Here is a 71,402-nt window from a genome sequence, read left to right on the forward strand (position 1 = left end):
AACAAGCAAGATACTGTAATCACTGTAAACTTGCACTGTACTGGGTTCCCTTTCACCCTGGAGAAAAAGTTGACCCCCCCTTACTGCCATTTTATAATTCGGACTCTGTGCAAAATTACAATATCATTATTTCTTCTGTGCTTAATTGCCATAGCATACTGTATATGCTACAAGAATACAATATATCTGCATAATCTTTAGATTTTGTACAGCAGTTCCAAAATTTGAAAGCTCTTGTAGTCCATGTTGTTCTTTACAAAGAAAGTCATAATTTCCAGTCACTGTATTAAGTGTCTTTACACATGCAGTTTATTGCATTTTGGAATTTTTGTCTTTCTGTTAATGCACTTAGGTACAAACTTATGTTTGTTTACATGACTATAAAAGTGGGTGTGAACTACACACCCAAAACAGAGGCAAGGCCACCACACTAGTTCATTGTGTACACACAGTCTGATCCTCTGTAAGCCTACTGTGTAATCTTAAAACATGCAGACAGTTTACTTTTGACAAGGCAAGTTTATTTTTTATTCACCTTTGAAACACATTTGCAATTCAAATTCAATACAAAACATTGAACTTCAAAATAAAATCCAAACACAGTAAAATTTAATAGAATAAATATATCTGTGACCAAAGGAATAGATGTTAGATCTCAGCTGGCCAGTGTCCCAGTAACTCTCTTAGCAGACTGAGCTGAAACTGTCTCAATACTATTTTGGAGAGTCCTGGACACTAGTCCAGTACCTGTAACATAATCATGACATCTGACATCAACATATTAAATCCCAGAGTAGATCACATTTTCAGGAGACTCCCCAGTATCCTAAACAAGTCCCACTCTGGCCTCTACAGGTCAGCTTCACTAATCCAGTTCAGTTCAGGACAGTACTCTACCGTTCTTATAGCATGAGCCACATGAATAAACCTCTAAAGCTTTCTTTCATTAAATAGAAAATTATACATGTAACAGTGAAACAAAATATATTGAACTGATTCACTGAAGACACAGAAAAAAATCCCTTATACATCATTGCTTTGTTCTTTAAAAACAAATAGAATGTATATTTTATATGTTAGGAAATCTTACACTGGGATTATTTTTCAGGAAGTTCATAAATGAACCCCACATCTTGGGTCAGGTTGATGGTTTTAGTGTGTTTTGTTTTTTTTATAAGAATACAGATATTGTATATCTGACATGTAGATAAGAAAATATAAATTTTATAAAGTAATTAAAAAATATATTTAAATACATAATAGAATATAGTTATTTAAATATAACTTTTGAGTGTTTTTTAAAACACAGAGCAACTCTTATCACACATATCTCCTACTGTTGGGAACTAGAAATACTTAACTGGGCCTCATGCAGGTCTGAAGCCTCATCTTTTTAATATCCATTTACTATAATGTGAGTGTGTTTTTATACCTCACCTTTTCATTGTCCTGCATTGACCTGCTGGAAATAAAGCAAAATGATCTAAGCACATGATGCATTGTGATCACCACTAGAGGGTAGCAAATGCACATTAGTGCAACAGCATGTCTACATACAAATGCACCAGTAAAACATGTGACTCTCCTCAGTGCTGCACAAATGCAATTTTAATGTGAACAGACACTACATTAGGTATGTGACACATACATAACTTCAGAAAAAAGGAAAGAAAATGAACAATTTTGAGGTTTGATGCTTTCTCCTGTCAAACCTACTTCTGTTTGCATTAAAGTGCAAATACATCCAGACTTCTCTAAATCACTGGAAAAAAATGGAAGCCATTTTTCACTGAGAATGAGAAGCTGCCAACTCACCAGCAACACAATATGTCACGCTTTCTGTTTGTTAAAGGTAATGCATGATATATAATAGATGTATGGTTTATAATGTGATCTATTGATTTGTATTACACTAACTGCACTATGCCTGTTTGATTGTGTAATAGTACTGTTACAGTAAGTGCTCCTGAGGAATGTAGTTTTTTTTTTATAGTCTTCCTGAAACAGGAGTTATCTTCTCTATACAGGCTGTCATTTTACAAAGGAACTGGACAAGACATGGTAAGCCACTGTCCAGAGAATAATTGCTTTCTGCAACATCTAAAACTTAAAATTGACTCACTATTCCTCAATCTTCTGTGTTTTACATATTTCACCTTCATTCTTGTGGGTAATGTTTTTTTTTTTCTTTTCCTAAAAATCCTGAACATGTGGCTTCAGAGCCAACCTAACAGGTTTGGCAAAATTCATGGAGTCATAGCCTGCTCTCTTTTGGACTGAAATAAGTGACAATATATGATGTTATTCTTCAAAGAATTATGAAAAACAGGACCTTTCATACGGAGCTGCTGCACACAGTATGTTTGATCCCACTATGTTTGAAGCTATTATTAGTTGTTTTGATTAAGTAGTTGTCCTTTTTGGCGTTGCGAGTTAATAGAAAACGTTGGTGTACAACATGCATTGTCACCATTTATGCTTCTTTTGACCATTATTTTTTGTCACTGAATTAAATTGCAGCATTTGCCGGAGAATGAAACGTTATAATTTTGAGGCTTGTTAACGAACAAATCGTTTTCATATTTTGTGCCATTTTATGATGTTTTGCGGTGCTGACAAGACAACAGCCTTTTCTAGACTGTATGAGCAAGGCACAGTGGTTAATCACACAAGACAGTAGTGTATGTGCAGAAGTGGACATAATGGCCATCAACAGACTGAAGGAAGTGTAACATGGTGATAATAAACCTCCTCTCTCCAATTCTTCTGAAATAATCCCTCCATTCAGTCAGTACCAAGCAGCAGCCTCCTCCTGCCGTCCCATGGAAGGGAAGGAGGACCAGTGCCAGTCTTGTACCTAGTTTGCAATTCTTCAATGGGCCTTTGTGGATGCTGCCATCCTTCCCTCCCGGCAGCCCATTCAGGAGTGTCACATGGCGCTCGGACTCTGCGCCCATCTCACAATGCACCCCTGTCATTTGCACCTCATTGACATTCGCTCATAGTGATGTGCATTGGGGAATGGTCGTGTTCTTCCACTAGTTTCAAAGGAAATGAAGTGCCGGGCTGGGTGGCCAAAGTGTGGCTTCCTGGAGACGGTATTCATATTTCTTAGGAGGAAGTGCTGAAATGTGTGTGTGTGTGTGTGTGTGTGTGTGTGTGTGTGTGTGTGTGTGTGTGTGTGTGTGTGTGTTGGGAGTTGGCAGTTGGCAGTGAGTTTTAGCAAATGTGTCACACCAACCTCCCACACCTTTAAACTGTCAGGTACTGTGAGAAAATGTTTGTTTGATATTAGAAATGTTGAACGCCAATAGTCTTGTGAACACCATATATTGAGGCTGAGACTGACTGAATAAATTTTACCATGGAAAAAGTTATATTTAAATGTTCCTGCTACACTTCTAGCAATGAGTGGAAACGGTTGCCTTTCATGTGAGCAATACAAGGTTGTAAAATCAAGTGGATGAAGTATAGAAGTTCTAGCCTGTCTAGACTTCCGTATGACCACCCACATCTAATTCAGTCTGATTAACTGACAAGAAGACTCCTGATCCACAACAGGAGTTCACAAGTAAGAATTGTTGATAACATGTCTGGATTTCTCTTTAACCTACCAGAGCATAATTGCACTGGAATGATATCTAGAGATCTGTGTGTGAATTAAGCTAACTGCTGTTCTCTGTTGAAAAAATCTGAGGTTAGCTTGCAGCTCTCAGCTTCTTGCCTGTTAGTGCTAATCTTGTTAAATGTGAGCTGATAAGTGATACTCAGTTTGCACGTGTATGAGTCTACATGGTTAGTCTTCCAAAGTTGACAGAATTTTTTTGATGTCAATCTAATTTAGACTCAGTAATTGAGTATAATCTAGTAGTATGGTTGAGGTAAATGTTGCCTGATAGGCCTCTTTGCACTGCAGTACACCTCAGAGATGGGAGTACCTAGAGTTGATTGTGGTTTCATAGCTTAGCTTAAACATATTATGAAAATTATTTGAAAATGAGCTGGTTGTGAAATACACTGAAAACCTTTTCTCATTATTCAAATGGGCTGCATGACACTATCACCTACAAGAGAGAATAAATGTAATGAGATGTAATACTCTAATACTGATATACTGTTTCAGATACACTGGTAAAATATTACCTGACACCTGACCTGACAGTTGAGACGAGCTGGAGTCTGAATTGCCTCTGAAACTCCATTTAGATTATTCTATATATATTGTTTATATATATATTTTGGAGTACAGGCTTATTTTGTTCAATTCCCAGAAATACATGTTTCAGAATGATGGCATTGTCTTTATTGTACAGTAATTAAGAAAATAGCTTGGGAAAAATCCGTAAAACTAACTGTGATGTCTCTCTCTCAAATTAAATCGAAGGCAACTGGATTTGTATTTGTCTGTGGAAGACGTTTCGCCTCTTATCCAAGCGGCTTCATCAGTTCTTATGTATTGGTCTCTCTAGTACATGTCCAAACATATTTAATGAGGCAGTTGGGAGATGTTGCTGCCATCCATGACTCTCTTTCCCAGCACTTATTGACCTTATTATATCACATCATCACCACATCATCATCGTCATTGAGAAAGACCAACAGCATTCAGTTCACTACAGCAGGCAGACATGAATAAACACAGCTTGCTGCTATTTCAACCATTACCCTAAAAAAATAAAGGTTTAATTTAGAACCAATTGTGGTTCCTTATGGTAAATAATTTACCTTTATCCTTTCTGTGTTTGGTGCTTGAAGTAACACATACTATTAAGCGCTTTGAACTCACATGGTTTTTAACAGTGATGTTTGATATTTAAGCCATTTTCTTTATCCTCACAACTCTCTTTAGTATCTCTTTCATTGTCGAATAAAGCAACATTTACATATTGTAACATATGGATTAATTTATGATTAATTATCATTTACTTTCAGATGCTTTATGGATCAGTTGTCAACCATTAATTAGAACTACTTTGGATTGTTAGGTTGTGAAAAACTCGTTTGGCTGGTATTTATCATTTAAATTTGAAAATAGTAGTTGTAAATATTGGTGTACCATTATTCATACTGATCAATTTCTCAATACTAAAACATTAAGTCTGCCGTTAAGTAATTACATAAGGTCACTGGTTTCTTGCTTTCTAAGAAGCTGGCATCCATTTAAGGTAAATTATCAAACTGTATTTTGTCCACTAATGAATGAAAGTGGTAGTTAAAAAGATAAAACGTCACCTTGGAGAAGGATACACACCAACCTCAATGGGTTTTTACAACCTGGCAATCCAAAATTTGTAATGATCTATAAAGCATTAGTTAAGGCCTTGTTAACCATTTCTAAAGTAGTTAGTCAGAACAACTATAACCTTAAAGGGTGTCATATAAGTGCTAACCCTTCTTTTTTCAGTAATTTCAATTAAGTGCATTTACTAAAGTGCTGTACTAAAGTACAGTTTTGAGGTACTTGTAGCCTACTTTATTTGAGTATATCAATTTTATTCTACTTTATACTTCTGCCCCACTAGATTTCAGGGAAAAATATTGTACTTTTTATTCTATTAGTATATTTTATACACAAAACATATAATCAGCAAAAAAAACATGTCTGTCATTTTCTATACCAATGTATAAACCTCAACCAGCTCGGTAAAATGCTACTGACACATTAATGCATATTAATGATATTTCAATAAGAATACAAAATATAATTCGCTGATAATACTTGCTTGATAATACCATGCCTATTCAAAATGAAACAACAAACATATAGAGATTGTACTATTACACTTTTATCATTAAGTTTATATAATTACAGTAATTAATGTAGTTAAATAACTAAAACATAGACTGTTTAAAGCACATAAATAATTTTACTAACTAACTTTGATTTTGCCCAATCCTGAAGAAATTGTGGGAGAACATAATTAGAGAAAGCAAAGATAGTAAAGAGCCTTTTGTTTTGATGTAGAATTTGTATTACTTGGCATAATACCAACAGAAACCATGTCTTAGAATATGCATTTACACTACTTGAAAATTAGACCTAAATTATGGTTGAATCTTGTCCATTCATTCAAGCATGTTAAATGTAAAATGTTTATTTTCTGTAGAAAATGTCATATATGAATCTGTTTTCTTACACAATCACAATTATATATATAATGTTAATTGTATTGAGATGGCAATGAAAATATTTAGTGTTTAAGAAATCAAATGCAATAACTTTGAAATGTCTAACACATTTCCTCATATATTCTTATTACCATACTTTAACTATACAACTAACTACATAACCTACAACATTTGACAACTATATCTCGATATTTATACTTAGTTTTTTTTGTTTGTTTGTTTTTATTTATTCATTAAATTGCAGTGTCTCTTAAATTAGTTTTTGTAAATTGTACAAATTATACTTTTATTTTGTTATTTTTGGATAGATTTTTGTTATTGTTATTTCATATTGTGAACAATGTGTTGGTACTTTATTATGGTATTTTTTTTATTTTTTATAGTCTGTTTAGGGATTTTATTTGGTTTATCCCATGGCATCACAGTTAAAGAATCAGTATTGGTTCTGACTGGAACCATTATTTTGAAAGATCATTTGCTATCAGCTACGTGACCATGTGCAGCAGCAGCACCACCCTCCTCCCTTTCCCTCCCTCTCCCTCCCTTCCCTCTCTCTAGCATCACTCCCCTTGTACACGCTGTCCTCAAAACCTCCAGCGGCATTACCCGCCTCGGCCTGTGTACGCTGAGCTTGACTGGGAGGAGGTGGGATCTAGCTACTGGTGGTCGTGGGCTTGCGGGCGTTTACGTGCGAACCGTGTAGATTGCCAACGACTGGGCATTTTTCTGGGGGGGAGAGAAATAACGACAAGAAAGCCCCGCTTGGGATCCCCTGCCTCCCTGCCAACGACACACATTCATCCACCACTGTTATCTGCCTTCTTACTTTATCGTCGTTTTCTGCCAGTGTTTCCCACTCAAACCCAGCGAGATTCCTACTAACAACGACCGCCACCATCATCAACATTACAGGCTGGGGCTGTGTGATGAGGTCGCCCTGCCGCAGGGGTTTGGATATTACGTTAAGATAAGGCGGTTTTTGTTGTCAGGGTAGTCTTGCTTTCTCGATTACTCGCTTTCGAAAGCCTCCCAGCACCCCGAGTGTGTGAAGAAATACACCGCAGGAGAACGCAGCTACTACTGGGGCTGAGGGAATCGCTGGTGAGTGGATGGTCCTTCTCTGTCTTTTTTTTAACCGTTAGCCTCTAACTGTTAGCTGATATATTGAATGCTCCGATCTTGGCAACATAACATAGATGCTGTCAAGCCCGGGCAAACGTATGATTTATAAACTCCTTGAGCCTGTGAGTCATTATATATCGTCAAAGACTTTTCAGTGGAATGTGTGAATGTGTCTGTGTTTACTTCACGGTATTTAACATTACACTCTTTTGTTAATTTGGTCCTTCTCAGGGATATCGTTTAGTAACGCTATGTCATTCGTAGCTAAGGTTAGCCGTCAACGCTGCTAGCTACCGAGCCTACGCCCAATTGTCTCCCGTCCTGTAATGATCCACAATTACCACACCAGGAATTGTTCAGTCACCACATAAAGATGCCAGCTTGCCATTGTGTAGGTAGCACTGTGTGGAATTATTTAAATCAGCTCTCACAGCGCCCAATTAACTGGTCAAAAAACCAGCTGACTCAATGATGTGCTGTCACGGTAACAATCGCACCTTTTTCGCTCATTACAGTCCTATCAGTGATTTACATAGACATGCACAGAAAGTGCAACCACTGTAGTTTAAACCTCAGCTCGCCTCACAGAGAGGACCCTTGTGAAAACGCATGGTACGGAAACAGTAGGGCTTTCTCTGTGGTTCCGTCAACACTGACAGCATTGTGTGGGTTGTAACACGCCAGAGCTATAACACGCTAATCCTTAGTGGACATAGTTGGCAGCAGTGCAGGTATGAGACTGTTTAGGTTGACTGTGTGTGCGTCCATCCAATTTGTGACGAAAACAACTATATAAGATGAGCCCTGATCATGTTCATATTTTGTTGTACAGTTAGTGTAGAAGCAGCTGTCAAGTGGAGATGATGTACAGAGCCCCCCCCCCATCATAAATTTTAATAGCATCTGTGGATGGAATATATTAAATCACACTATTAAACTACATCTTTTTCAGCCTTCTTCTACCATTCATGTGTCTAATGGTATGTTAAACAGACTGTAAAGCTGTCTTTGGCAAATTTATGCTTTCTAGTTTTTTATTGTGTTGAAAGGAGCTTGTTGACTGGTTGGAGTCATGCACTGAATAATATGGTGGACAATGGACCACACCAAAAGTTCAAATTTGATGAACTGTCTGTGCTCAGACCTCTGAGAGCAATACCATTCATGGCCCTGTACACTTGACTAGATGTCCAGAATGGGGTGTTGAATTGATTAGTGGTGTTACTGACCTTAGTGAGCTATGTAATAAAACCCACCTTAAGATGCAAGTAGTACTGCTTATGAATCATGTAATCCTGAAGCTGCCAGAGTGACTTCTTACTGTGGAAGTAGCTGTCAAGTAGTCTGTGACCCCAAATGTCCCCAAATCACTGTAATCCTTTGTAAGTATCCATAAAATTAATATGTTAAAGTTTTGAACAATTTATATTTGAACTTTTTGTATTTCCCCAAAAACATGAATAACTAATAAATACTTTAAAATGATGCATTGTATTTGATGGAACAGTAAAACAACAGTCTCAGAATTTTGTCTATAATTTTCCCTGAAAAGTTCCAACCCAGCATATATTCTGACCTGTGCACAGCTGGCCAACCACAGCGTGAAGTGGGTATCAATGTTGGGAATCGTCGCTTTTGTAGAATTACAGAAATGGTTGGACACAGCCCCCTCAGTATGACGCTGGAAAGGTGTAGATGGAGTATACTGGCCCCTGCCTTCAGTCATTCAAAACCTGTCAGTGTAGGCAGCAAACAGTCCAGGGTGTTTCTGTAACAGTAAGATGCTGGTCTTCCTCTGAATTCACTGTTCTTCTGCATTGTAAGCATTGTAAATGCTTGTTCTGATGTTTACAAGGCTTCTGGAAAGGGTCTTTAGATACTCTGAGTGTCTGCTGTGTTTCTTGACACCCAGTATTACCTAATATAAAAACACAATCCTGTGAGAGAGTGGATCATTTATACTAAGATAATCTTGCTGGTGAACTGCTTGTGAACACCCACTTATAAAACCCTCTCGTCGATGACAGTTTAGAGAATGTAATTTCATTCTGCCTGTGTGTTAATTCCAGTTGTGTAATTTTCCACGGAACAGGAAATGTGCATTACTGAACACTCATGAGGTATAGGGAGCTTACTTGGGGGCACCTGTCTTTCACATTGAGGGAAAAGGTTAGTCAAATACCACATTACATAACAGATTTTAGTGTCCTCTTAAACATGAAGAGCCTGTATAACGTTTTTCCAAATACATGTTTCACATCCTGGAAAATGCAAGCTTGATTCTTGCAGCACTTGAGAAGTGGGTGATCCAAGAGTGCTCCTTATGACTCCCTCAGACTCCTTCAGTACCTGCAGTGATCACATATATAATCAAAGTACATTATGCAGAATTAGTAAGAGTGGGAAGTTTGGGTTTTGTTATATTAAACACAATGTTGCGACGGCACCTTTCATTTTGTTACTTAAACTGTAAGATGGTTTTACATTGCGTGGCATTCTTCATGCAGCTAGAATGTGAATATAAAGGTGGTTCTAATAGGTTAATGAATCTTCGCAAACAAAATATAGATAACAGCGGATTTTCATTTTGGTGAAATTCTGCTTTCTGATTGTTAAACAAATGTTTGGATTTAGTTGGCATGCAATGTAAACATAATGAATGTAATAACATCAAGCCCATAACAAAAGTAAAGTAATTTGTGTGTTTTTGGGATGAAGATGCACATGATTTGGTTCTTTTGAAGACCCTTATTATGCAAATCAAAGAGGAAATAAGTTGCTACTTCATACATCCCATAGAATGTGTCTTGTTACTGTTACTTAAAATTTGACCTCAAATCCGGCTTCTTGATTTTACAGTAGATTGTCCAGGAAAAAGGCTGAATGTTCTGGTATATTAGATTTGTATTGAGACTCAGCACGTCCATTGCAAAGGCTTGCAATGTCTGTTTTGTCAGGATTTAGAGAACAGTTTCACTTGTGTTAAATGCAAGCATGTACATGTGCAAGGATCATTTACATGTGCAGTAAATGTTGATCAAAAAGTGGTCCCCTTCATGTTATGTTGCTTGTGGTGCAGTGAGTGTGTGAACTTTTGACATTGTGTACTTATGTTACTCTTAAGTTTCATCCACTTATCATTAGGCTGTTGCTCTTGGCCTTAAGCACAAGGCACTTGGCCATTTCAAACACTCATTTCTCAAATGGAGTCATTAAAGTATTGCATCAGTGAAGTTGAAAATATGTTCACTGTGTTTGTGTACAGTGCGCTACAAAATAGACAATATAATATTTTAGATTTTGTCCAAGTGTGTGAACTTGACACTTTGGTATGTTTTGTTTTGTTTGGGTTAGACTATTTGTTTATTTCCTACAGGTCAACAGCAGATAACCCCAAGAACTGATATGACTTGAATTAGGTTCAGGTTGTTTTCATGTTTCAGCTTGACTTACTCACCCTCACATGACTACAGGTTTTATTTTTAGTGACTGTGACCCTGTACTTTGTAGACCAAGGGTCCAGTTTTATCTTTGGTACGTAGCACTGAAAAGACATTGCATAGGATTGGGCTTGTTACAATTTTTGAGTATCATCTTGTTCAGCAATACTGTTGGGATTTTTTTCGTCATTTTCAAATGAAATAACTCCCCACTCTTGATTTAAATGGGTGTGTGTGTGTGCCAAATAGGCAGACTTGGACAAAAATCAACATAAAAAATAGACAGAATAGAAATTGGGTTGAAAAGTCTTGTCAGTCAGATGGGGACAGTTAATGAGGTGACGTGGAGCATTGAAGGAAGAAGAAAAAAAAACCTCCACTAAAATGTGGCATTGGATACAGGAGACAAGAGTGCTATGAGACAGCTGTGTGTGTCAGTTCCTCTTGTTTGTGTCAGCTTGTGTTTCTGTCAGAGTCCGCTGAGGGAAGATGGGCTTCAAGGGGAGGGAGAGAGACCAAATACAGAAAAGGTCACAACAGACTTTTTCATTTTGGTTCCATTTAGATGAGTTTAGCTGATGATTGAACCTCTCTTCCTTTGCAGTCAAACCATAAGATTTTAAGAGGATAATTACTTTTCTGTTTGCTTTATTTACAGTTAATTACTTTCTTTTCTTAATTTGATGCTAGCCTATTTGTAATTTTTGTATCTTTTAGTGAGCTGTTGGCTTCTTCTTTATTGATGTTAACATCTCCAGGTCAGACATCATTCTGTAGGGGATTAATTACTTGCCACAAAAACACAGATGGTTGTTGTTAATGAATCACATCAGCAATATAAGTTGTTTAGTTAATTTTATTTCATTACACAAATCTATGTCTTGCAACAGCCTTGCAAGTGAAGAGTAGCTTTGTTTTCAAAGTTTTACATAATTATAAATTGAATATGTTTTTTGATATATTATTAATGAATTATTGATTCTTCAAGATAATATTCACTTCTTTTATTTCATTTTATTCATGAATATAAACCCTTTTATGGAGTACCTACAAACTGTCTTCAGTGTTAGTTTCTAGTCAGTTAGCTTAGCATAGATAGCTAGAAGTTGGTCTAAAACTAATTTGCTTTGCTTTTGACTATACAGTGTTTACAGTTCAGAGTTAGGTCAGTTTTAGTCAGAGCCTATGACACACTTCCATGACAGTGTGACTCTTTGTGAATCTCAGCAGTCAGATTGCATGTATGGAATGACCAGTCAGTGATGGTGTTGGCAAACAAACAGTACAACATTGAGCATGTGTTGATTTGTAGCACTGGTAAAGAAGCTTTTAAATGAATTTCGTTTCACCGTGAAATCATGATGAATAACATGCATCATTTATCATATGCCAAGGTTTGATGCATGCTTTGGACAGCACATTGAGTCAGATGTAAATCCGGTAATTGGAATTCAATCAGCAGCCGACATTAGGTTGACCTTGTCAGCTCTACTCAAGTCCAGTGCCTCCCACATCTCCATAACTGGAGTTATAGTTACAGCGACCTACTTACTGTAGAACTTGGCCCAACTTTGGAAAACAAGTTTTTTGTAATGCATATTTCAAAGCTTGAAGTGGAAACACTGTTGGCTACTTTCATACAGTAAGTAATGGGGTGCGCGATCATCAATTTCATCATCTCAAATTCTCTCAGGAAGGAACATAATCCAACTCTGTGCACTGTCTCATAGTTTAAACAGAGAGAGGAGTTTCTCAAATCTCTCTACACCCCTGAATCCTAGGCCTGCATTTTGTATGCTTTGTGACTGATCTGTTTTTCCTCCTCTCTGGCTAAAAGGAGGATTTCTTGTCATAAAACATAATAACTGGCAGCAACTATGTTAAGATGGATGGATCAGATATGTGAGTGGTGACTGCCCCACAAGCTCCCTGACTCAAATTGCTGAAAATCTGGTGTGTAAATTCAGTAACATATGAATGTGGGCATTTCACTTACTACAGCCAGTGCATTTTGAAGAGTCTCTTGCTCTGCCTCTGAGGCCCTGGTGTTTGTTGCTGCCCTTTGGCATATTAAGTTTCAGATGTGCAAATCTCATGGCCAGCCGTGGCTGCTAGTGGAAATTTCCACTTCACATTCGGACAGCATTTTGTGAATGTGATGTTGTGGGCTTATTCACAAGAAAATCCTGAACAGAGCTAATGTTTTGGGGTTGTTTTTAAGGGAATATGATATTTAAAAAGATGATAAAACTTGGGATTTTTAAAAAAAAGAGAACCATTAAAGATACATAATGTATATAACTATAATGTAGAGGCCATTTGCAAAATAACAGTGGACAAGGGTACTTTTTAATTAACCTATTGAGGTTAAGCGTTTGGCTACTTCTTCCTTAGGTAAAAACCTTATTCCTCAGCAGCTAGAATGTCAGCTGTCTGAAAGGTATTTTTTTCACATGATAAAAATATTCAGAGGTCATCCTTTGTCCATGTGATGTGTCTTACAATCGTTTAGCCATTATTGATTATGAGTGCAGTGTAGAAGAGTTCTGGGGAGAATGATGAGAGGAAGAGCGGCATGTTCATTATGTTTGATTAAGCTCCATGTTATCACTCAGTTATGTAATGGCTGAGCGAGAAGAAATTCAGGGTTCTTTGACCAGATGTTTAAGAAAGATTGTGGTTGTCTGTTGAAAATATCAAGCTTGCTATAGTTAGGGCTCAGTATTTGAATTGTTGTGTGATGATTTTGATAGGTTGAATTTTCTTCTAGCCTGGCGAAACTGTTACTAGTTAACCAGTAGTGGGGAGATGACTCACAAAACTCATGGTTTGGTCCATGTCACATAAAATGGTCAAAGGTTTTGTTTGGAAAGGACAGTTGCATATAAAACTACCAAGGGCAACGAATGACTGCTTTCATTATTGATTAATCAGCAGATTATTTTCTACATCAATCAATTGGTATATAAATCAGCAGAAAAATGTGAAAAATGCTCATATTTCCTAGAATCCAAGTTGATGGTATAAAATGTCTTGTTTTTTTCCAACCAACATTCCAAATCCCAAACAATTACTATAATGTTAGACAACGTATAGCAGCAAATTTTTAACATTTCAGATGTTGAAACATCACATTTTTAACATTTTTGCTGGAAAGCTGCAAACATCAATATCAACAAATAATTTTCTTTTTTATAGACTAATTGATTGTTTAGTCTTATATATTTTAATTAATTGGTCTTCAACATGGTTTTTATATGCTCTATATTTATCTAAATATTCTGATATCAAGCTGTTACATATAAAACTGAACTGGGATGTTAATGTATTTTTTAATTGTTTTGAGGAACTCCGCACACTTGTTTAACATGGCAAAAGTCAAATTGAAACTGATTCTGTTAGACAAGTAAGAGATGACCTACTGGAAAAGGTATATTGAGAAGTCTTTGTGGTTGTGGTCTGAGTTCATAAATACTCAACAGTAACAGTAAAACTATTACTGGCCAATAGAGGGAAAAGTGTAATACTGAGGCCTTGCCTTTGTTTCACTTGCTTAGGGAGCACGCTAAACCCAGAGGAGGCAAAGAGTTCCAACATGTGGGGCACAGTAGCTCAGAGGATTGTTTTATTCTGTGGAAGTTTCCTGTGAAATGAAAAGCTTACTATCACCTTAAATTTCTCTTGACCTGAACAGAATCTAGCTTGTATGCAAGATTGTTTCTCAATCTCAGGTAGGGGAATGGCCTACCAGTGAACCCAAAAAGGGGTAGAATGTACACAAATAGGGATGAGGGACTTTTATATATATATATATTGTGTGCCTCAGCTCACTCTATTAGAATAGATATAATAGTTTTCAAGATATTCATTTGTAGGATTCCTTGTGATGCTAAAATCTACTTCTGCGTACATTCATGTAAGTGTAGCTGTCTTTCTTGTTCAGATGTACGAACAGAAGCATACTCTTGATGCTCTACAGTTGTGATGAACAGTGGAAACGCTTCTTTTTCTGCATTGTTCCCTGGTGATTCATACATTTTCTGTGTCAGTACAAGCTAAATTTGTCATTTTAATTTGTCTGCCACAAAATATGTCATGAGATACTTCCCCTTAACTTAATAAAAATGGTTCTGGTATGGAAAGATTGTAATATGAAAACTAATGTGATAATTAACATGCATTGACATTAACATGGCATCAAGTTAAAAGCTCTGTGTGTAGGTTTTTCTATTTTAATTTTTTGTATAAAATTGATGTAGTGTATGTGTACTTCCATTTTCAGTTTGTCATTTTGTGTGTTTTTCTACTTCAACTAGGAATGGAGTCGGACATTTTTTAACCCTAAACATAGACCTGGAAATACAACTCAAAAAAGTGTCCTTTATAATGTCCTTAAATTATGTCTCACATGAAGGTTGGGCTTGTAATTCTTATTAGTGGGCACATCGCCTTTGGCGTGTGTTTATTTTCTTTCTTTTACAATTTAGGGAAGCTGACACTTAAAGGCTAAAATATTAACTTGTTAGGTTTCTAATGGGTTGTTCGAATTCCCCCTCTCTCCTTTGCCCTTTCTCTGTCTTTAATTTCACAGTAGTTGAAAATTAATAATACATTTTTTCCCCGTTCCATTATACCACAGGAAACGGTGCACAATGAATATGAAGTGATTTGCCCACTCTCTCATTTCCCATCAATGTGATGTGCTGCATGTCTTGTTGCTGGTTATGTAATTGGGTGAGGCCATGTGAAAATGTCTGAATGAGATGGGCAGATGGTGGCAAAAAACTGTGGGATGGGGAGAACAGATGCAAGTCACATCTGCCCTGATCCAGCCAGAAGACATTGTTTGTTGCCAAACCATCACATTCACTCTTGAGTGATGGATCATCTTCTACGTGAGATGTATTCACAATAACATCACATTTTTAACTGCTATACATATTTGATGCCTGGCTTTACATTTTTTTTTGACGGTGAGATTCATTAAACTTCATGGACAAAACAGATGAGTGACAAATTAAAGTAAAACCCAGAATCATCTGTCTTAACAAGCTGTTAGGTCATTACTGGCTGCCAGAGGAGCTGCTGTGGGCCTTGGCATACACTCAACTAGTATGATAAACTCTACTTGAATGACTAACATCATTCTTTCCAGCAGCATTCCTTCATTTGTTGTTTTAAAGATGGTAGTGGAAGGTGCTGTCTGACATCATTCCAAAATCTCTCATTGGTGTTCAATTGGGTTTAAATCTGGTGATTGCAAAGGCCATAGCATATGATTCTCATTATTTACATACACTACATTCGTCATTCAGGGTTTTCTTTGTCGTCTTCCTGCATGTCTGTGATCTACAAGAATTTATATACTGTATTGTTCTGTATTGTTTTGCAGTGGCAATTTAGCAGTTCATGTGGGCTTCCCTTGTAACAGACCCCTGTGTTTGATGATGTGACACCTCAAAAGGGTTTTTGTGTTATGTGGGTTGCTTACTGCAAAGGAATTGGATTTCTAGATCGCCTAATGTACCTAAGATCCTCTAGGACCTAGAGGATCCTAGAGAGAAATGTCACCTAGAGTCTAGGTCAGCGAATCTTGATACTCTAGGGGTGTTGCAGAGTGACGGGGACAGCCTCATAGTTCAGAGAAGAAGACTTTTTAAATCTGTCCTTCAGTCTGATCAGTAGTTGCAGTAGTGGTCGACCGATTACTGCAACGTTTTTCATTTATTGAATTGCCAATAAAATCAATTAATTGAAAAATGCGCTACTTTAGCTCTGACACAGATGCCTCTCCCAGTCATCACTCTGTGGTCTCAAGCAGTGTCCCGCTACCAGTAACACAGAAGTACTGACAACCGGAAATGAGACAATACGCTTACTGCAGATAACAGTACAAAGTAAGTCAATTAACACAGACTGAGTAAATGTTACTGCCTGCCTCACTGCTAACCCTAACCCTACTGCATGAATATACACCATTGGCTGTTTCTCTTTCAAAATGATTTGGTGTGAACAGTTTCTATTACATCATCAGAGGGTGTTTACAGCAGATCCACAACAGTTTTCAACTGTACTTACTGTATTTCCTCAAATAGTGACTGGGGGCTCTATTTGCCTCAACTACAGAAGGTAACACACCTTTATTTGAGGCAGGCCTTTATTTCTTTCCCTCAGTTTGATATGTATAATTGAGCATACCAGTATTTTATCTTTGATCTGCTAGTTTCTTTATCTTAGCAGTTATCAAGACCTTCTCTCCCCTTTCCACTCTCCTGCTATCTCTTGCTTGGTGTGTCTTATGTTAAGTTATTCCTCTGCCTCCTTTAGCGATAAGGGTACATGTAATAAATGTAGTTTATCTGCTGTAATGGAGGCAAGACTCAGTGAATTGGTAGCTTGGCTCTGCCAGGGCTCTTGGGTCACTGCCTATACAAGAGGTGTAGCCCAAGCCCATAATTCACACCACAGTTGTGCCAACAAAGTGTTGAAAATAGCATGATTTATATTGTTGAATTTATTAAATTAAAGCTGTAGAAATGTACATTTTGCTTAACTGGCATGGACATTATACGACTGCCACCAGGAGTTTATCCCCCTCTGGTCTTTATATCCCTGCCTCTGCTGAATTATTTTTATCCCTAGTGGGAACAAAATGACCCCCCCACCAGCACCAGGTGTACATGTAGGTGTATATGCATCTGTGTTTCAATGCATACATGCTGTTCCCAGGTGAGAACAATAAATTCCAGTCAGGCACTTTGCAGCTGGTGCATACAACTGATGATTACAAATATCCACTCAGTTGACAGTTTGTTAGATACATCTAATGCAGTTTAATCCAGAAATCTATCTTTCATGAAGGTTTTTTTTTTTTTTCTTTTTTAAATTAAAACTAGAGAGTTGTCAGTTCAATTGTGTGATCATTTTGGAGGATGCAGTGTGTGATACTGTATAGCTGTATTGCATTAAACAGAGAAGTGTTTCTGTTATTTAGCCTACCTTAATCTGAATGACCCACATGTCTATCCCATAGCTGTCCCTAGAATTGAAAAGAAGGATTTATGCGTCTATGTTGGGTGGTATGGCAGCCAACCTGTAGTTGCCTTGGGTGTAGGAGTTGTAGTTCAGTATAAGATTACAATTCACAGGAGGTGCATGTCAGCCCTGTAGGACCCATACCTTGCTACTTAGAACTGGTAATGTCCACATCTCAATGCAGACATGCTTTTATACACCAAAGAATTAGCCGTTGCTAACCAAGGTGGCTACAGGAGCTACAGCTGAAAGCTTCAGTTAGTATGGAAACAGTAGTTTTTTATTTTATTGAAACTCAAATCCACCTTGAATTGGTGTCCACTTGTGGTCATGACATGATTATGAAAGGCACACACCTGTCTATACAAGGTATCACAGCTGACAATGCATGTCAGAGAAAAAAGGAAACCATGAGATGGAAGGAACTGCCTGCAGAGCTCAGAGACAGGATTATGTTGTGGCACAGTGTGGCACAGATCTGGGGGAGGCTACAAAAAAGTGAAGGTTCCCAAGAGCACAGTGGCCTCCATAATTCTTAAATGGAAGAAGTTTGGAACAACCAGGATTCGTCCTAGAGCTGGCCGCCTGGCCAAACCAAGTAGTTGGTGGAGAAGGGCCTTAGTAATTGAGATGGCCAAGGACCTGATTGTCACTCTGCCTGAACTCCAGAGATCTTAGGTGGAGATGGATGAAACTTCCAGAAGAATAACCATTGCTACAGCACTCCACTGATCTGAGCTTTATGGCAGAGTGGCAGACTGAAGCTTCTCCTCAATGAAAGTTTGCAAACAAGCACCTAATGGATTCTCAGACTGTGAGAAACAAGATATCTGGTCTGATGAAACCAAGACTAAACTGTTTGGCTTTATTTCATGTTCGTGTCGTGTTTGGAATAAACCATTTTGAACTGGTTTTCCCTCAAGTGTGTCTTTCCAACTTATGTCCAATCAGCTGAACTTGCCACAGGTGGACTCCAATCAAGGTGTAGAAATATCTTTAAGATAATCAAGAGAAGTGGGAGGCATCTGGGCTAGATTTCAAGAGTCACAGCAAAGTGTCTGAATACTATCAATGTATTATTTAAATTTTTCGTTTTTAATAAATATACAAAAATCTCCTAAAATGTTACTGGGAGTAGATTGCAGGGGGACAAATAAATATATTCAGCACGAGGCTGCAACATAACATAATTTGGAAATATTGAAGAGGTCTGAACACTTTATGAATGTACTGTGTCTGCTATGTAAGATGGATTGTCAGTGCTGGTCTCAAATGTTTCCAGAGGCGTTTTAAGTGTGTGGAAAGTGTTTGCTCTGCAGCAGGTTTGTGTGTTTAGATGAGCAGGGTTAGGTTGTCGTGGCTGTTAAGAGGGATAGAGATACCAAAAGGAGTTAGAGAGGGGAGAGATAGGTTTGAGTTTGGCTTGGAGCTTTTATGGACAGGGCAAAGAAGGGCTATGTTCCATGCCAGTTGACAGGACCTAATCCACTGACAAGGACCTCAAGGACAGGTTATACCACTTTTCAAAGGCCTGTGTAATACATCTATAAAGATTTTTTTGTTCTTCAGCATGAAGGCACCACTTGGGTATGTGTATCCTCTATGTCTGTGTTTTTACATTAAAAAAAGTAATGATGTAGTTGTTTATTGTTTTGTGCGGTCAACACCAGTCCTTGCTTTTAAACTGGAGCTTAAACCTTTTAGTATTTACTCTATTTTGTCACCTTAGGACTTGTATGGAGTTGTTATTCAACATATATGAAGTGATAAAAATCTATTGTCTACAAAGTTGCTTAAGTAGCTACTGTGAAGACTGGAGTGTGTTGGTTTGATGTTTCTCCAGAGATGCTTGTTAGTTTGTGTGAACGGCATGTAGCTCCGCAGCATGTTTGTAAGTTCAGATAAGCAGGGGGAGGTTGTGTGGGCTGTGTTTGGAGGGAAAGACAGAGAGAGAGAGAGAGAGAGAGAGAGAAGCAGGGCTTGAGTTTGGCATGGAGCCTTCAAATTAGGCAAAGAAGGACAATCAGAATTACATCATTGCATGATCTTATCTACAGGTGATTAAGTGGTTGGCAGCAGTTAGTTAGCCGGTGATATGACCAGCTGAATAGGCTCTTGCTGCTTGGAAAGTGCGACTACCTAAGTAGCTTTTGTGATATAAAAGCAATGAATCTTTCATCACCCTAGCTATGTCTTATTTGTGTCATCAAATCACTTGTACTCACTGTGCTGTCCAACCTCTATTTTTGGACATGTATACGCTGTTTGTATACGCAATATACTGCATAATGCTTTATCAACTGGTATTGCTAACAGTAACAACAGCAAGCAAGCAACAACAATAACAACCTTCAAACTTGTTGTACTGGGACGCGGGCAACTTGACCGTGACGTCATTCCCAGCTCCGACATCCGACTTCCAAGGTAAATGTTATGCAGCATATGTCACTTCTCACTGCCTCATGGGAGCTGCTGGATAAAGTTTTCCTGGCATTCATATCAGTTTGCTGGTTTTGTACCCTCTTGTTTGCTCTTTCATGAAGGCAGTGCACTAACTCCATCCCTTATATAAACTATTTGTCCCATCAAAAGATTTATCTTCAGTGCAGGACACAGTCATCCAGCTGCCACCTGAACCTCATGGTTGTGATACTGTCTTTTGACTGTTTAGTTTGGCCCCTGCATCAGCAAAACATGCCAGTGATATTTACTTTCAGTGCTTGTGACAGTGTGGTCAGTTTGAACAGGATAACACCATTTTGGGAACATTTACCCTCATCATTTTTCCTTCCCTGCGTACCAGTGACCACATATGTTCTGTACAGTGAGAGCTTGTTGTATTTAAGAAGTAAAAAAAATTCAAAATAGAACATATCTGGTAATACTGAAGTCATAGTGAGACACTGAAACATATGTTGGAAAGAGAACTTCAAGTTACTAATCCTGTCACCCCTGTTCTCTGATATCTATGAGCCAGCTGTGTTACCAAGATCACTGTCCTTGTGTAAAACTGGAAAGAGGTAAGCATATCTCAAATGGCATATGACACTGTGCCAACCCCTTTTTATAGGGGAGACGAGTGGCCCCGCATTGAGGCGCCCATCATGATTGCCAATACTGGCTGGAGCAATGTTGTACCGGGGCTTCTGAGGATAATGTTGAGAGGGTGAGACCCCTCCCTTATATAATCGAGAGCAAGGTTTTCAGTCACTGTGATACACACATGGTGTAATCATAAACAGGAAAGGATTTTAATGGCCATGGCAAATCTTACAAAACTTTCCACTATCCAGCGGAGTGTAGTGGAATGGAACTCTTGGTGTTTTGGAAGGGGAGGGGCACAAGACATGGTTCCAAAGGGAGCAAGTTATTCCTGTCTTCCCCTCCCCCTCTTCTTGGAGTAGGGGTAGACATGTCTAGTCATGTCCCCTTGATATATGGAGTAAGAGCACTTGACCAATGGATCCTTGTTGGTGTGTCTTGGCTTTTAAGCATCAGTTGTTCAAAACATTTCTTTAGGTATACCCACACAATGTGAGAAGATACATGTTAAATTTAGCCGCTATAAACACTGTATATTTTTAAACAGTGTACTTTGAATAATAAAAACAAAACAAAGAACCCTTTCTCTTTGAATTGCCACTTGCCTTGTTTTTGGAAAATAAGGAGAGCAGTACAACACTGTTAGCCATGTATGACATAAATGCTACACAGCATGTTTTCTGGGTTCACCTTTATTGCTTAATGTTAAAGAGTTTTGGGGGGAGTTTTTCCTGTAGTGATTCCAGGGTCAAAGGACAGAGAATGTCGTATTCTGTACAGACTGCAAAGCCCCTTGAGGCAAATTTGTGATTATCCTAGATAAATAGAATTAGACTTTACATATTTGTGCCATTGCCCTGATGTTTGCTTTCAGTGTATATTTAGAGATTTGGGTATCAGCCCAATTTAAGCAAACCCGTAGAGCAAGAGGGGTTTTCTTTGAATCGTAAATCAGCTGTACAGGGACGACCGATGGCTCATTAGTTAGAGGGGTGGTGGGGATAAAAGGGTAAAGTCTCCTACTATGGGTTTTTATTGAATTACTTTAATTTTTTAGTGCCTGTGGTGACCAAAGCTGTCTTCAACATGTCCTGGACCACTTAACCTATATCACAACAGGTGCACCATTGCCATTTTATTAGGTACTCCATGCTAAAACTAATGCAGTTTAATATAACAGTCGTGCTGTAAATTCCACTTTCACGAAAGTTATGGCTGGACCAGGTATGGTCAATGTGCAAAATTGAGAACAAAGTTGTAACTGTTGTAACTGCTGTAAACAACTAATTTCAATGGAAAGTAGCAAGAACCTGCTGGCAAAGTTGCTAAATGTTGCTAGATGATGTAATATGCCAATTTGCATAGTAATGACGACATCACGTCATATTTGCACTCTGCCTGTTGTGAGCCGGTTTCAGCCCTTTTTCTGTTTGATTTTCTCCTACTCTCTGTGCTCACATATACAGTGTTTTAATACAGCTGAGTTCACAATAAAGCTGTTCTCATTTACATGTTTTTCCATTTCTGTTGTCAGACAATGTAACAAGTATGAAATGGTGACTGAAATGTGGCCTATTAAGACTAAATGTCACTTCCAAGCTATTTCCAAGCTGCTGCTCTGCACTGCTAAAATTCTGATTTTATAACTGCGATGTCGTCTCACAAAATCACCCAACACATGTTAAAGACAACGGCTGTGCTGTGATATTTACCTGTAAAATGATCACTCACAGAGAGAGAATGGACTAACTTTGCATGGTGTTGCTCTTCCTCAAATGCCACTCCAGACAACTTCCTGTTTGCCTATGCCCATAGTTACTAATGCACATTGGTCTTTTTTTAATTTGTAAACTCCACAACAATGAAAAAGCACTAGAAGTAAGCCAGTTGTGTTTTCAGGATTAGGTCATCAGAGATCTGACATCCAAAACATTTTGAAACCGACAGCTGAAGTCATAAAAGGCAGAGCTCTTAACAGAAACAGTTACATTAAAACTAAACCAAAAATGAAACCAACCCTTGAAATATGTTCCTGTCATAGTGAAAGTCAGACTAATTTGAGAGAGTAAATTACCATTGTTTCAGTTTTCTGTTGTGTCATCTAATGCTGTTTCATTATTAGTCCAAGTTTTTTGTCCACAGAGCATGTTGAAGTGTGTGGAAATACTAATGTACTCTGTTTCATTTGTCTCTCTCTATCCAGACTATCCATGAGCTCCGATTTCCCACACTACAGTTTCAGGATGCCAAATATAGGGTTCCAGAACCTTCCCCTTAATATCTACATTGTGGTTTTTGGGACAGCCATCTTTGTCTTCATCCTCAGCCTCCTCTTCTGCTGCTACTTAATAAGGTAACATCCATTCACCCTTTAGCTTTGGATTTGGCGTCACTTAGAATTTTAACTGAGTATGATGTTGCTTTGTTGTGTGGGTTTGTGACCAAAAGTGTCATACAGTGGTTTCTTAAGCTAGTCAGCATTGTCTTTTCACTGGGAGCAACAAATCATGAATCTGGTGGTAGTGCAACACAAGGCGACATTTTAATGAACCATGTGGACTACATTATCCTGTTCATGCATAGCCACTTTCCAAAAAGCCAAAAATTATGGTTGGTAAACACAAATATGCATTTATCTCAGTGAGACTAAAACTGCCACGGTGAAGTGATAACTGTGTGCAAACCAGGTAACCCGACAAACCAAAATAGCATTGAAAACAGACTGCAGACTGTTTGCTGGAGGGACCTGGTGCCTTGCAGATTTGTTTGTCCTTCTATTGTCGACCCACTCCTGCACTTCACCTTTTTATACAGATTTAAAAGTACAAGTGAATTTTCAATTCACATAACTTTCTTCAGAAAAGATTTTGTGCACCCTGACTCAGAAGACCATAATAGCTTTGAACACAGTGTACCATTTTTGACTAGGAAACTGTGAGTACCACTACTTATGTGGGACTTGAAAATAATAATGAGAACTGAATGTTAATTCTCACAGACTGTCATTATGCAACAGTCCTCATAACACATCCTTGTACATTTCAGGTCACTTTGGCTCGTGAATTATTCATTCAGCAGTGTTTCACTAGCTAGCTCTATCCATATTTATGCATAAACAGGATATATTAACAGGTACCAATGTTTCTTAATGTTAATGGTTTAATATTAATGAAAACTTTGTATCTAGTACTGTTGCAAAAAAAAAGCAAAAAGCCTGCTGTGAAAGTCAGTACTAAATATGTCTTCACCCTGAATTTGTTATGTTCTTGAAATCTACTGTATGTAAAACTGTTACATGAAATATCTTATAATCATGTACTTTCTGTCCAACATACTGTATGGCACTTGTCACTATGTCTTTTAGTTGAGGCTCAATTAAAAGGCTGTCTTTTTTCCTTTTTTTTTTTTTTAGAAATGTGTGTTTTTTGTGTATGTCTTGTTAAGTCATTTCAAAAAAGGGCGAAATGTTTCAACAGCACAGTTTGGAGATGGTAGCTAAGATACAATAATTGGTGACTTGATAGGAAAAACAGTAATATTATGCTGGGATTCAAAGCTGCTTGTCTACATTATTATGATCATGGCACTTGGCGTCAAAGAAACTAGTTATAACCATTTTTTTCTAAGAGCCACTTAACCTGCTAAATATCCACACCATATTACTACATTAATTAAATTTACTTTTGGATATTCATTAAATTTGCATTTGAATGTTTAAATCTCTTGTTTGTAACCATTTATATTCATCTTGTTAAAACAACCTTTTTTTTGCATTAAGCCTTGAGTGTAATCTAATAATTATTTCCCCTAAAGGAAAAGTAGCGGTGGTTACTCGTCATTCCTTTGCCCCTCTTTTTAACCCCACTGGTCTTATAGAATTGTCCTGGCTGCTGTTGCTGCAGGGGTTTTCTCCTGGCAGCGACAAACTGAACAGAAATAATGTCCAGCATCTTTTATCTAAGACAGTGAGAAGCAGCAGTTCTCAACAAAATTCACCCCTCGCCACCCTGTCATATCCTATCTTGCAGGGCATATGGTAAGTAGGTTAACTACCACTGTGTTCCTACAATTCCTTCTAAATGTAAAGAGACATTTATTACTTTGATGCAGTACCATGATTCAGTACTATAACGTCAAGGTTGCCAGTTTACTAAAGGCAAAAAGAAGAGCGATTTTTGCTCCATAAAAGGCATCTAAAGGTGCAGTCTCCCAAAGGAACTGGCCCAATATGACTTAAATCATAACTACCATCAGGTATGATGAATATAAAATTCAATTCAAAGACTCAATGCTGAAAATCATATTATTTTGGTCTCAAAAAATTAATAAGCCTGACGGCTACATTTAAGTTTTTTTCCATTTAAACCCTGAAGGTCAATTGAAAGGACTTCTCCTTCAATACAGTTTTTATCCACTGAGCGCCACAGGGACAGAGGAATGTAAATGTTAAAGCTGACATGTGATAGGTTATTATCAACAAAGGCAGACTTGCACACATGGTTTGAAACACGTAAGACGCCCACAAAAATACTCAACCACCTCTATCAATGAGTCCTCAGTTCTCCACAGACACGTATGTGAATTATGCAATGCAGCATTCAGAAGCATTGAAAAGTTTTTCTTGAGCGTGGGCTGCTCCTGAGTGCAGAAGGCCTTCTGTGGTCATGAAAATAATCCAAAGGTTTATAAATGTGCTTTATAAAGAATTGCAGAGCAAATACAAGATCAGTGAGATCAATCAACAATGTAGTCAGCCCTGTAGATTGTAACATGTGAGGTGTTCATGACTTATCAGCGCAGTGACATACCAAAAGGTAGACCAAACCAGTTGACTGTAATGGTGGCTGACATGCACATTTTACATTTTGAGCCGCCTGTCGACTGCGGTCAAATCATGATAATGATAGTTTTCAGAGGAAGGTCAATTTAGACACAATTTGTTTTTTTTATTTTCAGCTCACTGTTTTCCTCACCCAGTTTGACAATGGGTCAAGGTCCATTTGGCAACCCCCACACCCTCGACCTTGTCCCTTACCTACCCTTGAGAGTTTCTGCACCTTTACCTGCTGACCTCTTTCAAAATGTCAGTTTCTCTCCTAGACTGTGCTGCTTGTTTTACAGATCCCTCTCACTCTGCTGCGAGAGGTTAAGGTTACTTGTAATGGAGGTAAATCTTACAAACCTATGAATTTCTCCTATCTTTCTTCCTGTTGTTTTCTTCCCTTTTTCTGCATATTTATTCTCATTCTCAATACCTAGAATCTCTTCTGATCCAATTCTCTTCTTCTCTTTATTCACTGAGTTGTTTTGTTTTTGCTCATTTATAAGAGCAATGTTTATGAAGAGTTACACCAAGAGTTTGATGTAAACCATAAACTTTGGTTGTATTTGTCGGTTCTCTCCCTCTAACTTGGAGTTGTGCGAGCCTTTGTAGAGTGCCTTAACCTACAGTAATGTTTGTTTAATGTCTGAACCAGTGTATTTTGGGTGATATTGCGAGTTGATATTTTACTATAAGTTCAGCGTTTGTTTTGACAAGAAACCAAGGCTTAAGGCATTTTAAGAAGATACCTGTTAATATGTAACTTGGCTTACTATTGGATTACTAAACAAAATAAATATCTGACAGTGTTTCATTGTCATTTTATTATTATGACTCCACTCCTTCCTGTAACTGGTTAATCCAATATTTATTCAGTAATTAGTCTCATGATTGTTTTGCCTGAAGTACGGGCTGAGAATTGCTTTCAAATTCTAACACCTATTTGGTACCGCTGTGATACACTAGAATAGACTGGTGTCAAAGGCAAGTATTTATAAGGAAATGACATCAATGTTTGTCATTTTTCTCTCTTTTTCCAGGATGTATGGATAGTTTGTTTATGTAGTCAGCTGGAGAAAGTCACTTACTAATCAAAGAGATGTTTTGTCTTTACGTTTCCCCAGGTTACGGCACCAGGCGCACAAAGAGCTGTATGCATACAAACAAGTAAGCACTCCAGTGACACACACACACACACACACACACACACACACACACACTGCAATTTGGAAATTTGAAATCATACGTGAACTATTGTCTAGGAGAAGTGAAGTGTGAGAGTACTGTATATGCACTTGTGTGGAGAAAATCATGAAGATCCCCTCTGGTTCCTAAATGTGCATTCAAGCTGATGCATCAAGTCATTTGCTGAGTCTTCTGGCAGCTGCAGGTATTTCGGGGGTTATGCTGTTAAATGCATTTAGCCCATTTTAAAAATACTTAAATGTTTTAGGAGAACACAACTGCAATATCAAAATTTCTGAATTGCACTTAAGTCGAAGGGAAGCAAGTGGCTCAGTTCAGTTGGGGCTGAGCGTGTCAGCAGGGTATAGCCTGCGAAGCTAGTCAGAGGGAGTGATGGAGGGCATAACCATGAGTCTCATGTCCTTCAATTATGTAATACCAGACTGAACAGCCTCCCATGTCAATGTTAAACACATGGTTTCACGCACGCACGCACGCACACACACACACACACACACGAACTGGCATAGAATGTGCTACAGTGATCACTAACAGTGTTATTTGTCTCCCATTACTACCTGCCAGTTAAATATATGAACTTGTCTAGGTCCGCTGTGAGTTATGTTATGTAAGACCATCAAGCTCATGTATTAGACATACATACTGTACATACACACGCATACACACACATGTTCATGCATTTGCTGGAAATCAGCAGCTATTTTATGGTAAATCTTATCTCTGTATCCTTTATTTAGCCTCAGTGGTTGATTTTTCATCACACACTCATTTTTAGCTGTCAGGTTGTTTTCAAGAGGAACTGCTATCTGTGACAATATTAGAGCGTTAGTGTCAACCAGTGACTAATCTGTCCTTATTATCCCCCTTAGGTCATTCAGAAGGAAAAGGTCAAAGAACTAAATTTGCATGAGGTAAGCACTCATCATTTTTGTTTAGTTATTATCAGTTGATGACACTTTAATATCAAAAATTGTTCCCTTTTAACAACAAGGAGTATCTAGTGGGCAGAACATTCTGTAATGTAACTTGACAAGTACACATTGTACTGTTGTATCACCCAATTTTAGACTAACCATGTGCTTCTCAGTCTTCACAATGCTTCAGCCACACGTGTTATATACTTGCGTCATCCTTTTCATACTTTTATCCTCTTGGTTGTGCAGTAACATGGAAACCCATAATGCACTGGGCCCTCAATTGATTTAAAATAAAGTTCTAAGCCCTGGGACTGTGAAGGGGCAATTTATGTGTTGTGACCATAATGGCTTCAAAATGGACAATAAACATTCTAAATAGTACATAACTACTGTTATGTAATGTGCTTCAGAAGTATGTGTATATGTTTCAGAACATGTCTGCCCAGTTCAGTACACCTCTGGGTTTTTGAGAATGTGTGTGCCTCTATATTTGAGTGTTTCATGGTGTTGACTTGTTTTGCAACAGTGATGACATACACATCATCTGTCATTTAAAACTGAGCACATCTGTCTTGACACACTGTCATGTGAAAACTAGCATCTTGTGGTTAAGTCATGAGTGTTCTCCCTACTGTTATTACATCATGCCGTATGCCAGCTCAGCTTGGTTGGAAAATTACAGCGGAGAGCGTGTAGAGAACAGCACTGGTTTTGCAGTGGAGAGATGATGGTCCCCAGCCAAGAGCACCATCCCTGTAACACTGCAGTGCAAATGAAATGTTAACAATAGCATCTTCATGTGTGCTTTGGCATGGGGCTAAACACAGTTTATTGTCAGCCGCGTTGGAATTTCCCAATGTCCCATCAGGCTTTCATTGTTTATGTTATTCGAAACTGAGAGAAAGCATCAGAAGGTGTCATGTGAGTGAAGTCCATGACAGAATAACCAAGCTGTGTTTGTGTAAGGACAATAATATACACACACAGACACACATGCACGCACACACATTAGCCGGGGTGGATGACCCAGTTTTGAAGACTCCCACACCACAGGATCACACAAGAGACATGACTATAGACTGAGCTGCACAGATCCAGTCTCCACATTTTAATAGAATATCTAGAATAGCAGTGATAATATGGGGTCAGTTTACTGCTCAAGTCATGTAGTTTTTGTGACACGTAACCTGACCAGTTATCCTATATGAGTGCTATTTTTTCAGTATGAGTTTGACCCCTATATTTCTTTAACTCTTCCATATTTTGCATGTAAAGAATACTGTTGTAAAGAATCCATGTAATACAATATGGCATGAAAGTTTAGAATAGCTGCTGTATGTCGCTGTTCACCGACAGTTCACCAGCAGTTTTTTTTAGCCTAATTTTTACAGTTGCAGTTACACACAAGATGTGTGCTGACTGTGCGTAAACAGTCGGCACATGCAACGGATACTCAAACACCCCAGCCCTCTAATAACCAAGAAATTCGTAGTAATTAGTGTCTGTTTTACTGAGGCAGCAGCTCATTATGTAATCAGCCACTGGGACTTGCTGCTATAATGATGTTAATAAAGGAGAGGCACAGTCTAGTGGTGGGACCTTAGATCATCAACCTCATAAAACAATCAATATGTAGTGATGCTGAAGTAAATAGTAAAATAAATTTCAGTATCCACTCATATTACATTTATTTATATATTTCTTTATTCATCTACTGCTATAGAAAGACTTGTAAAGCTAATGCAATAAATATCTTTACACAAACTTCCAGTGTAAAGAAAAAGAAATGGACTGATGTAGAGTGAGACATAAAAGATTACTCATAACAATAAAACATACCCCAGTGGAAATGTGGGTTGTAAAAAGACAAGATTGTGTTATTAAATTTCTTCATTTTGTTACACTTTATTGTGTTGTAGATTTAATTTTAAATGGATAAAATTGCAGCTTTGCCCATCAGTAACCCATAATGACAAAGTTAAAACATAACATAACATAACAACATCCATTAAAGATCAAAAAAATAATAATTCGGTGTTGCTGTGTCACTCCACATTGTGGTCAAGTATATCCTGTTACTTTTGAGTTTCATAAATGGCCTCTAGGCAGAAATATAAGTGTGTTGAAAAACAAAAATGAAAGCAAACAGATGCAGATTTGTAGGATGAGAAAATGAGAAGCACTCAGCATTAATTTACTTGGTAATTGCTCTTTTCACAACAGAAAGTAATAGGAAAGTGGGTGGGGCTGGTATCGAAGTGATGCCACCAAGGTGCCAGGCAACGTGTCCTCCATCACTAGAGAGCCTGTTGTTCTGAATACAACCCCATTTAGGTTAACAAGTGTCTATTCTGGCTACAAATTGCCTTCTGAGGATTATTCTGAGCTTTGGTTCTTCTCTCCTTTTCTCTCTTACTTTAATCTTGTTCTGTTGCTAAGCTTGTTTGGATCAAGCCTTTTCAAAACTGTATTATTTTGTGACTTATTTCTGCTTAACATTTGTTAAATAACAAATTTTCTAGTGGAAATATTTTGTGCTTGACATAGGCAATAAATTGATTTGTCTTCAGCAGAAATAAATAAATCTTGAAATGTATCAGTCTTTACAGACATAGGCTAACGCTTTTTCTTTGATCAAACCCATGATCTTTTCCACCAAATGAAGTCCATGGATTTGCATGAAGTCTCTAACTAAGGCTTACAGGATTAATCGACTTAATCGGGGGAAAAAAGAGTTTCTGTCAAAAGTTGGCGAAGGTTGCCAGATCTCAACCGTGAGTGTGACACTGCAGACAAGGCAATGAAAAGAACAAAAACACTGATCTATTCACCAATAAAGAGAGCAAAGCAGACATCTTAACAGAGGATTGTTCTGTGTCCAAAAATCCTCAGGATAGAAAGCTAGGAGCCTGCATGCTGTTCTTTTCATCCTCACTTGTCCATTCACTCCCTATAAAGCAGAACCGAAAAAAAGAAAATCTGTGTGGCTAAAAGAAGTGATAGTTGCAGGGTTCGGCAGCCAAAACACAGTTTGCCAAATTAAAATCCTCCTTCGTGAAAGTGTCACCCCCTGGTTGGATGGCGTTTAGTGATGGGAATGCTGTGTGGACGTCATTTTTGCAGATTTTTGCCTGTTCTTGTCCTTATCATTACTATTTCTAGTACTTGTCTGGAGAGAGTGTAGTCAGCTTTGTGCTACCTGCGGTATATGTATGGTGTGGTCATCTCCATCTTTCCATTAGCCAGCGATTGGCCTCACTTGGAGGTTCACACTACTCCCCCAAGTTTCACCCCCCACTCCTGATGTCACCATTTGTTACAAATAACTCTGTTAATTCTGGTTAAAGGTAATTAATCTTGATGAAAACTAGATGATCGGTAACAACGATACTCCGACTCCCTTCCATCATCACTTCCTAATTCAGCAGTTGTCAGATACTCTGTTGTGAGATTATCATCTAGCTAAACTGACTCACTTTGTGCAGCCCTGGAGTAATTTCACTGGTGCACTTAGACTTGGCAGTGATGCATTTGATGGAACAGTCAGATATAATAGTTTCTCTTATTGCTGACATGGTCGGGCTTTGGTAAAAGCAGCATTTGACCACAATGACTGCAATTTATACTTTGCAACTGAAATCCTAGAGACCTGAAACAACAGAGTTTGAGAGTGAATTGATTGATGAATGTTTGATTCAAATCCGTTTTATTGATGCCAAACGTTATAGGAAGAAGCAGCCGGTTGAGAATTATACTTTCCTTTCATGGATAGAAGACCAAAATTTTTCAACAACTTGAGTTATTTTTGTACCTCATGCAGTATCCAAAATGCACTTATTCTTATAGCACTTGATGTGACATGTCTGCGATTCATATATTGCTGTTTAGACATAAAGAGGTGTCATTTGATATATTTTCAGGTAAAGTCATGGCAGTTGACCTGTAGCAAAGGAAACTGTGAACTGAGGGTATGATGTAGCATGAAAATAACATGTGGATTTGTGGAACATCCCACTGATGTGGGTGTTATGGTGAAGAGGGAGCTGAGCTTGAGGCCCAAAGTGTCTTGGTTTACCAGTCTATTTACGCTAGCCCCCGCCTTTAGTCAGCGTCTCTGGATAGTGACTGGGCTAAAATTAGATTCCACTGAAAGGAAACGGTTGAGATGAATTTGCCATTAGATTGGGATGCCACCTGGTCACCTCCCTTTGGATACATAACTGGTATTTCTATCTAGAAGGAAACATTTATGGGCTTCAGTTAGGGTCAAAAAGGTGTTTAGTTTCTAAAGTGATGTTTACAAATAGTTCCAAAGTTTGTAGTTTTTAATCAACCTTTGTAAACCTGTACAATAAATCTGATAAAGGTTTGTATTTGATAAATTTAATAAAAAAAAATATATATATAATAAATGAATCAAATCTGGTGTAGTAGATTTTGAAGACAGTTGAGGGCTTAATTTATTCGATGATGCTGTAGAAAATAATGGTTAACATGTAATGTGCTGTGTATGTACGCAAACCCACCTGGGTTGTGAAAGAGACAGCGTCGTCCATCTTGAAAATCTACTACACCTTTCAGGACCTGCAGTGGAGATGAAGGTACTGGAATCACCTGCGCTGTGATTGGACTCTGCTTTGAGATTGGACTCTCATTTTCCAATCACATTCAGGTGTAAAAACAATATCAGATTTTGAACTTGTAACGTCAAGATCACACGCTGAGTTTTTTTTTTTATTTTTTTTTTTTAATTATGAATCTTTTCTACAAATACAAATCTTTTTGACCTTAACTTGAGCCCATAGACACTGGGCAGGCCCAGAACATTCACCCAGAATTATATGTCTTGTCCCACTTTGGCACACCCTGTGATCTCAGGAAATGCTGGAGGAAGTGGATGGCAAGAAGGATGTCTGCTTGGCTTACTGTAACTAAAACCTATATCTGAAAAAAACTGAAAAAATGAATCAGTAGTTGACCCATTCTTGCGTGTGTTTGATTACCACAGCCATGATACTGATACACTACACGTGCTAGGCCTATTCATCATGTCACGCAGGTTGTAACCTGTTAGTGACTTGCTTGAACACGTGTGTGTTTAAAACAAAGGCAATCAACCACAACCTGTCCATCAGGATTTCCTCAGTGACCCTTGAGAGATATTGGACTGACACAGAATGCGGGTATGAAGCCATGAATTTGAGAGATAGTAAAAACCTATTAGCTGTTATTCTCTTTTGCCTCCAAAGATTAGACTTAAACATGTACCAGTTGTCTCAGGTTGGCTTTGATGTCCATTGTGGTTTGGTTCGCTGTTATGGCTCTTTCTAACACTTTTACTTTGGTAACAAAATGTTAAACAAGTTGCCTTTGTAACTCCGTCACAGAGATCTCACACTGTTTTTTCTGTTGAAAGGAAAGAAAAAACACTGCCACTAAAATGTAGCCTCTAAGTCCCCAGTGTGAATTAAGTCAGAGTTATATAACAGAGTTGGGCAATTACTGCTCCCTTGTTTGTTTCAAATGTTTTGCAGATGTTGGCCAGTTGTCTTTTTCCATGTGTGCTTGACCTTTGCTGTTTGGATAGTTTGTTTCCAATTCACCAACAAAAACTCAAATTAAAACCAAAAGAACCAAACACCAGAGAACAGCCTACATGTTCAAAGTTGTTGCACTGTCCTCCTCAGAAAATATCTCTAACTGCCCCTGTCATTTTCAGATATGTGCAGTGTGCTTGGAGGAGTTCAAACAGAAAGACGAGCTGGGGATTTGTCCATGCAAACATGCCTTTCATAGGAAGTAAGTATACGGTTATCACAAACACACACAAGACCAAGGTCATGGCAACATGAATCAATGCAGATTTCCATAACTAAATAGTGCATTTCCATGAATCCTTAACTGCTCTTTGACATTATAACCCACAGTGAGGCCATGTAAAAAGATATTTAAAAAAACAAATAAAATTTCAGTGACTAAAATGAACAAGTCATTGTCAAGTCAGTACACAGGTGGAGTGTGTGACAACAACAATAATAGTTCATTATGATATATTTTTCTACATAAAGGTAAAAGTCAAGTGTGTATGAAGTGAGGAAATATACAGGACATGATAGATTGCTTGAGCCAACTTTGTCCCACACCTTCTCTAGTGCCCTGACCATTTCAGCTGAGTTGTTTATATCAGCACGACACCTCCCTTGGCCTAGTTTTTTTTTCCCCCAGTTGCAGCAAGAGTGGTCACCACTCACTGAATCCACTGTATAAACACTCCTTTTAGTGTGTGTGCAAGTAAAGCCATGTTGTTTCAGAGAGACAACAGACATTCCAAGCAAGCCACTACCAAATAAAAGATCCGCACTGAAGAGCATGCTCACTTCTCACACTTATAAACACAGAAAACAGTATGTGTATGTATGTGCCTGCTGCCATGTCCGTTTAATACTCATGCCACATGTGCTTTTGGAAGTCACTACTCAAGTTTGATGAACTTCATATCGTCAGCTGCTCCACAACTTTGCTCTTATGAACCCCATTCTTGCTCACATGTACTCGCACACATGTGTGGCCACAACTAATAATTATTTGCATTATTGTTTAATCTTAAAATAATTTTTTTTTTCGCGCCAAAGACTGTTATTTTCTCTGGAACAACACCATGTTTTGCAAATTGGGCTTGAAACAAAAAAATGAAATGAATTAATTGTCAGAAGAGTTGTTGATTCATTTTCTGTCAATTGATAGTTTCAGCTCTACATTCCCTTATGTTTGACATTGTGCCACTTAATTAGTGTGGTTGTACAATGTGTGTATGTGTGCATATGCCACTGACCATCATTAAATTGAGAATTCACATTAAATCTGTTTTTTGATCATGAAACATTCACGTCCTGTAGATTTGGAAAGTGGCTGTAAAGGTTCGTTGTTCTTCTCAGAGAACACTGGCTGTGATCATCTTGGATTTCTTGGCATTTACGATTCCTGTAATAAAAAAATCTAAGGAAATCAAACCGCTCCTTCACTCCTGTATTAGAGCCCCACTGAGACTGGGATGTATAGATGGATACCAATATCGATATTGCAATATACAATAATGTATGTGATTTTTTTTTTTAATATATTTTTTTCAAAAGGTTTTCCTCAATTTTTTTTTTTTTTTTTTTTAAATGTGTGTGTGAAAGAGATTCGTCAGTGCTCTCAACTTTGTAATAGTTGCACTGTTTCTAAATGATCACAAACATATCTTTGACATACCTGACACACTCCATTTGCCAATACAATGTTAATAAGCAAAATTTGTCCAATAATACTCTTATTCATGATGATTCCATCTCAACCCTTACGCACAAACCCACCAAGCTTACGAGCAAGTACAAGTGTTGGTTTATCACTCAGTGTAGTCTGTGTTCTTACTGTGTAGAGAGGCTAGAATAGTGACTTTGAATAACCGTTGAGACTTAAGTTAAAAGAAGTGTTTATCTCTGTCTTCCTTGCCTTAACTCTGTCCCTGTTGTGCCCCCTCTCTCCCAGGTGCCTCATTAAGTGGTTGGAGGTGAGGAAAGTGTGCCCGCTGTGCAACATGCCCGTCTTGCAGCTCGCCCAGCAGGCCGGCAGCACAGATGCCGCTGTGCCAATACAGCAGCCTCTGCCTGGCATCGAGAACCTGGTGTAGCAGACTCAACCTCTCTCACTCAGTACACTACAGACACACAAACACACATCCCATCACTCATGCTCTCACCTGTACAGGTACACTTTGGTATGAGTCTGTGGACAGACCGGAGAAAGTGGAGTTACTGCGCAGATACTCACAAAAGCAGTGAATCGGCAGCCATCGTCACCTCTCTTATCTTTGCATTGGTTCCCAAAAGGATTTCCTGATATCAGTACTGACTGATAATCAGCTGTTTCCATGTTTTTCTTTTCGCGGACAATGAAGAAGAGTTGATCTAGTGGAAGTTTCCTTCTCGGCCATGATGTGGTCGATGACTTTTTCACAACCAAAGCACTTTTCTGGGGACACCAGCTAAAGACCAGGATGAAAAAAAAAAAAACCCTTAAGCCAAGAACTACAGTAGACTAAAATATCATTTTTTTTTTTCTTTTAACAAGCACTTTACGAGAAGTCAAACCTTAATTGCTTGTGATCGTAGTAGCGAGGTTATGTTTTATATTTTATCATTTACTATTGTTTCTGTGCACAGTTCAAAGCCACATGGGTTTTCATTTTTAATTAGTAAACTTTAATTTTTAAATTAAAAAAATATATATATATCTCAAAGGGACAACAATACTTACGTCGGTAGATGTCAGGATATTTGGACAATAATTTCTGTTCAAATTGCGCGCACACACACACACACACACGCACACACACACACACACACACACACACACACACACACACACGCACACACACGAGAAAATAACCTCAAAGCAACCTCCAGACTTTATGTCTGACTAAATGTGAAAGGTTTGAATGTGTTGAAACCCAGAATTTTACACACAAATACAAACACTAACACACTTTATATGAAGCCTATAGAATTTGTTCTCTCATCACCTGTTTGTCATTCATTCACGACAATGTTACTGTTGTTATTATACGTTTTTTATTACTCTGTCAAAACAGAAAGGTGATATAGTGAACAAATTATATTTTGAATAAACAAATTCGCCGGGTAACATCCTCTACATACGAGTGCTGTTAGGCAAACCCAGGCTATATGCTGTCAACCCAGGCATCACTCATGATCTTTCTCTTTTTTTGGGAGGGGAGGGGGATAGTTCAGGACCTCTCCAACAGAAAATCTAAATTTCAAAGTAACTACTTCATCTACTGTGATTATCTAAGTAGTATCGGTGTGTTTAACCTGGTGCTTTGTTTTTAAAACGGTTTTACAGAACAAACACCAGTAATGAGGCAATATGAAACAAAAATCTATAAAAAACCATAAATGTTCCAGTTTTATCTTGCTCCGTTGCTGCATTGTTTTTTGAAGCTGAGCTGTGTGAATGTTACGATGGCTTGAGACACTTCGCAAAACAAAGCAACACAATTTCAAACTCTTATCAGTTATCTTTGCTTCTACCCCCGTAGAGTATTTCTATTTATTTTTTTTAATTTATTATAATTTCTTGGTACAGCTGCATTGAGTGAATGAGTTAGCGGATTGACACCTGCATCACAAGTACTGCCCTCAGCATGTCATCAGCATATCTTTTGGTGAAGATACACACTACTTTGTAAAACACACATACATGCACAGAGGGAGGGGCACAGGCCCCCCCACCCCCCTCTGCCCGGGCTGCCAGAGAGTCAGTGGTTGTCAGCAGGTTGTAATGAAGCAGCATTTTCATTCATACACCACACATACAGGGTAGTTCAGCTTTTTGGCTGCAGTATTCTGGTGCTTTCGCTTCTCTCTCTCTTTCTGTACGGTACGGGGTGCTTTTTGTGTTGTGCCACACATACAGTAACTCTGAGCCCTGCTTTTGTGTATGTTTTTTTTGTCCTCATCTCTTTTTAGCTGCATTTAGTAAATGTGTTGTGGGGAAACGTGCTGATGTAAAAGGGGGCTAAAAAAAAAGAGCTGTGCTTCACAGTAATGGCCCTAAGATAAGTTGGAGATTATGTTTTACCTGTGATATGTATTGTCCAATGACAATCATACATCTTCTTTAAAGGCACAATCCGTGATCCAAATGTAAATGCAAATAGTAAAGAGTAGTTCCACTGTGTGTGTGTGTGTGTATATCATATATATATATATATATATTTATATTTATATTTATATATATATAAACCTGCTGTGGGGACAAACATGAAGAAATACCTTAGACAAAATTTAAATCTAATCTGATCTTTTCATAGTGTGTTATGGTGCTGTAAAAGGCCTGTGTTGATGATGAAAAATCAACAACTAAACAGGTTTATATTTGGAATTCTGATAAGTGGAAAAAGACACCAAAATGTAATTTGTCTGCAAATATCTTATACAGTACATCAAATTTAAACAGTAAAAAATTACTGATTGTGCCTTTAACAATACTATATTTCCAATTAAATTCTATTCTCTAATGCCAAACACTGTCATGGACAGAGTTGCACAGGTTCCCAATACATAGGCGGTGCGACAAGTGACAATGCATTTCACCCTCTGTGGCAGAAAAGCATTATTACTTTCACCTCTTTGTTTTGAATGTTTCATCTCTGTTGAATGTCTGCCCACACCCCACAGTGATGACCTTTGTGGTGGGGTCAGAGCATGCAGCAAGGTGAAAATGTCAACATTTAGATGAAAGCAAAAGCAGTTCTCTGTCCCATGTGTAGCATTTCAGTCAGCACTTACATGCCCTAAAAAAAAAAGTCCAGGCCTCATATAGAATGCGTTGCTATGCTACTACAGATGACAAACCTTTTAGCACTTAGCAAACTAAAATGAAATCAAAGAAAGATGTTGTCCACATTAGCCTTATTTGAACAAAATCTGCCTCAATTACAAAAAAAGACCAGGACTATGTTAATTGGCATTATCACAACCTCTTCACTCTACAGTGGATTGATGATTTACTTTATGATTGAAGTACATCATCTGGCCTGTCACTGAAAAGGTTGTGGTTTTATGTTGAACAAAATATGCAACGTAAAAGCCTTCTTCAGTAGGTTGTGTGATGTACTGTATTTGGTACCTTCTTACTTCTCAGTCTTTGGTTATGAAGAGGCAGTGGCTGTTTCTTAGAATATATCTCACTTATATCTCACTGCACATGTTACAAAGTGAGACCCAACATCCTTGGTCACGTATTATTCCCCAAAACTTCACTTAAACTAAACATTAGCAAGTAATTCTGCCACTGTCCCCAAAACATGACACATTTTGTATCTCAGTGCTAATAACAAAAGTCTTAAAGCTTTGTTCCTGCTAATTTTTTTTGTCTTTGAATGTATGATTCACGAGAGAAAGAAAGGAAAATGAGATTTAATGTGAAAGCATGCTATTTTGCATAGTCAAGTTGCCACTGATATCACCATTGTTAAATGTATGTAGAGAGTAGTGTCAGTTGTAGTGTATTTATACATAAGGTGCACAAGAAATGCTCCTTCATATAAACTAAATGGCAGCTGAACACTTCTGCCATTTGGCCATCTTAAGTGTTGTGTTTGATTGTAAACACTTTTAGCCTTTCCACCTGTACTTCCCTGTTTCCCTCCTGTGTGCCGTCCTAATCCCACTTAAAACAAAGTGCCAACCCAGAATGAAGTGTTACGAATCAAAGTCCGAGCCAACAAGAAAGAAGGTCCCACGTTTTGAAAAGAAAAAGGGAAGAGTTGCCGTCAGATTATGGCCAAAAAAAGAAAGGAAACTGAGCCAGTAATAAATGGCTTCCCACCAGTGAAATCACCATTGACGTCAGTGCTGCTTCTGAATGAACTCCATTATAAATAGAGAAGACACAATCAAATGCAATGCAACAGTCAGTCAGGAACACCGCTTCACATCAAAAATGAACTGATACTCAGAGTAGAAAGTGTCTGAATGATCAGGTATCAAAAAGTCCTACATATGAAGGTCCCTTCAGGACACAGCTTTTGATGGATGAATGTGAATGAAACTCTGTTTTATTAAAAAACAAAAATAGAAAATTGGTATACTTTCCCTTTTATAGATGAGGGGTTTCACTATAATTCACATGGTTGGTTTTAGCAACCAGACCATTTAGGATTCTCTAGCACTGCCTCCCTGAAGTGAACTTTCTTCTTGTTTGTACGGTGTCATATTTATTCCTCTGTAGCTCCCGTAGTGTCCTTCCAACTCACAATTAACTTCCCCCACTTTGTCCAAACAAACCCTCCCACCTCTACCAGTGTACCTGAGTACACCCTCTGCCCTCACACCCCTTTTTTGTTAACACTGATTATGTTTGTGGACTCTCACAGACATTGTTTGTAAAACTAAGAATTCTGCAGCAGAATATTTTTGGAGACAATTGCTGTACAGTATTTGTAAGCTCTATTTTTGTATATTGCTTTTTTGGAGAAAATAATATGCATTTTTCTTTTCTTGTTTTTGCTAATTTCATGTTTATTCATTTTAAGAAAATGTTGCATGTGACTGACTTGAACTGTAAATAAAATTTCCAAGTTTTTGGAAGATTTGAGGGTTTTTCCTTTCATACGTGTTCAAAATGTCTTTAACTAAAGACAATAAACTATGACTCTGATTACGATCCAAAGACGGTACTTAACAGCATGTTAAAGATTTCACTGTCATACTAATGAAGCTTTGGAAAGTAATCAGACCTCAAGTCTGCCTCTCTACAAAATACTGAACAAGACAATTCATTTTTGGTTTTTAACAAGCCAAACATTTCTAGAAATATAGTTTTGCTGTGTCATCATGGTTTATTGTGTGTAGAATTAACTTCCAAAAGATAAAATTTAAACCGTTTTAAATTAAATATATAACACAAACCACCTTTTCAGATTCACTTATGGAGTCATCTCAAGTAAAGTCACAAGATTAGCAAATGTATTGTACTTAATTGAAACTTTACTTTACCTACAGTAGATATACATTTAAAGTTACAGACAATATTCAAACAACAGAGACATCTGGTGGTGATAACCTGAAGTTGAAGAGTGGTGGTTCAACTACTGTTCCTTGGCACACCAACATCCTACGCCTGAAACAATAGACAGTTTCTCTACTCTAATTATGCTAAAGTCTAAAGGCATATTTTTCATCAGGGATCATACATTATTGTTAGTACGCCACTGATACAACATTACACTATAACACTGTCAGACTCAAGATGGACAGGTATGGAAAAAAAAATTGTTATAAGCATGGATGCATTATAAAACATCAGATCGGACAGAAGCAGATTTTTTTTTTTTTTTTTTAAATCTTTTTATTTCATGCGCTCTATCGAATTGGCAAAACTTGCCGCCAATATTACCCACAATGCAACTCAACCGCTGACATCTCTCTTGATTCGGAAACGCACCGAACTTGGGAAGTGGGTTAAAATCTTTTATATCGTTCGTCGGACAAAACATTTGGTCACCCAGATGGTTAGAAGAGTCTTGGGGGATTCTTGGAAATACCTTAAGAACAACGGTAGGTGCTTTTAAATTACCTCACTGATCAATAACTAACTTGAGAGGCACAAGCTTATAAGCTATAGCTAATCTTATGTTAGCACGAGCACAGGTGAGGAGTGGCTACAGAGATCTGGTGACAACGTATCAGGTGTAGAATTCAGTTTCCCCAAAAAAGGTTTTACATGGTATACAGTGTGAAATTTACTTTGCTAAAGTGTGAATCCTCTCTTGCCTGCTGAAATGTTTTGCATGTGGTTGCCGATGCTGTTATCAGATTTTGCACAGCTATTCCTCTGGAGCCAAAAAGGCTTTATACAACTTTTTCCACACATGCGGTGGTACTCCTCAAGACCTGTAACCTTTTGCGTGCGTAAAATATGTTAGCTGTTCACTCCATGTCACATAAGAATTATTGACATATAGTATGACATACCGTACCTTTTGCAGCCGGTTTCACACCCATTCACACCATAATACCTGTGACTAACGAGCCTCACGTGACTTCCATGTGACATCAGGGAGGGAGCCTTGGTGCAAAGAAGGCTTGCAGTTACAAATATTTCAACTCAGCAGTATGTCTGTTTTAAATGACGTACTTTCTGTTTACACCTATTTTAGTGCCTTATAGTGTTTATACACCTTACGTTCTTATTCCATTTTTGTTACACTTTTGTGCAACCAATTGAACTGCGTGTGTTAATTAAGCCAATTAACGCTTCACTAGTAATCACTTAGGCTATTAAGTTTTTTCTAGAAAGTTCAGTGAATATGTTTAGGTTGAAAGCTTGTGTGTGAAAATTAATTGGAACTACAAACCTGACCTATAAACCTGCTTAACCATATATGAAAGTACAAGAAACACTAAAGTATGTGCTTAGTATATTCTTATAGATAGATCATGATTATTACAACCTCTTCAACCAGTGACATTTAGAAATCCCAACTACTATACTGACCCAAAACACATTAAAACACACACCACCAAAAATTCACCTAAAAGCGCCTTTAAAGCAAATGTTGCATTGTTAGCTGCCCTGGCCCTGCTTCCCATAATTCATCCAATCAAGTTACAGTATATTGTGCTAACACAGCACATAATTCTCAATAGATGTGTGCTTAATTAAATTAACCACTAACTAACTGACAAATAGCACATCAGGCCACAAAGGATTTCAGCATAAGAGAAGTGACTGGTTTCTGGGACTCTAGTTAAAATATAATTAAGCTTATCATAGATTTATCCTCAGTCATTGCACACTTTTCCTCATTTGTAATACAGGTTTTATTCTTTTGTGTCTGTTTGACGAAGCAGCCGCTTATGTAATTGCATGTACAAAGGAAATGAATAACTGACTGATGTTTTCATTTTATTTTTGTGAACCAAGAACAAGACTTACATTTTGAGTAACAGTCTTAAGCCATTCTTTGAATGTGGGAGAGGCCACTTTGACAAATAGTCTCTGTCTCAGCAAGTCATTTTGATGTATGGTGACATACCTAGGATGCATTTAAGGTCATTAATCAAAACCCTTTCTCACTGCATGATTACAAAAGAGAAAAAAACTGACATTAGAAGGAGACAAATTGTGGAAAATGTCATTTTTTAACTACTTAGCTAGGAAGACACTAGCTGAGTATACAGAGGATAATGTGTTTCCAGTCAGATGAAGAACCTGCATAGTGACATGGTAGTTAGGACGTGCCTTTTTATTATAGATCCAAAAGTTTGAAAGATATTTTCAACGTTTGTTTCAAGAGTCTGTATCATTTTATTTATCTTAATATCAAATAACAACCATTCTATCTTTAAATGATCAGGACTTGTTTCTTTAACTATTTTATTTCACATAAATTATAATACACTTTAGTTGTAATTTCAAGGAAAATTAACTGTTGTATTTGCGCCTGATTTTGAGACAACAGTTAGAAGGTTTACTAAAATACCACCCCCAAAATTCGAAACACTGGTACAACTTTGGCTTGGTTGGTTAAAGTATGTGAAAACAGGCAATTTGACATAATTTTTAGGGGAAGAAATGTCTGTGCAGGAGGAGCCTTGAAAAGAAAACAGTCATGGACCACCAATTCCTGAGTAACTTAAAAGGGAGTTGCGATAAAAAGAAACAAACCTAATTGCTTTGAGTTTTACCAGACTTTTATTACAACATTTTACTACTTTGTATCATCTAGATTTTTTTAAACCTATCAACAGCAGTGCTTCATAATATGATTGTCATAAATTTAAACATAAATTAGATACTATGTGAATTACAATAACTGTTCTGATAAAGACAGTACAACCAAGTTACACTGTAAAGAAGAACTTGAAGAGAACAACGCTGAGGTGACAGAAAACCAGACTGCTGGTGTACGTGATCCCAGCATGTGCAGCAGCAGAGTTAGTGGCAGTGGTGTTTGATGAGTTTGTTGTTGTGGCACCAGCAGCACTTGGCGTGGCACCAGTGGTTGTCGTGCCACCAGCAGTTGTGGCGCCAGCAGTCGTCGTGGCACCAGCAGTCGTCGTGGCACCAGCAGTTGTTGTGCCACCAGCTGTCGTCGTGGCACCAGCAGTCGTCGTAGCACCAGCTGTCGTTGTGGCACCAGCAGTCGTCGTAGCACCAGCAGTTGTTGTGGCACCAGCAGTTGTTGTGGCACCAGCAGTCGTCGTAGCACCAGCTGTTGTCGTGGCACCAGCTGTTGTCGTGGCACCAGCAGTCGTCGTGGCACCAGCAGTCGTCGTAGCACCAGCTGTCGTTGTGGCACCAGCAGTCGTCGTAGCACCAGCAGTTGTTGTGCTTGAAGTGAATACGTTAGCACAATCAGTCGTCGTAGCACCAGCTGTTGTCGTGGCACCAGCAGTCGTCGTAGCACCAGCTGTCGTTGTGGCACCAGCAGTTGTTGTGGCACCAGCAGTCGTCGTAGCACCAGCTGTTGTCGTGGCACCAGCAGTTGTTGTAGCACCAGCAGTTGTTGTGGCACCAGCGGTCGTCGTGGCACCAGCGGTTGTTGTAGGTAGTGCAGTTGTGGTTGCCTGGCCATTTGCTGATGCTATTAATCAATAAATAGAACATTAATATAAGAAAGGACTCTACCCCGTTTTCAAAAGATTTTACTTACATTTTACTCACCAATGATCAGGAGTTGTATCAGAATGATCAGAAGCATTTTTTTCTCTGTCACAACTAAAAGAAAAAAGAAAATGTTTTCTTACTGGATCAAAGAAAACAATTTCTTCATTTAACATCCAGGTTAAAGATTAACTCAATCTATCAGAGATTTCTAAATTGTATATCTTAAAACACAAAAAATGATGATGAAAATTCTACACTAAAATATATTAACCTGAATTGTGCAATGAAGTCAGTTAAGCCATTTTCTACACAGTACTAAAAGACAGAAAAGAGTGTACTTACAAAACTTCTCTGCGTTTTACTTCTGTAGACGCCTTGAGCTGTGATGTTAACGCTACTTTCTCCTGTCTCTGTCTTAAATTAGTTCACCCTCAGATTTAACTCAACCTCTAACTTTGTCACAGCCTTTATATGCTAAATGACGGACAAGAAAAATTATTTGAAAGGGACCCATCCACATCGGTCACCTCAGTGTGACAAATTACTTTGTTTACCAATTCATTTAAGGCATGGCAGATGATGCTGCTACAACTGAAAGGATTAACAAAGCAAACAGGCTGGTGACAAGCTGAAGGAGTTGTCTTGCCGTGTGACACAAAGACAGCAGTGTGTATATGACAATTTTGAATTATTTTTGCAAAAGCTGCTTAGGCAGTACTACAACAATGAATGGGCCATGAAAAGTCAATGGAATGAGAATAAATGTGAGGAAAACTCAGGGCGCCTTTGTATGCAACCTGCTCTCCAAGTTCACCCTGCTATTTTGGATGAACATGTAAGGCTGGAACTATGTCTCCATGATGCAGTTATTACGTAGATGATGCATCAAGTTATGTGTCATGACCAATACCACTGTTATTGGTCAGAATATAATTCCCACAGTATTTGACAGTACCATTTCTGAACGTTAATCATAAATTATTCAGTTTAATTCTAGAGATGTTCCGATACCATTTCCTCCTTCCTGATAATGATCCTGAAAGCTGAGCTTGTGTATCAGCCGAGCCGACACAGAGTGCAGATCCAATACCATTGCGTAGGAGCTGTATATTACTAACCCTTTCTGGATGTGATCTGATTGCTATCATTGCTGTGTTGTAGGGCTCAGGTTAAATACTGTACAAATTGCCTTTTTACTAATGGGACTTTCCAGTGTAACATTGGAAAATTGCTGACATTTTGCTAACAGCAAACGTTACAACACTTACTGGAAGGCAGTTCTTCTTCACCACCCTAAAACAATAGCTGCCAGTAGCTGCACAGCGCAACTTATTAAGTAGGGTACTGTTTTAGAGTAGCAAAGAAGAATTGCTTTCTGGGAGAACTGCAGTTTCATCTGGGTGTGAATCTATAGTTTTTTGATAAATTATGTGGTATCGGGTGAATAACTCGTATTTGCCAATACCCGATCCAGTATTTTAGGCAGCATCTGAGGCATTTCCTATTCTAATATTGGTATTGGAACAACTGTACTTGATTCATATGCTCGTGATAATCTCAGTCAACCTCATATGTAATGGAATAACTTTGAACAACTCAAACTAATTGAATGGAATATTGAATATTGAAAGCCACTGTAAGAAGGCAACTGGTCATACCAGACCAAGTAAGGATGTTGCAACAAAACCTTTGAGTCGATTGAATTGAATCATTGTTTGTTTCATTGTTTATTCTTTTTATTTTATTATTATTTAACTTTGTATTTGTAAGAGAAAAGTTGTGTTATTTCCTCTATGAAAATTACAGTTTGACTTTAATCTAATAGTTAATTTTATTCAAATGCGTTGATGTGTTGCACAGAACCTAAACCATAAAAATGCATTTCTGTCCAGTGTTTGCTTTGTAAATGCTGTGAACCATAAACCAAACAGTCACTTGGTCCCATGACGAAGACTCTTGACACATTGAAAAATAAACAGTATGTTGAACATTGGACACAGTGTCCCACCCAAAACTCCCACACACTGTAGAGACTAAAAATTTAGGAACTGTTGATTCATCTGCTGATTATTTCAGGATTAATTGTAATAAACCACCTTTGATACCTTAAAATAGCTTGTTTTGTCCCATAGTCCAAAACTCAAACATATTCAGTTTAGTAGCTGACAAAGAAAAGCATAAAATCCTCACATTTGAGTGGCTGGTTGCAGCAAATGTTTGTCATGTTTGCATAAAAAATTACTGAACTAGTGAATTAATTTAAAAAAATGTTGCTGATCCGTTTTCTAGAAAGAATTAGATCATTTATGAATCAGTTGTTTACACACACAATGCACTCAAAGTGAATGTTAAAGGACCACAAGTCTATCTTTAAACAAAAGTCAGGAGCCCACGTGACCACTAAAACTGGTGCTTTGCTTGCTGTAATCATTCCTCCTGTCCATACTGGCCCTAAAGAAATCCCTTCAAGCAGGTCCAGTGTAAGTGGTGGGGAACAAAATCCAGTAAAACTCATTTTGTGCTACTTTCCCTCCACTGAAGCTCATTACAGAATCACTGTCTGGGGAAACAAAAAGATGGAATTTGGTACTAAAAAGACTGAACATTTGGAAGATACCCAGTTGTTTTGATTATATAGATAAATTCGTTTAAACGGATTAATTGTCCTGTTTAGGCCCATGAAAGAAACACAACAACCTTATACTGTGCTTTCTGTGTATGCTTATGGGCTGAATTGCATCAGCATGAAAGAAAAATGGAAAAAAGTAGCTCTTCTACATTAATAATGACGGGATGTGTACAGCAGGACCTTGAGATAACCAGATGCTAAAGCTGAAAAATGCATTAGCAACAACATTGCATGCAACATTAGAGCTTTGTGCAAATGACCATACCTGGATGACTTTTGTGTTTTTTCAGGAAGTATCACCTGGGGGTGTGTGTGATGACCATGAATGTATGAACCTGGTCTATACTACACACAGTAGGTGAATTCTGTTCTGGCATGAAGACTTGAAGTTTACTTGAGTCAAATGCCTTCTCTATGCAGCACCTTGCATGTATTTTTTACTATATTAAGAAGCTCTTTTTGGGCTCGATAAATCATCCTTTGTAAAATTTTCAAACTATTGCACTTCTGCGGTTAAGAATTTTAAGTACACGCTTAACTGCTCCATCTTAGCATTATATTTATCAAGGTGATAGTGTGCCTTATCAGAATAAATATGTTTCTGAGCATACCACAAATGCCTTTAGTGATTTACCACCAACAGTAGCTTGTGTGGTCTTTTGCTGACCCCAGGTGACAGTATTGAATTGACTAACAATAAACTGTAGCCCAATTGATACAGGCTCTTTGAGGCAGACACGATACTGATTTGAGAACCAGAAAACTCTATTAACAAGACACATCTACCAGTATTTATTTTTAACATGAACGTGTGACGTAAAGACACCCATTTGATAAGGATTCTTTGATTTTTCAGTTGTGCTCTACAGTAAATCTACTGTGACTTTAACACTGACAGTTTTTATTATGTGTATTGTGCAATTAATGAGGCGAGATTTCAGAATAAACTGAGATGTATTAATGTATTTAAATGACACTATACCCAGGAACCCTAGACTCAATAATGGAAAAGAACTTCTTCCACTTTAACACTATGGCTGTGCTAATGGTACAAATGCCAGCACACCTTTGGTGTAGTTTTTTCACCTTGTGAGCAGCTTTCCTGGCCATCAATTAGTGTGACAGTTTGATGAACAGTAAAAAATTAAAATTTTATTTAATATATGTGAAACAAAGTTGGTCATATGAGATGTTTTAATGGCAAGATAACAGGGCAATAAGGAAAACAATAATAGGAAAAAAACAACAAAAAGTTATTTTTACTATTTACTATATTTATTTAGAAAAGTTTTCTTGGGTTAATGTGTAAATAAGTCCTCTGAGAGAAATGTGTCTGGTTGTGTTTGTTGTATTTCCGACATTCAAATATAAGACTTTTAGGCAAAGTACTGAATTGATGTATTTTTATTATCTCAGTCTTTAGGTTAAATCTTTGTCAGCATTGTTGCTTTTTTGCCCTTTGGCTTTTCCGATCTGCTTCTGTGACTTCTGCAGCAGAGCCAGTGTGTCTCTCTTCTCTATTTTTCTGAGTTGCTTCTTCTTCATCCTCTTGATCTTTGTTGTGTTCCGGATCTGTGACACAAATGAGACAGGAGAAAATAAACAGGACGCCAGCTTACCAACAGAAAGATTATGTATGCTAATGTTGACCAATTATCCACTGTTTTCAATTTTAATTATTTCAGTATTGTACAAATTGTAGTCTGGGCTAACTGACAGACGTTTATCGCTTTGCTTCTCACTTGGATTTGTAAAAACTGATGTGATAAAAATTAAATCATACCTGACCCAAAAACTGTTATGTACGGTGTTGAACATGTATTTTGTGCTTGTACTCATTTTTGACAGGAAAAAATTCTTAAAGCGACTTGTCGCATTATTTAAAAAGAGGCTTATTGAATTTAATTAACTTTTTTTTTTTTTTTTACTAATTAGAGGTGTGGAGGTAACTAGTAGGTGACTCTTCCGTAGTAAGAGGTGAGTGGGCATGGTACAGTCCACTCAGCCCTTTATTTACAGTATTATTGCTTCACTTCTCCACAGTTGTCTCTCAGCTGCCAGTGCTCTTTATAGAAGCAGAATGAGCTTGTCATGCATCAAATCACCCCTGTGAATCTTAATACATTCATGTTCATATTGTGCAGTAAAGTAAGTATCAATGAGTGGCTTCATTCATGGACATGTGTTACCGATCCAATGTAGCCTGCTGCTATATTGCACAGTATGAACCCTGTGTAATACAGTTTAAGTCTTCATATTCTACAGACACTATGTAGAAATCCAGAAATGCTGTGTATCTGTTATCTGGATGAATGTCTTCTACATTTGACTGAACAGCACTTGTATGAACAACAGTCGACATACCACTTGCACAATCTCTGCTTTGCGTTCATTCTCCGCACGTCGTTTCAAGTTGTCCTCTCTCCTTTTCCTCTTTTCCTAGCCAGGCAGGAAAAAACAGAATAGGTCAAAGGGTGCAAGAGCTTTCAGTGGTCAGGCAGACCTGCATCATACAGCTTTAGTTTACCTCTTTCTGTTTGGCTTGCTCCTCTTTCAGTTGCAAAGAATATTTTTTCACAAGTTCCTTCTCTCGCTTGGCCTGCATCTTCTTTTCCCAAGAGGTGCACAACGGCTTATCTCTCACCAACGCAGAGAACCTGGAAGTAAAAAATAATAATTTAGTTAATTGATCATATAAAAGACTTGTCACATATATTCACATTCCCTATGGAGAGCTGGATTTCACTGGACAAAGTCAGTACAGTTTGCCAATGACACCTGAGTTTTTTGTGTCAATACCAAAGTAGTGTAACATTGAAATAACAGAATAACATTTAATCAATTGAGAGATTTTGACAAAGTAGCCAACTTTGAATACATGACAGTTATTCATACTTGCTGTTAATGACCTAGTGCTGTCAATACTCAAGAGAAATCCATATTTCAGCAGCAATCTTGCACACTGAATGACTAAAACGGGCTCTTCAACGCTAACTTTTGGTCCTAAAGCTGCTTTTCAATTTCTGTATGAGGGCTGCCCATTAACACATTGAAAAGCCTTTAACACAACATGGTGCAGGGTGTAAGTGGCCCAATAACCAGGCTACTAGGCATACAAATTAATTCACAATCCTTTGACTTCATGAGGGAAAGCATATTTCCATAATCAGACAACTCTGAGGTTTGTGCACTGAAAAGAATCCTGGCTCCATGTTTTTCTTCACCTCTGCTTGCTGCGGTCCTTCCACACTCTTCCAGATTTCGGTTTTCCCAGCGGAATGACCGGATTTTGTGTCTCACTTGGAGCCAGACGAGGCTTCTTCTCTGGTACGATCTCTGGACTCGCGGGGGCCGCTTCTGTCGGTGCAGGCCTGGGCAGATGATCGTCTCCGCTGCCGGTAACGTCGGCTCTGCCTGCTGGGTCTGACACGATGCACGGTTCCGTTTCAGCGGGCATGCTGGACTTCTCCTCGGGTTTCCGCTCTGGCTCCTCCGTGTTTTTCTCTTCCACCGCCGGCAGCTCCTGTAGCACAGATCTCCTGGTCCTCCTGCTGGGAGTCCTCACCGTGGCTTCAGAGCCTAGCAGTGCAGCAGGAGTGCGGACTGTGCGCCCGCTGCGTGTCCGTCTGGTCTCCGGCGGCGGATCCACGACCTCCTCCTCCTCCGTGTGTCCCACTTCAGAAGTGGTCTTTTCTTCTGGAATAGCTCTTTGCCTCCTCGACATGTTTTTTAATGAAGTTCACTACACCACATTACTCTGATAAACTTCTGTACCCACGTGTGAACACCGCCTGCGATGTGTACGTTGCTCTGTTTCCGAGTCAATACCCGGATAGTAAACAACGTGGGGAGCCCAGTACCGCCCCCTGTCGGTCTGGAGTCGGTACTGCAAATGAACTGAAGCATGAATGCTCTCTTTCTTCTAGCTATTATTGGATCATTGACTGCATTTCTTTTTTTTTGTTTTGACCAATTTTCTTTTCTATTATCTGTTTTAATTTTGTATTAGTATTATTAGTATCTTCATCTGTTCACTCGATTCATACAGTATATATGATATAAAGTGCACAACACTGACACCTACTGATGAGCGGTTTTTTCACCGCAACAATGTTATAGTATCACATGACTGACTTCCGCATCTCATGATGCCACACTCATTCAAAACACCTCAGTGCACTCAGGGAAGTAAGTACTGTAACTGACCGTGTCCAAGCAAGATCCGCATGTAAAGCTGCATTATTTTAATTAGTCGCTTGAAACGGGAGAGCAGGCCGAGGGGAGAGTCATGTCTGTGCTCAGAGCTGGAAGCACACTGCTGCTGCTGCTGCTGTTTGGACAATCAGTAAGTACCACTGAGTTCTTACAGGTTTTATACTTAGCTCTCAGTAGTGTGGGGAGCTGAAGGCCCACAGCTGCAGGTTAGATTTTTAAAAAAGCTTTTAAAAAGCCCCTCCATCGCAATTCAAAACAGCTTCAGAGCCCATAGTCAATCTCAGACTGACAGGAATTTAAAAACACAAACAAACACCACATAAAAAAATATATTTGAGTTATGAATGTGCTGTTGGCTTATGTGAAAAATAGTTGCCCTTCATATGTTCAACTATTGTCAGTTGAATAAAACAAACCCCATCTGTAGGTCAAACTTTTCAGCCTATGTATTAATACCTGTATTAAACGGTGCACGATACTGATCTGGCTTTTAAAAACACCTTTAACATGACAATATTTTAAAATATGTTGGCTTACTGTAGTTATTTACATTGACATGTTATCCACAACCTTTAGTAGACAACTAAGGCTGCCAATTTTGAGTGGCACATGATAAAATCAGCTGACATGTCAGTCCTGTGCCATAAAAAATATGACACTTCAATCACACAATGGAACACTATGTAAACAGCTTTAGCTGATGATCACTGCAATACCTATAAATGTAGTTTTGATTTGCATTGTGTTTATCTGCAGCTCAGTGCTCCTCGTTCATTCAGCATCGATTACCAGGATGACTGCTTTCGGAAAGATGGGGAAAAGTTTCGTTACATATCAGGAAGCATCCATTACAGCAGGATCCCCAGAGTCTACTGGAAAGATCGACTGCTCAAGATGTACATGGCAGGACTGAATGCCATCCAGACGTATGTTCACCTCATGTCTCACTCCCAGATGGCTTTGGTTTGTTGTTTCAGTCTCAGGCTGATGTTGAGAGTGTGTCATGTTGCAGCTGACTTTAATATGAAAGCTACACAGGGAAGATGTTTTAAAATGTAGGTCAAGAAAAGTTAGCTAACTTAAATTCACTAGGATGTGAGTTTGGGGATCTGTGAGCTGCACATCTAGTAACAGGCCAGACTCTGAAAGGCCACATTAAGACTGACTTCCTCACTATATTAGTATAGTGGACAGAATTAAATAAACTGCACGACATTGGTCTTTATGTAAATCTGTACGTCACACTGCCCCCTACACCTAACATAACTGTTTAGGTGACAAATAAAACCTCCAGTGGTCGCACAAGATCAGCAGCAAAGACTTTGGACAGGTGAGATTAACATGGCCGTCAAAGCCAGAAATACTGCGTTCAAGAGCAGCCTGCAGTATTATGGTGCCACTATCCTGAATCACACAGGCTTACAAGGCAACAAAACTAGTCTACAGGCTTTTACAAATAGAATTAAGTCTGGACAAAAATGCATTTGATGGACAGACTGTGCACTCTCTTACTTTAGTGTGATTTTTCGTGTTGTTTGTTTCTAGTGGATTATTCTGGCGAGGTCTGATTACAATTTGTACAAAACATTGTGTTGTTTATTAAATCTATCACCATGATTATACTGATACTTGGTTCATCTTAAAGGTACATTCCCTGGAACTTCCACGAGGAGTCTCCGGGTCGGTACAGTTTCAGTGGAGACAGGGATGTGGAACATTTCCTTCAGCTGGCCAAGGACATTGGTTTACTGGTCATCCTTCGGCCGGGACCGTACATATGTGCAGAGTGGGACATGGTGAGTAAGGCCATCAGAAAATATATAGAGCTTGGTGTTTAAGGGTGTTCAAAGCCAATAATAGAGAATAATAAACTCTTACTTTACAGTATCAGTGCTGCATTATACTCTTTGACAAGAGCTAAATCAAATAAACCAGACATACCACTTCCTCTGCAGTGACATCATTTTCTGTTTGTTTCATACCATTTGTACAGAAGGATGAGTGTAATTTAGTCTCAGTCATTTTTCTCCACTGAGGTTTACTGAATCTTCTTACATCCACTTTTCAACTACACAGGTCTTTAATACTTAGAGATACTGTATATCTTAAGGTCCAGTAATCACCTGAATTTAGGTTGCATTTAGACTCTATCTGATATGGTTTGTTCTTACGCATTAAGCCATTTAAATCACACACAACAATCTTGTCATCACTGTTTGTGCAACTGTGTCAAACAGGGTGGGCTGCCTGCCTGGCTTCTCAACAAGCAAGACATTGTGCTGCGGTCTTCAGATCCAGGTGAGAATCAAAGTTAAACAGGAGGAGTGACGAGTGGATCGCATGCCGCAGTCTTTACGACATTACTATTTGTGTTTTTCAGATTACATTGCAGCAGTAGATAAGTGGATGGGGAAGTTGCTGCCTATGATAAAGCCTTATCTGTATCAGAACAATGGTCCCATCATCTCGGTGCAAGTGAGTGAATTTGTGTTTGTTGCTGTTCATTACGTATCATCACAGCACTTTATTCAACATAGAAAATCACATCTCCCTCCTGTCGTGCCCTTTTTTGGTAGGTGGAGAATGAATACGGCAGCTACTTCGCTTGTGACTACAACTACCTGCGTCACCTGACCAAGCTATTCCGGTCTCACCTGGGCGAGCAGGTGGTGCTCTTCACTACAGATGGGGCTGGGCTGAACTATCTTAAGTGTGGCTCAATACAAGATCTCTACGCCACTGTTGACTTTGGGCCTGGTACGTGTCAGAAACATTGCTCTTCTAGAAATCTTCTTCATATAGGCGTCCTGTTGTTACCTCTCATATGTAGCCAGTATTCTGCAATTTATGGCGAATGGCACACAAGACATTTACACTTGAGTTGGGAATTAAAAGTTGACTGTAAAAAGAAAATCAAATAACAAGGTAAACTTGTATTTCAGGTTACGTTTCAATACTAATAATGCCTTTGTGTGTTAGATATAATCAGGTAAAGTTGAATTGTAGATGCAACATGAAATTGAATATAGTTTGCATTGTTTCTGATTTAACTGTGAGCTATGTGTTTTTTTTCTCTGCATTGACTCATTTTCACACTTTATTTGGTCAGAAGTCATGAGGAAGTTGCACAAATACAGTACATGTGTTTATCATTGTTCGTTCTAGGTACAAATATCACCGCTGCCTTTGAGGCACAGAGACACGCTGAACCTCATGGACCTTTGGCGAGTATTTCCCCTGATGCATTTAGTAATCTCTGATTTTGACAACACACAGTATTTTCTTACAGAAGTTTATGGGGTTGCATCTTTTTTATTATCAGGTGAACTCTGAATATTACACCGGCTGGCTGGACCACTGGGGAACACCTCACTCTGTCGTGCCGTCTGCCGCAGTGGCCAAGTCCCTGAATAAGATGCTGGCCATGGGAGCAAACGTCAACCTGTGAGTCTACAGATTTCTGGGAGAGGTTTAGACACATTTATGCAAACAGATGAAGTTAAACAACAGATATGCCGATTCACCACAAGACCGTTGCTTTCTCTGTGAGCTTATCAGCTAATTCAAAAATTTAGGATACTGTTATGAGGGGTTTATATTAAAGTACATCTGTAAATAAACAAGATTATGTTACTCCATCCATACTAACAAAATGAAGCCAAGCTCCTGTAATCTCTGCTGGCATGGTTGCAGCCCATCAGTCAAGTTCTTCTACACAGAACTGTTTAATTCAATATCAATAGATAGGAATGTTGTTTTGCTTGCTGCGGTCACAGCTGGACAGAAGCTAAGGTCCATTTCGGCTGCTAGCAGAATCATTTCAGAAGTTAATGTTTGGATAGTAAATGGTTTGAAAAATCTTGATATGGAAAGAAATATGGAATATTAATTATGAACCTGGAATAATATAGGATCATGTGAGGAAATGCCTTTCAACATTACCAATTTGCAGTTAAATGAGACATGAGCAACGCTGTGATGCCCTCAGTCCAGAAGTATAATCTTATCTTCGTTCATCTGTTTTTTGAGTCTGGAGCTGGATTTATTTTGGAACTTGATGCCTCTGACAAGTCAGGACATTAAATGATGTGGTACTGAACTGTAGTTGTGTCCCACCATTTCCCCTCCCATATGTTAACTGTAAAAATAAAGGAAAAGTTTGTAGTTTGAAGTTATTAAACTGTTTCTCCTCACAGGTACATGTTCATAGGAGGAACAAACTTTGGATACTGGAATGGTGAGCGTACTTGCACAGACTGGTTTGGTTGTTAATGGCAACTTGTTGCTGCTTTGTTCCCAAAAAGTGACTCACGCTCTCATTGCCTGTTAATACTCTCAGGTGCCAATGAACCATATGGCTCACAGCCCACCAGCTACGACTACAATGCTCCACTCACAGAAGCAGGAGACCTCACAGAGAAGTACTATGCCATCCGAGCAGTGATCAAAATGGTATGTACTCTAGTAGAGACTTTTGCAGTCTCTTTTTTTTTTTTGCCAGTAAGAGTAAACTTATCATCTAGAAGAACTAATGTGTCATCCCACAATAGCACAGTAAGATACCAGAGGGACCAATACCACCAACAACTCCAAAGTATGCTTACGGGACTGTTGGGATGAAGAAGGTAAGTTCCCAGCTGACACTGTGTTTCTGTGAGCTCCTTACTATATTATTAAAGCCTATAACTTCACCCAGGAATTACATATTGTTTATTGTAAATCACCACTGAAAGACTGTTTGTCTCATGATTTAAAAGATCAAGAATAAATGTTAAAACATGACTCTCTCCCACCTCAGCTCCAGACGATATCAGATGCCTTAGAAAAACTGTCTTTCTCCGGCCCAGTCAAAAGCATGTATCCTCAGACTTTCATCCAGCTGAACCAGGTAGCCTTTCATGTTTTTGTGTTTTATGTAGTAAAAAAACATTCAGTTGATTTTTCTTTTTCAAATCTCCCAGTGATAACGATTGATTTTTATTTATTTATTTTTCCACTCTGTCCTTTAGGCTTTTGCTTATGTGCTCTACAGGACTACTCTACCTGTGACCTGCAGCACGCCGACTCCACTGTCATCCCCACTGAACGGAGTCCACGATAGAGCGTATGTGTCCGTGGATGGGGTGAGTTTGCCTAACAGGCCTTCTTGATTTAATGCTGTAGATTTTTTTTACATTGCTTATCACTAAACTTAGATACATTATTGATACCATCCAAAATGTCTTCGTAGCACCATCATCATTTTTACAAATTTTAGACAGTTTTATTCAGACAAAGTGCTTGTATGGATGATTGTGTTTAGACAACATGGAACACTGAACATACAAGTTGCTTTGTAGAAAAACATGTTATAAAAATTATATAAATTTGAGATCTATCCATTTAACTGCTGATTTCTCCTCAAGGTGTCTGTAGGGATTCTTGAAAGGAACAAAGCCATAACTGTAAATGTGACCGGGAAGGCTGGCAGTCAGGTGGACATACTGGTGGAGAACATGGGCCGAATCAACTATGGGAAACGGATCAATGACTTCAAGGTTTTTTTTCTCCCCACATACGTCAAAGTTACTGTTTGTGTGTTGAAATATAGTTGTATGTTTAACTATCACAAAGCTTTATTTTTGTTTAAATGTTTAACAACAGTAAGACTTGATTGAATTACAATAAAATTCTATTATTATATGTTGTAAAACTCCTTAATACTTAATTACAAGCTGGGATGTAGGTGTGAATAAAAAATATGAGACATAACGGTTTATTTTCCTAACTTACTGTTTACTTGCTCTCCCCCGTCTTCTTATCACAGGGTTTGGTGTCGAACCTGACTCTGGGGAGAGACACACTCACTGGCTGGACCATGTATAGTCTCAGTATCGATGAAGCAGTCAGCCAAGGCCTCCTCGGGGAAAAAGAGAGTACACCAACAGATCCTCCTCAGCCTGCTGCTCTCTCCCTTCCAGCCTTCTATGGGGGCAGCTTCATCATCCCTGATGGTATCCCAGACCTTCCTCAGGACACCTACATCAAACTGCCCAAATGGAGGAAGGCATGTGACCCATTGAGGATATTTAGTAATGTTTTGGTCGGGGTTTGGTGTATTCTTAAAGCGCATGAAAATCAACTACTTAATCTGTCTCTAAATTTGTGTTTTTCAGGGTCAGGTCTGGATTAATGGTTTCAATCTGGGACGTTACTGGCCAGCTCGAGGCCCTCAGGTGACGCTTTTCGTTCCTGCCAACATCCTCAGCACAGAAGCACCCAACAACGTGACTGTCCTGGAGCTAGAAGAGGCTCCCTGCAGCTCAGGGCCATGCACTGTGGAGTTCACCAACACCCCCATCCTGAATGCAACAGTCACCTCTCATCACAAACAGCACTGGGGACTGTTTACTAAAGAGGACTTGTTGTGATGATAAGGGAACTCACTGCTGCACAAAATGAATTAATTTGCACTATTCGCTGATGTACAGTCCCAAATTAGCACTTGTTGTGTGAGCTTGATTCTGAAAAAAGCTGTATTATGTGAAAGGTTGATTAATATGGGATTTGGCATCAATGATTGAATTTGTCTCTATGAAAAGTGAAGAAATGTGTTTTTAAGCAAATACTATATTTTACTGTCCCATAAACTGTTGGTTTCTCTACCTCACTCATTCTTCTTCTCTTCAAAAAGGGATCATTGCCAATTAAAGCTCTACCAGTGCACAGCAACCTGTGAAAAATGCATCAGGGAAACACAATGTATATTCATGAAAAAACATGGATACATTGTGGGACTGCTGATTTGTAGCTTATATTCATTTTAAAATTACATTGCATACAACCTGTATGATTTTAGTGCCTGTTAAGTGTGTGCCTTTCATTACAAAAAATAAAAATCGAGAAATACTTGTGAAACACTTGTGAAGTTAAGTCTTTTAACAAGATGACAGCAATACACTGGAAACGAATGCCTGGCAATACACATAATGGGAATGTCTGCATATAATTATAACAATCAATTCAACATTTATAAACAGATTTAGGAAAGAAGGTTCTTAAACAGACTTAAACAGAATAAGTCATTCGAGATGGTAGGAAGCCTCCCAAATACTGGATTTTTGAGGCTGAAACCCAGCTAATATTGGCTGGTATGATTTATCGGTCTAGCTCTAATAGGTGGCTACTATATAGTTACACAGCAAGGCTGTAATATAAAGACATTAAAGTGCACTGACCACTTTGTCATTCTCAAGTGGTAAATGTATTTCTTTTGTAAAGCAGTTTGTAATTTTGTTAAGAAAAGTAATATATAAATAAAGTTTATGATTATTTTTATTATTATTATTATTAGTAGTAGTAGTAGTAGTAGTAGTATCATTATATTGTCTCTCTATATATAGAGAATATTTTCTTTGACTTCATTAACAAACTGGGCATCTGGTGGGCCTCACTTTGTACCAGAAGGTGGCGGTAATGTGCCTAATGAGCGGGTTGCCAACCGCAGATCAAACCCAGGAAGAAGTTAAAGAAGAAAAAAAGAAAAGTTATTAACAGTGAAGAAGAGGGCGGAGGCCTGCCGGAAATGTAATGAACGCAGCTATTTGCGCTAATGTTACGGTGTACTCTCCAGAGATGAGGTAAAATATATACCTTAAATCAAATAGGCTAGTTAATGTTTAATTCGCAGCTAAAGGTCTCAGTAATTGTGCAGCCAGCTGTAGCTAACTATGATTGGCGTCAGCTAGCTAGTAAGATGCTAACTTTGTCATACAACCGAAGAAGGAGGTGTCTTTGTTGTTATTATTAGCGGCATGAAACGGTTTAAAAAATATTCCTGAATAATTACTCAGTGCACTTCTCGTAGTTTTGTAGCTTATCAGCAAAGTTGAACAGACGGCCAAACGGGATGTATTACAGCATTTGTTTATAAATTAGCTAAACATTAACCCCTGTGTATCTATGATTCTTCTCTGCAGGTTGGGAGGAGCGCCTCTGTGTTTGGGACATGATTGAAAATGCAGCTCAAAACTGAAACGACTCAATGAAGTATAATGCCAGGATACTGTGACACTGTCATACTCGTTGACAATAGTTTACAGACATGCCGTGGTGCCTAAACACCAAGCGGAAATATCGTTTCTAACAATAAAATCCAGGCGTCTTCACACAGCCAGAGTGAAAGCCAAACTTTGTATAATATACTTTAAATCAGTGAGTGCTTTCCTCTTGTAGACACAGACATCAAAACGAGCTGATTTCCTCTAGATCATGGTAGATAATCGGTATGCCACAGCTCTGGTCATCGGCTCGGTGCTGAGTCTTCTGGCCACAGTGTACCTGTCTGTGGCTGTGGGGACTCAGCAGTGGTACCAGTACAACAGTCCGCCGGCAAAACATGAGGGCAGCAACGCCTCCGAGCTCAGAGAGGAGTTCGTCAATGGAGAGTTTGATGAGAAGACCTACAGTGACACCATGTTCCGTCTGAACGGCACTCTGGGACTGTGGTGGAGGTGCATCCTGGTGCCCAGCCAGTCCCACTGGTTTAAAGAGCCAGGTATGGACCCTTTCAGCAGTTCTGTCATTATAAGCTTTAGTTGTGTAGTATTATAAGTATTATAATACTGATATATGATGTGAGTGTTGCAGTCATCCAGTTGATGAGCTGATTATGTTTGTTTCTGGCTTGTACAGCAAATGAAATACCCAAATATGAAGGTACTAAATGGAATTAATGCAAAAATAATTCTCCGATGCTTGCTTACTATCGTCTCATGGTAGACAGTATATCATCTTATTGCCTAGTCCAACATCAAATCCTATATATTATCATTAAGACAGCTCAGTCGTTGTGCTCTCTGCCTTTTAGATCCCAAGATGGAGACCCAGTGTGTGAGCTTCACTCTTCCGCAGCAATTTATTCCAAAGTTAAAAAACCCTGGAAACCACAACACTGAGGAAGATCTGCTGAGAACATGTAAGTCTACCCTCTGAGGTTGTGCTTTAATTTACCATGTCTCAGTTTTATCCCATTTGCTCCAGGCTTGAAGACTAGCACAGCATTTTTTTTTTTTTTTGCTTGAAGTGAATACGTTATTAAATTTACCATTTTTCCATCCAGCAAAAGCCTGTTTACCTCAAACTGTGACCATCTTGCTCTGTTTCCTTCCCTTTACTGTCTTTACATGCACCTTCCATCTTTGAACCTTAGATAATGTTTTTGTAGGTGGGTTTTAAGCGTTTATCCCGTTGTTATTGTCGGTTTGTGCAGATCTCTGGAGATGTCAGTTTCTCCTGCCTCTGGTGTCTCTGGCCTTGGTTTTCCTCAGCGGCCTCGTCGGGGTCTGCGCCTGCCTGTGCCGCAGCTTCACCCCCACCTTGGGTGTGGGGGTGCTCCATCTTCTAGCAGGTGAGAGAAACGCTGCGTATTACAAAACCATTATTGAAACCATGGGCTGGTGTAGACTGACATGCCATCTGCCATGTCACCCATAGGTTTCTGAAGTGACATTTCAGCAGTTACATGAACAAGACACGAAATTAGGCAAAATGCAGAAGTTTGTGCAAACATCAGCCTTCAAGATGAACTGTCAGTCAAGCAGACTTCTTTGTAAACACACAAGCCTGTAACATTCACCTGCTGCACTGCATATGTACATATGGTAGGTGGGATGTGCCAACTAGGGCAGTGAATGTAATTAAAATATCAGCTTTTTTTTTTTTTTTTTTTTTTGGAGTGATGACGTGTCAGCAACCGAACAGATGGGACAGTGGCGTATCCTCACACGTTGACCATGATAATGTGGGTCAAACACCACCAGTGAGTGGGTTTACATAGAAAGCTGCAGAGCAGTGGGTTTCACTCCCCCGCACCCTTCCAGGTCAAAACTTGGGGCTTCATCTGACAGTTTCTGTAACTTTTCTGTAGTGCAACACTTAAAGCGTCTTCCAGGATAGACTTTTTACTCCCTCTCTGTGATGGCCGGCTGTTCACCCAGCCTTCAAGTGTGGCTGTTTGCAGCAGTTGGAAACACTTTTGCTTTTAAATGTGGTCGGACGACACGTTGTATAAACTAGTTCATTTTGAGCATACCCCTGCAATAACATGTATCCAGCTGGTAATTATTAAAACTTCAAACTAACTCCGGCCTGGTGTTTGATCGGCGGTGATGCTTGTGCTCTTCTGCTTGTGAGGTGAGTTTTTACTAAAAACATTTTCACTGGAGTTTGACAGATTAATGTATTTTCCCTTTCTGAGAAACCAAAAACTCAGAAGGTTTTCTTAATCGCCAAACATTGTGTCTCTGCTGCTGCTGCTCTGATTGTAACTGTCAAAAGAACACACAATGTAATCAGTCAGTGTTTGTCACTTTCTATGGTGAATCACACAGATCCTGATGCGTCTCATGTTACCTAAACAGTCACTTTGCTTATTAAGTATGAGGCCTTTGCTGTGTGATGTAGCACCCTTGTTCTCTTTCTTTGGAAGGTTAATGTTAAGATTTCACAAAACTGTAAAAACTTTGTCTGACATCAGTTAGAACGGTCTTGATTTCAGACGAGGTGGCGTGCGTCTGCCATGATGCGGTGCGTGAATGAAACCCTGTGTGTACTAAATATTAAATTAGTTTTTCTCATTAGTAATTTAAAAAATAGATCTGGGATTCAGTGAGCTCAACACAGCTGGAGTTTTCTTGGTGCCAGAATCCAGCTGAAGTTTAGACTTTTTTTAAGACTGACGTGTGTGCGTAAATTCATCGCAGTTTCTACTTCTACTTGTCAGGTCTGTGCTCTTTGGGCACTGTCTGCTGTTTCTTGGCGGGGGTGGATTTGCTCCACCAGTACTCCACACCACCAGAAGGGGTGGAGGGCTCGCTGGGCTGGTCCCTCTACCTCGCCCTCATCTCCTTCCCTCTGCAGATGATGGCAGCTGCTTTGTTCCTGTGGGCGGCTAGGAGTCACCGCAAGAACTACACCCGCATGACTGCTTACAGGGTAGCATAAAAGAGAAAGAGACTACAGACTGTGCGTACCTTAACACAGCCTACAGGTCTGAGGACTTCATTACACATCTTTTGTCTTATGAAAGGAGGTGAAATGGATGAAGTGACTGTAACTTCTCCTCTGTAACAATACTTTCAATCGAAAAAAGCAATTACATGGTATCACAAACCTAAAGGCAGGAATAAACTAAACCGGATTGCAGCTATTCATCATAAGTGCTCATAAATAGGTTTGATATCTTTCAGTTGTGTTATCTCACCTTTTGTTTTTTTAGCATCTCCAACCTGTATCTTACCCAAAGCATGTTCTTAATGTATTTTAACACCCAGGTGTTTGGGATCATTTGTTATTTCAGGTTTACCTCTGTTTCTGTGCAGTACTTAATTGCCTTCTATTCGGTTGCCATTGCTTCTAAAGCTGCTCACCACATTGCCCTTAAATCAGTAATGAACGTGCACTGTCACAAATAACACACCTGCAGTCATCTAAGTAAGGATATCTTTGCTCCAGTGCATGAAAAATATTACACAAGACTATATTTTTTATTTTTGGATGTTTTTTGTTCTGTTCTAATTTTGCCTAATCTTAAATATGGAGCCTTTGCTGTGCATGCCTTCTAAGATGACATTTCCATCAACTGTGGTAATTGTTGATTTCTGTCTGTAGTATGTGTTGACTAAATGTCACGAAATGTCACTCACTAAAAATGTAACCACTCGTCTTCCATTGTGACCCTTGTTTATAGATGTGATATTTATTGACACGATTAATTTGAATGTTAAAAAGAAGAGTTGATCTGATGCCACTCGAGCAAACCTGTGACCTCTTTGTGATGAAATTCAAATTTTTCAGCCCCAAATTATATCACTGCCGTTTTACCTTTGTGGTGATGGTGTTTCACTGTTTGTTCACTGCTGTTTGTTAATCCCAACAGTTCTGTTCCTTTAGAGCTCACTTTCAGCAGTTACTTGACTGACTGGTCTGACAGCCAAATATAGGTTTTGTATCAATTAAAGTCTTTGAGATGTGTCTTGGCGATACCTCAAAGTCAAAGAGACTTGAATTGAATTTGCAAAATCTTCATTTGCAAGTGCAAATCCTTCTGAATCTACATCTTTATAATTAGCATTTGTGTGGAAAGTGAATGAAGTTACTACTTTTTTGTGTGTGTCAAATTCCAAAATTACTCATTGTACCAGCACCAGAATACAGATTGTGATGTTTTTCTATCACAATGTTTTATTACACTTCTGATGTGTGTACACTCTGGATTTTGTAAGTGATTTTATGTATTCAGAAGCACATTGTATTAATACATTTGACATTTGCTCACTTCTGTAGTTGTTTTTTATTATTATCATTTACTATCCTTTTATAAAAGAAGAATTTAAAAGAAGTCTTCACAGTGCAGTTGTATAAAAGTTAGAGATGTTTAAAGAGTCAAAACACAGCAATTTGTTTAAAGTGATGCACATTTCCATTCAAACATGGTGTTTTGCATTATTGGCACGATGCAAAAGAAAGATCAATGTCATTAACAATTAATACTAGTCAATACAAAGAAGGTGGAGGATTGTAACTGTGCAATATCATTCACTCAAGTACCTCAACAACAACTCTGGTGTTACACATGAGCTTCCTTTTTAGCCTCACAGAGGTAGTACTGTTGCAGGGCAGCTTTATTGCATTGAATTATAAGGAGGTAATCACGTTATTATGTCCAGCACCTGCAGAATATTTAAACTTCATTGCATACGTTTGTGTATTACTTAATGAATCATTTGAGATGATTAAAAACAAGTACTGTGCATATTCTATATTAGATTGTGATTTAAAATCACTACAGTATATGTTGATCTCGTTGCATCTCTCCTCTTTCAGTCCTTCTTCACACTAACAGACGGGAAGGTCAGAGTGATCTTTCGAGCTAAATGGAAAGCAATCTTCTTCTCGTAGTAGGCACATTCATTGACAAAGAAAGGGTAGAGTTCCTCTCCCTCGTGCTTCACAGTCTCGCCAGAAAATGACAGGAATATGGGGTCACCTGGTTGGAGGAGCTTGAAGTCATTATCCTGGAGGCAGACAGAGAGAACACTAACAGGTGAGTCATTATGCACCAGAGCAGCTTTTGAATGCAAATGTGGCATTTAATGTTTCCCAAATCAGGTTTCTGGCTTTATGGATTTATGTAAGCTTATACAAGGTGCAAATGGAACCATATATAATATTGTTTTAAGGGATAATTCAACATTTTTGGGAATATGGTTTTTTGCTTTCTTGCCTAGAGTTAAATGTGAAGCTTGATATGATTCTCATGTCTGTACGGCAAATATGAATCTACCACCAGCTGCTGCTTAGCTTAGCAAAGCTTAGCATAAAAACTGAAAACTGGGAAACAGTCCAAAGGTGACACAATCCATCTGCCAGCACCGCTAAAGCTTACTAATGAACATGTTATGTATCTGTTTTTTTAATCCAAACAAAAATGGAAGTAAAAACAACAATTTGTGTTTTCCAGGAGATTTTCCGGACTTTTTCTTGGCGTGTCTGACGACCCAATGGTGATGACAAGGCTCCAGCTGCTGGCTTTAGCTTTCTATATGGTATTATCAGTCTTCTCATCTAACTCTTGACAAGCAAGCAAATAAGCGTATTACCTGAAACGTCAAACTGTTTATTTAAGTGAAGGCTTATGTGTGCACACATCTTTTCCCAGATGTCCTGTACCTGTAGCTTGGGGTGAATGGCAGCAGTGATCTCATTGGTCGTCGGATCCCTTGGGTAGTCAACGCTCTTCGTCAGAGTGTATGCTTCAACTTCACCTCCTTCAAAAGTACTTCCTGTTGGCAAAGGTCAGTAGTAATGCTGGTGTACTCCAGGAGGCTCACAGCTACACAGTTCCTGAGGTCATTTAGAAAGTGTAACCAAATTTCAAGAAGGCATTTTATCACTAATCACTTGTGGTATCTTGCCATGTAGATAGTTTGGTTGAATTCAGCCTGATTTTGAGATACCTGCTTCTTAGATTTGTCCTGGAATGTCCATTGTCGTGGAGTGGAGGCTCAAATCTCAGAGGCAGATATTTATTTCAAAACCTGGTTGAATAAAACCAAAATTATCTCCATGGTCAGATACCACCAGAGGTAAATGAGTACTTAGTTAAAACTTAATATCTATAGCACTTTTCAGAAGTACAGTAACACAGTAAATATTTAAATCAAAGACAATGATATGTTATGAAAGATTAGGTTTTGAGATGGGATTTAAAACAGTTTGCTCATCTGACTCAAAGGGAGATTGTTCCATAACGTAGGAGCCAGGACAGTGAAAGCTCGGTCACCATGACTCTTCAACTTTAAGTGAGAAAATGTGTTTTTGTGTGTGTGTTCAATTGATGTGATCCCACTCGTTAAATATCATTGGTTGTTTGTTTCTTACCAGAGTTGAATAGCTGAAGCCATTCTATTGTGAGGTCCACTGCCTCTTTCACCATGTTAAAGATATCAGATCTGAGCACACCGTTGGGTTGAGGACCGACCTCAATTGCTGCAGAGAACAAGAAAAGCTAATCCAAAAATCTAATGCTTTCATCAATTCAATAATTCAGAAAAAAACTCCTCACCTTTATGCAGACACACACTCAAAATTACACACACTTACCAAAGCCATGTTTGCCCACTGACTCTAAGGAGTAAGCCTCAGAGATGGGTATATCCAGCTGGATTGCTCTCACAGGCGCAGAGGTTATCTTGCTCTGAAAAGCAAATAGATCAACTATTTACAGCACAGCACGCTTCAGTACAGCCCTGTGAGCTTTAACATGCAATACATATACTTATATACAGCTTCATCATGGAACTGTGTGAGGTTCAGGACCAGATTGTTATTGACTTGAGCCCATAATTATGCGTTTGGAGTTCAAACAACATAAACCATGTGTTGATGACAAAATACTGGTACACAGCACAAATGATAAAGACGATTTAAACAGAAGCAAATAAAAAAATTGGTTGGTCTCTCCACCACACAGTTTGTCCAGTTCTTTGGTTTATGACTAAATACCTGCAAAATAAACCTCAACTGTACTTTCAGTTTATGCAAATTAGCAAATGTTAACATGCTAACACGCTAAACAAAGAAGATGAACCTGGTAAACATTATACCTGCTTAGTGTCAATGTGTCAGTATTGCAATTGCACAGTTCTGCTAAGTACTTATCTTGGTCACAGTTCTTTAGTTTAATTGAAGGGTTTCTTATTTAACATTTTTATGCAAAAAATTATTTTGAAAGTCTTAAATATCAATAATGGTATTGGCCTCAGAAATCCAGTATCGCTCAGGCTGTCAATCATTGTGCTTGCATTCCTACATTAACAAAGAAAAAAACTGTGAGACTCGTCTCACAGACACTTGTCATTACAGTGATTACTCTTATTCCTCCAAAACGTTGTATGTCTTCCCATGTTGTTTGTCACAACAAAGTTACTGTACAAATACAGGTAGCCTGACTGTAACTTGTTGTGTTTTCATCAAAATTAAGATAACACTATGACACTTTTTGAACACTTTCTCATTAGTAATTAGGATATTCTTAACGTTACATGTTAATAAAATGCATTATTGAATTGAACATATTCAAAGTTAAAGAAATGCATTATGAGACCTGCAGTTCCAGCACTTTATTTTATGTTCGTTGTACTAAATCTTATAGCCAAAATCAGAAAGCTGCATGTCATGAAGTGAAATTGTATCCCTAAAATTATCTCTCTTGAATCAGTGAAGCTTGTACCTGTATGTATTTGTAAATGTGCATGGTGATCCAGTCTAAGGAGTAAAAGATGAGGCACAGGCCCATGTTGGCAGTGGTGTTGTGGAGATCACAGAGCAGATCCACAGCCTCTTCACTTCCTTTGGGCCCAAGCTGAGCATTCAGCTCCTGGGCTCGCCTCAACTCATACGATGTTGAATCTGTTATGGGGGCACTGAAAGCCAGAAGACATAGTAAAGAGTTTTCCCATACAAGCACACTCTTGTCTTCCAATTTCCAATCATCAGCTCTCTTAAAAAGTTTGTATATAGCTTACCTCAGCAAGGCGTCTGTGAAAGAGCGGTTGAGGTCTGTATCTGTGTATCTTTTGCAAGCATCCACAGCACGTGGGTTTGCTAGGACAGTGGTAATAAAGACAGATCCGGCCTTTTCCACCTTCTGCTTCTGCATTTCTCTCACCATATACACGCCTGACATCTCATTTCCATGGGTGCCACCACAAATGGCTACACGGGACAGTGGCGGGAAAGAGACACACTCCATCTGTCAGCAGGAAAAAAAGAGACTGATGTGTTTTCTTTCTGTTGTATTTCACTTAAATATCTTGCATTTAACCTTTAAGCAAACCAGCAAGTCTAAAGTAAAGGCAAAGATTAACGAAAATGTGTCAAACCTGTTATACCTGTTATACATAAACCAGACAGTTGAGAGTAACCTGTGACTCATTGAGATCAGGTTCTGGTCAGAAACTGGGGTCAAAAGTGCAAAAGTCGTGGATGAGGGTCAGTGAGCCATTTCATTTCATAAGTGACTTACTTAGTCTTAGACACATTAAAGGAGATCCCAGAAGATTTGTTAATCTTTAAATACACATTGTATTCAAGTGTAAACATAATACAAGAACTTAAGGGGCTGTTAAAGCAGCCTTTTAGTTTGTAGTATTTGAACAATGTTGCACAATCAGCGCAGCCTAACTGGTGAGTGAGCATGCACCACTGAAGAAAAGAAAACCCCAAACACTCCTTTGAAAACTGCTGCATTATGATATTTTAGTTTAACTCATGATGAGTTCCCATTTAGTTCTTGAATTTGAATTGAGTTCGAAGTGAAACAGTAAGTGGAAAACACATCTGACATTTCTAATATGAATGAAAGGAATTACAAGTGTTTAAACTCAACAGTATATTCAATAATCCTATCAAAACACCTATTTATACATATCAAATGTAGATATATATTTCTTTTTAACCATGTTTAGTCTGTTAACAGGATACAAACATTTTAACATTTTCATCATTACTTCCTTTTTTCAACTGGTGGAAAATTCTGCATTGTTCCAAACCTGGCAGTGAGTGTCTGTTGAAATTAATTAAAACTTATTTAAGCTGTTACAACATAAGCAGTGAAAAAGAAACACAAAATAATAATAAAGCATTAGTTTATCGTGTGAAACTGCTACATTTTGCAGGGTAAGAAAAAACACATTAAGGGGCCTAAAGTTAGACTGCCTCAGGTACAGCAGGCTGCCTTAACACTAAGGTTGATCACAGAGGAACAAATTGAAAAATGAATTTGAAAATAGGGTATTTATTTATTTTTCACAACCTGCTGACAGGGTCAGGGTTAGTTTGTTGATATGTTGCATAGGAGCAAAGTGCTGCACTGCTCAATTTACATGTTCTTACATTTTCAGAACAACAAGAAAAACATTAACAGAAATCCCAGCAACAAACTGTACACAAACTACAAGCAAGAAACAATGCTGGAGGCTGCATAGTCTTACCTTTCTGTCCAAACTCGGCCCTGTTCTGCAAACACTGAACTTCAGCAACCTTTGAACTTAGACGGGAAGTCGTATCCGGGCGGTAATACAGTATTTCATAACCTTCAAGCGCAGCAATCTAGGCACAACACAAGCTAATTTCCAGTCATAAACCTCTCACATGCACAGGCATGAATGAATGCAAAGTCGAGCATAAACCAGCTCACAGACAGATGCAGACTGCTTTCTCTTTCCTGTGGCCCTCCTCTCGCTGTTTCTTCAGATCAAATTTCAAGCAGTTAGACATTATGTGATGTAACAGCAACTCGCGCTCTGTTATTTTCTACCAAACCAGCAGAGCCACTCTCAGTGCTCTGTGGGCTGTGGTGCAACCACAAAGTGCCACATCAACAACAACATTAACATTAACAGCAACAGCAACAGCAACAGCAACAGCAACAGCAACAGCAACAGCAACAGCAACAGCAACAACAACAACAACAACAACAACAACAACAAGACAATATGCTAAGTTGCTTCACTGATGCTAAACAAGAGCCTCTGCTGGAACACTAAAACAACTCACAAGAATAAAATAGGTATAACAGATTAATAGAATGATTAATAATAATGATCACTTGTTGTGGCTTTTAGGAAGGAGTGGGTTTGATGTTTTTCCTTTTGTGAACAAAGACAAAAATAAGCTGCTAACTTCACATCTGGTCAAAGATCTAAAGAACAAAGTGACATGTTGACGCTTGACTTAATATTTCATATTCACAGGAAAGGGAAAGATTCTTGCATTCATTTATACACCTGTACAACTGGTATAAATATGTGTATACCACAAGTAAGTCTAGGAACAGTTTGAGTGTTTTGTCACAGTAGTTTACATTAACTTTGGTTTTGCCAGTTTATTACAGAGTTCATATTCATATCAGATTGAAATATGTTGTATACACTTTATAACTGTTATTGTACCAAGTCCAGTTGCAAAGGAGACCTGGCCAACACAGCAGCATAAAAACTTGCAGGCAAACATTTATGATCTATGTTCTGTCTTGGTGCTCAACCCTGTAATTCCACAACACAGTTAAAAACATCAGTATATTTTAACCTCATCTTATTTCATCAAACTCATCTCTCATGATCAGATGCTGTTGTTTTCAATCCTTTTCACTTGTGACCTTTTAAAATGAAGCAGTGTCTACAGGTGACCTTTCATCACAGGTGTCAGAAGTCTGTGAGTTACATCACTTTACCTCTAAACTTCTCATATTATGTCATTTTAATGAAGGTTCAATGCTTCAAAATTACAACTATCCAATATTTCACAAAAAACAAAGCTTAGAAAACAGACCAAAACTATTAATTTAAATTCATGTTGCAGAAGTTTAAAAGTTTTTCCTGTCCCTCACATGCATCTTGTGTCCCACTGGAGGGGTCCTGAACCTTAGGCTGGGAAACACTAATCTATGAAATGCTAAAATGTTAATTACCTCACATCTTTCATGTCATTCCCCTCCACATAAGCCTTCAGGTCTCTTCCATTTCTCTCTCTCTCACTCTCTCTCTCTCTCTCTCTCTCTCAAGAGAAGTCCTAAACTGCATTTAGACATGTAATCCTGTCGGATTAGTCTCTTCATCATAAGCTGCTTCCTCTCTCTCACTCGTTCATTCTGTTACTCAGTCTGTCATCCTCCTCCTTCTCTCAGTTCACTTCGATTCATTTTAATTAATTTCGCTTTGTCATGAACTGAAAAGATACGAGACAGAGGGGACAAATGTCGTTGTTCAGCATTTAGCCTCTCACTCTGTGTTGACCTTTGAACTCTTGATATTTGACCTTCAACTGATCAAAATGTATTTTTTCATTTATACAGTTACAATGAAGGTTATAGTACAAAACACAGACCAAGCTAAATTTCACAGTTTTTGTTCTTTATTCTTATCCACAACTTCCATCTAAGCTTTTTGTTTAAACATTAAATAATTTGTGTTATACAGCTTTATTTTGCATGTAAACAGATTATGTTCACCTAATTATGGTAGTCACTGTACAAACACAACAATAAATACAGGCATAACAATATTGACTGATGGCTGAATGATTTCTTTGTTGTGCCAAGAGAGAATATAACCTTTGCATAGCGCTGTGTCCTAATGTCTTTATGGATAATTTATATGTGATTCCTTCTGAGGAATAAGAACTAAACAGGAAGACACATTTTGGACATTTAGGATGACAGAGAGCTTTCACAAACTGAAATTATTTAAGGTGCAAAAATAAAATATTACACGAGACAAAAAATAACTAACCTGCCTTTATTGTTATTTCTATAACTGGACTGTCATATGTTTTGTAGTTCCTGATGTTTGACCGTATACTAGAAACTGTGTAATGGAAACCAGTTTATCATAATGTATTTATAGCTCACATGATAAGAATAGCATCAGTGCTGACTCCAGGATCAGTTAACAGACTCACCCTCAGATAGCTCACATATACACACGACAATATCTAACAAATATAACAACTTAAAGCTATCATATCGTGAGTTCTGTGTCATTTGATTACCCTTAAAATGATTCTGATGGCATACTCCTCTGTTTATATAAAAACACAGGACATTGTTGGTGAAAGTTGGTGTCGTGTATGTGTTGTTTTCTACTGATTTCTTCACAGTTCCCAGGTCTGATCGGTCTCATTCTTATGCCACCAGTAGGTGGCGTAAAAGGGGGCAGTCTCATACTCTGCGAATATTTACTGAACTAGAACTGAGCATTACTATTATTGCCATTTTATATGGATTGATGTCCAATATGTTTTGTTGGTTGCTTTTTTGAAAATCACTTTAGTTCAATGTGATTTGAGTAAATTGAGTATGACTAAATGATTTGTCCTAAAATCTTTCCTAATGTTGTGAAGTGGTGGAAAAAGTATTCACACTGACTTTACTAAAACTAAAAGTACCAACGCAACAATGTAAATATACTTCAATACAAGTAAATATCCTGCATTTCAAGTTTATTATTAGTCAAATGTACTTAAGTGCATCATACAGCATTTTACTGTTGCAGCTGGTTGAAGTGGAGCTAATTTCTTTATACATCGTTCAATAGTTTAGTCCAATGGTTTCCACTCCACCACAT

General features: G+C 38.4%; 5 protein-coding genes across 6 annotated transcripts; 3 read left to right on the forward strand and 2 right to left on the reverse strand.

Moving 5' to 3' along the window:
• Positions 1-6,729: 6,729 nt before the first annotated feature.
• rnf24 (ring finger protein 24) lies at positions 6,730-39,192 on the forward strand. Its single transcript, XM_022765438.1, has 6 exons — positions 6,730-7,230; positions 22,972-23,121; positions 26,715-26,757; positions 27,666-27,707; positions 33,433-33,512; positions 35,244-39,192. Exons 2-6 carry the CDS (start codon positions 22,979-22,981, stop codon positions 35,383-35,385), a joined length of 450 nt encoding a protein of 149 aa, XP_022621159.1. The 5' UTR covers positions 6,730-7,230; positions 22,972-22,978; the 3' UTR covers positions 35,386-39,192.
• An 8,519-nt stretch (positions 39,193-47,711) lies between these two features.
• On the reverse strand, positions 47,712-50,333 carry ccdc86 (coiled-coil domain containing 86). Its single transcript, XM_022765458.1, has 4 exons — positions 49,746-50,333; positions 49,049-49,178; positions 48,886-48,960; positions 47,712-48,093 (listed from the first exon to the last, which is right to left on the reverse strand). The coding sequence occupies exons 1-4, from the start codon at positions 50,243-50,245 to the stop codon at positions 47,941-47,943; spliced, it is 858 nt and encodes a 285-aa protein (XP_022621179.1). The 5' UTR covers positions 50,246-50,333; the 3' UTR covers positions 47,712-47,940.
• A 342-nt stretch (positions 50,334-50,675) lies between these two features.
• glb1 (galactosidase beta 1) lies at positions 50,676-57,628 on the forward strand. The gene is made up of 16 exons (XM_022765436.1): positions 50,676-50,866; positions 51,493-51,662; positions 52,382-52,532; positions 52,974-53,034; positions 53,117-53,211; positions 53,313-53,493; positions 53,902-53,960; positions 54,059-54,180; positions 54,933-54,973; positions 55,076-55,188; positions 55,287-55,361; positions 55,535-55,624; positions 55,746-55,859; positions 56,142-56,273; positions 56,543-56,782; positions 56,892-57,628. The coding sequence occupies exons 1-16, from the start codon at positions 50,810-50,812 to the stop codon at positions 57,144-57,146; spliced, it is 1,956 nt and encodes a 651-aa protein (XP_022621157.1). The 5' UTR covers positions 50,676-50,809; the 3' UTR covers positions 57,147-57,628.
• A 625-nt stretch (positions 57,629-58,253) lies between these two features.
• On the forward strand, positions 58,254-62,597 carry LOC111236612 (claudin domain-containing protein 1-like). The gene is made up of 5 exons (XM_022765420.1): positions 58,254-58,355; positions 58,695-59,272; positions 59,585-59,692; positions 59,987-60,124; positions 61,499-62,597. The coding sequence occupies exons 2-5, from the start codon at positions 58,987-58,989 to the stop codon at positions 61,717-61,719; spliced, it is 753 nt and encodes a 250-aa protein (XP_022621141.1). The 5' UTR covers positions 58,254-58,355; positions 58,695-58,986; the 3' UTR covers positions 61,720-62,597.
• A 473-nt stretch (positions 62,598-63,070) lies between these two features.
• LOC111236611 (N-acyl-aromatic-L-amino acid amidohydrolase (carboxylate-forming) B-like) lies at positions 63,071-68,497 on the reverse strand. 2 transcript variants are annotated; one of them, XM_022765419.1, is made up of 8 exons: positions 68,271-68,497; positions 67,170-67,236; positions 66,804-67,030; positions 66,509-66,701; positions 65,380-65,473; positions 65,158-65,265; positions 64,447-64,559; positions 63,071-63,791 (listed from the first exon to the last, which is right to left on the reverse strand). In XM_022765419.1, the coding sequence occupies exons 3-8, from the start codon at positions 67,028-67,030 to the stop codon at positions 63,597-63,599; spliced, it is 930 nt and encodes a 309-aa protein (XP_022621140.1). In that variant the 5' UTR covers positions 67,170-67,236; positions 68,271-68,497; the 3' UTR covers positions 63,071-63,596. The 2 variants fall into 2 exon arrangements, with proteins under 2 accessions (XP_022621140.1, XP_022621139.1); XM_022765418.1 differs by lacking the exon at positions 67,170-67,236 and having other exon boundaries at positions 63,072-63,791; positions 68,271-68,496.
• Positions 68,498-71,402: the final 2,905 nt, after the last annotated feature.

Source organism: Seriola dumerili, unplaced genomic scaffold, assembly GCF_002260705.1.
Source record: "Seriola dumerili isolate Sdu_G_001 unplaced genomic scaffold, Sdu_1.0 BDQW01000686.1, whole genome shotgun sequence".
Classification (NCBI taxonomy): domain Eukaryota; kingdom Metazoa; phylum Chordata; class Actinopteri; order Carangiformes; family Carangidae; genus Seriola; species Seriola dumerili.

Coding starts and splice junctions, on each gene's coding strand:
- rnf24 (XM_022765438.1), top strand. CDS start 22,979: ATGAGCTCCGATTTCCCACACTACAGTTTCAGGATGCCAAATATAGGG. Junction 23,122..26,714: donor TTCTGCTGCTACTTAATAAG/GTAACATCCATT, acceptor ACGTTTCCCCAG/GTTACGGCACCAGGCGCACA. Junction 27,708..33,432: donor AAGAACTAAATTTGCATGAG/GTAAGCACTCAT, acceptor TGTCATTTTCAG/ATATGTGCAGTGTGCTTGGA.
- ccdc86 (XM_022765458.1), bottom strand. CDS start 50,245: ATGTCGAGGAGGCAAAGAGCTATTCCAGAAGAAAAGACCACTTCTGAA. Junction 48,961..49,048: donor AGCAAGCCAAACAGAAAGAG/GTAAACTAAAGC, acceptor CTGCCTGGCTAG/GAAAAGAGGAAAAGGAGAGA. Junction 48,094..48,885: donor AAGCAGAGATTGTGCAAGTG/GTATGTCGACTG, acceptor TTTGTGTCACAG/ATCCGGAACACAACAAAGAT.
- glb1 (XM_022765436.1), top strand. CDS start 50,810: ATGTCTGTGCTCAGAGCTGGAAGCACACTGCTGCTGCTGCTGCTGTTT. Junction 50,867..51,492: donor TGCTGCTGTTTGGACAATCA/GTAAGTACCACT, acceptor GTTTATCTGCAG/CTCAGTGCTCCTCGTTCATT. Junction 55,362..55,534: donor GGACTGTTGGGATGAAGAAG/GTAAGTTCCCAG, acceptor CTCCCACCTCAG/CTCCAGACGATATCAGATGC.
- LOC111236612 (XM_022765420.1), top strand. CDS start 58,987: ATGGTAGATAATCGGTATGCCACAGCTCTGGTCATCGGCTCGGTGCTG. Junction 59,273..59,584: donor CCACTGGTTTAAAGAGCCAG/GTATGGACCCTT, acceptor TCTGCCTTTTAG/ATCCCAAGATGGAGACCCAG. Junction 60,125..61,498: donor GGTGCTCCATCTTCTAGCAG/GTGAGAGAAACG, acceptor TCTACTTGTCAG/GTCTGTGCTCTTTGGGCACT.
- LOC111236611 (XM_022765419.1), bottom strand. CDS start 67,030: ATGGAGTGTGTCTCTTTCCCGCCACTGTCCCGTGTAGCCATTTGTGGT. Junction 65,266..65,379: donor AGTGGGCAAACATGGCTTTG/GTAAGTGTGTGT, acceptor TGTTCTCTGCAG/CAATTGAGGTCGGTCCTCAA. Junction 64,560..65,157: donor GCTTCAGCTATTCAACTCTG/GTAAGAAACAAA, acceptor CTTTGCCAACAG/GAAGTACTTTTGAAGGAGGT.